A 72,089-nucleotide genomic window follows, 5' to 3' on the forward strand; every position below is an offset into this window, starting at 1 on the left:
AGCGAGTAGAAGTCTTCCTTGATGATTGGCCAGCACGCTTTAAGGAAGAGACCACTAAAACCATCTGGACCAGGGGCCCTATCCCGTGGCATTTCTTTAATGACCAAGTCAATTTCCTCATGCGTGAAGGGAAGAGTGAGGTGATCAAGGTTTGCATGGGGCCTGATTAGAGGCGGTAGATCAAATTGCATTTGAGTGGGGCTAGAGGTACCTAATATGTTCGAATAAGCATGGAAAAGGAGGGCTTCTTTGCCGTTGTGATCTTCCACCACTATGCCATCAGGTGTTTGCAGGTTAGCAATGTTGTTTTTGCGATATCTGTCAGTGGCCACAGCTTGGAAAAACTTTGTGTTTTCCTCGCCAAACTTAACCCACCTAATGGTGCAACGTTTCCTCCAATACTGTTTCTGATAATCCAATAGCCGAAGGAGATGATTTTTGATAATATTGCGGAAGTTGTTCTCGGGAAGTGTGAGAGCCCGCTGATTTTCTAGCTCATCTAGGTCTGCAATGGTTTTATTTGTATTCTGAATGGCCACCAAAAGCCATGAAATGCTTTTACTCCAAGCTTTTAGCTCCTGCCATAGATGTTTGAATTTACGACAGAGAAGGGTCGCCGCATTGTTCATAGCAATAGGTTTGTCCCAAACTCTTTTAACCACCTCCATGAAACCAGGGTGCGAAAGCCAATATGATTCAAACCTGAATAGTTTGCCCCGAGGGATTTTTGTCTCAATGGTTACAACACAGGGTGTGTGATCCGAGGTGGGCTTGCAAAGAGGTTTGACCATTGTATTGGGGTAAGCATGTGTCCAATGCGTAGAGGTAAAAACCCAATCTAGTTGCTCGAGAGGTGGATCTTGTTGCATGTTATTCCACATGTACAATCTGCATTTAATAGGTAATTCCACTAGATTATGTTTGTGAATAATGTCATTGAACATGGACATATCATTGGCATGACCCCCTGGCTTGTTCCGATTTTCTGGCCCTCTAATATAATTAAAATCCCCAAGGAATAAACAACCTTCATTTGCATGGATATCTCTGGCATAAAGCCATTGAGTAAAATCGTCCCGAGCAGGCCTTGTGCAGGGGCCATAGATGTTGAAGAGTGTCCACGCTTGGGCTGAAATCGTGCTGGTGAATTGAATTCCCAAAGCAAAATCTTCTTGGACGACCACAGTCCCAGAGAAGATGGAGATGTTCCACAATGTAAGTAAACCACCCGAAGCCCCACGAGAAGGAATGTAAGCAAATCTGTCGAAACGTTTAGGACAGGAAGTTTTAACAAACGCTAGATCGATAACAGGTTTTTTGGTTTCCTACAAACACACGATGGCACAACCACTAACAGAGATCGCATTTGACAACGCTAGTAGTTTTTTCTCTGAATTTAACACGTGCACATTCCAACATAGCACGTTCCAGCTACGCAAAAGCGGCATTAGGGGTAGCTAACTTAAGCCGAAGAAGAGGAGCTCTCCGTCGGGCTATTGTGGATGATAGCCGTGTCGTCCGGTGCAAGCAGAGCAGCTTTGGTGAGTTCCTGGGGTGGGACGGTGTAGTGAATGATGCCAATGTACTGCATGGTGTGGAGAGGTGTTGGTGGAGGGGCCTGATCCATGATCATAGTACTGGAGATAGGAGCAGCAGAAGGTATCACCCTGGGCTTCGCTTTGGATACAGTAGGGCACACATCAGAGGCTTGTGGCACCCTGAATACATCGAAACGCATCGATCTAGTGCTGCGCCTGACTTTAGTGGTGACCACAGGAGCCTTTTATTTCGAGCGACATGGCGGGCTGTAGAAGGGCCAGGCTCATCAGACGGGACTTGGGCTAAGCCCAAGTCAGAGTCCACCTCCAATGGGCCATGAGAGACAAAAGAGGGCCCTTTAGTTAAAGAAGTAGTTGGGGCCAAGTTGAGCAGAGCATCAGATAGAGCAGCACTATCTTGCGTCAGGTTGACCATTGAACTATCATCGGCAGCTTCAGTTGGAGGAGCGTGAAGGTGTTCAGAGGGCAGCGTACCAGGAACCTCCTCGTCAAGTGCCAATACATTGATTTGCATCGAGCTAGAAGCTGGTGCGTCATGCAGGACACGCGCAGAGAAGCACAGAAGGTGGGTGGTCTCCTGGTCTGCCACCTGAAGAAAGGTAGGAGGAGAAGTTGTCTGAAACTCCAATGGAGGCATCCCATATCCAGCGCTCCAGGGGCAAAAAGCAGCAACCATAAACAGGATGTACCAGGAGAGATAAGTAGTGAAGACATTCCTCGGGATCAAGTCTGAAGTCAACACTATAGCAAGCTCATTTCCTTCAACAGAAATACTGACATTCAGAGTTGCAGCTGAAATAGCAACATCCACATTGATGATATTGTGGATCACAGGGGGAGCCACAAAGAGAGTGCTAACTTGATTGTTGGATCCAAGAGAGGAGCCATGAGTGCTTGCAGAGGAGTTAGTGTCATACCAGACCAAATTCAGGCTGTTAGTGACATTGTCTTTGGGTAAAATGTCATCTTGCACACGGAGACCCTGAGCAGCAAGCCACGCTTGGAAGTTAACCAGGGCAGCTGGCATTTGTGGAGAAGGGGCTGCGGCCATGGGTCCCATTGAGCAGCTTGAGGACCCTCTTGCTGAGGAGCAAGGTGAGGAGCCTGATCATTACCAATCCCATTCTAAAGCAGCTAGTTCTGGAGTTGTTGCTGATAGAGCTGCTCCGCCGTGAGGCCATCACCAAACATGGGATACGGTACACCATTGGCCGGTGGTGGTTCTTCATCAGCTGTAGGGACCTCTGGGTAGTGTGCCATTACTATGTCGGTGCGCCATGGTGCGCCATTACTAACAAAAATTTTTCAATTTTTTTAGAAAATATTTTTTCAAAAAAATTCAATTTTTTTCATTTTTTTTCTTAATCTCGGGTCAATATGCTTAATCTCAAGTCAAATCGCACTCCGTGGTCAAACTTCTCAAAAGGTCACCCATCCTCACACTACTCCAGCCCGAGCATGCTTAACTTCATAGTTCTATCCAACCCCAGCACCAACTCACTTAACAGGTACTTGTTGATATATCTATCATATCAATCTTATTAAACCTTGTTGATGTCTATGACTTTGTTCATGTTCATGAGTGTGATGAATTTTGAAAAAATGTTTCAAACTTCCCAGTCATATTATGTATCATATTTTGAACATTTTTTTCCAAAAAAAATTCGAAACCAATTTTTTTTCTGTTACTAGTGGCGCACCTAGCAAATGGTGCGCCATTACTAAGTTTGATTTTTTTATTCCCCCTCTAGATCTTAAAAGCCCCGTATCTTTCGTTCTGTTAGGTTTTTCGGGATTCTAAAAATCTTAAACTGGGGGAACCCGTTGAATTCAAATGTAATTTTTCGAGTAGATAATTTTTCATATAAAAAACTTTTTCATCCGAGTTCGTATGCAAAAGTTATGCCCATTTTACTAACTTCCAGAGAGATTTTGCAAATAAAGTCGAAATTCATATTTGTAAATTTTCCCAACAACTAGACCACATATCACATGGGAAACTTATTTTCTTTTATTTTTTGACATTTCCATCATTTTCTTTTATTTTTTCTAAAACTGAAAAGGCAGTCCATAGGGGGGTGCAAAGAAAGTTAGTAATGGTGCACCTTCACAAAGTGCGCCATTACTATGTGTGTGAGTTTGTCAAACCTTGGTCAAAGTTAGTAACGGCGCACTTTGTGTAGGTGCGCCATTACTAAGTTTGACATAGTAATGGCACACCTATGCAAAGTGCGCCATTACTAAGTTTGACCAAGGTTTGACCCAGTCATACACATAGTAATGGCGCACTTTGTGAAGGTGCGACATTACTATGTCAACTAGTAATGGCGCACTATCCCCTGGTGCGCCACCGCTAACAATTTTTTTCAAAACTAGTAATGGCGCACCACACACCAGGTGCGCCATTCGTAATATGTCAATAATGGCGTACCTGTATCTGGTGCGCCACTGCTATATAGCAGTGGCGCACCACATACATGGTGCGCCATTAATGTCCATATTAGGTATAGCCCTTTTTTGTAGTAGTGATAGGCAAAACTAATGAGGTGGTGCCTAGTCACAGCAATCCACCACAATTTACAAGGTTATGACCATCTATATTGGTCGTGATCAGCTAGAAATAAGGCAGCAGACCAGTGATGTCTGCTTTATGACCATGCCATATAAGGAAATTACGACCTTTCTGACCAAAATGGTCGATATAGTTGAGGGTTTGGAGCCCCTTGAACAGCTTTTGACCAATTGATCTCAAATGGTCGTAGATCTATGACCAATTCTTCCAGGGTCACTGACAGAAGGTCACTAGTTGACATATTTCTTGTAGTGGATCTTCGTAGAATATGTAGGAGCCAACATGGGCATCCAGGTTCTGCTATTGGTTATTGACCGGAGAGGTGTCTCGGTCATGTCTACATAGTCCTCAAAGCCGTAGGGTCCACACGTTTAATGCTCGTTGAGGATATAGTATTATATGAGTTATATGATTGGTGAATGAATATTGTTCGGAGTCCCGGATGAGATCGTGGACATGACGAGGAGTCTTGAAATGGTCAAGAGGTAAATATTGATATATAGGATTACGGTATTCGGACACCGAAAGTATTTTGGGGGGTACCGGGTACTTATCGGGTCACCGGAAGGTGTTCCGGGCACCCCCGGCAAAAGATATGGGCCAAGAGAGGGAACGCACCAGGGGGCTGGTGCGCCCCCCATAGCAGGCCGGCCTAGGAGGAGAAGGAAAGACGGAAGGGAAAGGAAAGTGTGGATTAGGATTCCCACTTCCTTCCCCCCCCCCCCTCTTTTCCTTCCCCCTTGGTTATATATGGAAAGGGGGCACGGCTTGGGAGGGACTCCAAGTAGGATTCCTCCTACTTGGGCTCCTCCTATGGCTGCTCCTCCCTCCTTCCCACCTATATATATGTGGGAGGGGGCGCCTAGCACACAACAGACAATTGTCTAGCCGTGTGCGGCACCCCCCTTCACCGTTTACACCCCCGGTCATATTTTCATAGTTCTTAGGCGAAGCCCTACGGAGATCACTTCACCATCACCGTCACCATGCCATCATGCTGACGGAACTCGTCTACTACCTTGACGTCTTGCTGTATCAAGAAGGCGAGGGACGTCACCGAGCTAAACGTGTGTAAAACGCGGAGGTACCATGCGTTCGGTACTTGATCGGTTGAAGCGCGAAGAAGTTCGACTACATCAACCGCATTGTGAAACGCTTCCGCTTACGGTCTACGAGGGTACGTAGACACACTCTACCCCTCGTATCTATGCATCTCCATGGATAAATCATTGCGTGTGCATAGATTTTTTTTCCATGCAACGATTCCCATCAAGATAAATAGCAGGGTTAAATCTACCCTCAAATGACGGTAAAGAGATAACCTGGCCATGTGCTTGTGTGTGTTGTCCCACCTCTCATGATGGTGAAGATGTATCCCTCCTCCAAGAACTTGTATCTCTGAAACCTGTCATGATTAGTAGAAACAAGAAACAAAATTCGAGAATAAAGTTCCTATGCACTACTAGAATATGGTGGTAAAACGCTCATAGTAAAGCAATATCAATATCTTACAAGTTCTTACCGTGCAGCAGGTGGTCACTAGCAACCAGCGATGTCGAATAACTTCGAAGATCGAGTAAAGTGATTGCCAGGGGAACGTATGTGTACATAGCATAGAAATATGTGGAGCTAAAGGCTTAAATATTTGGTAGCAAAAGATTAGCAATAATCAATTCAGAGATGCAATGCTGAATAAACGCTCAATGACGTTACTGTGCTGGCCCTACGCTAGAGCAGAGTAGAGACGTGAGCCTAGAACACAAATGAGGTCACGGCATAGCACAACTAGCATTAATAAAGGATACCAAGTAGCTCTGGACAGCAAGATATAAGTGAAGATCACAATGGCAGTAAAGATAATGATGAGAAACACCTGCGAAGCAAGATATGCCAACAAATCTCTCTCTCTCCAACTTTCCTCTGGAAAAGTTTGTGCCAATTTTCTGATAATTTTTCTCAAGAATGGCACTGACTCAAGCTTTCAAACACAAAAAGAATCACTCAATTCTGAGTTGATATGAGGAGTCAACAAATTCTAAAACTGGCCTAAAAAATTGGAACAAGATGTGTTCGCGAACTTCGGAGGGAACAAAGACCTATTTAGAAGCCAATTGAGGTGCCAAATATTGAACTAGCTTCTGCAACTAATCAGATGCGGCTCGTTGCTAGCTTTAATTGAGTACTCGCGGAGTCAAAACGGACTTCGTATGAGGAAGATATGCATGTTTTACTATACAGTGTGGAAAACAGATTCCAATCCGAATTTAGGTACGAGATTGAGTGTAGATAGATCCGAATTTTGTTTTTTATTCTCTTTTTTTCTTTTCATTTATGTCATTTTTTCCTCTGACTTTTTTAATTTTTTTCTCTCTCCCACTTTCCAAAATAAACTAGCTAAGATGTAGATTGAATCAAGCGAAGATGTGAACGGCCTCAACTATGATTATGACAATGAATAGTGGGTAGCACGAGGTGGAAATTGATGGATGGGATGGTGGACAGTGGAAGGAATAACGATGCAGCAGTGGCGTGACTAATGTGAACAGAACTAGAAACTCTAAACGAACTAGACACTAAGACCAGCAACTCGACACGATGATGCAACTGGTAATTCAATAATGCAGACAATGAAAAGAAAATTGCAAAGGCTCATGCTGGCTTGGACAAAGGATAAATAGATCTAACTTTTTGGGTGGGGGGGGGCTTTTTCTTGGACAACGGGTAAGAAAATAGATCTAATCTATGGAAAACTGGAAATTCTCACCGAGCAACCCAAAAAACTGATACCACTTGATCGAGGCGAGGGGCTCGATCTTTCGGTGATATGATAACTATCGATTTTGTGGAGCCAACTTTGATGATCCGACTACAAACATGCAATGACGTTGCGCCTTAGCAATCGCTAAACTAACTCCTGAGGTTACTGACGATGCTAGAAGCACGATCAGCCTGACCATGAAGGTCTATTCCTGCATGCAATCAAAGATGAAGCAATAATATGATAATGCAATTTGAATATTGCGAATACAGATGAAGTATTGATAAAGGTGGGGATCCGGAACCGGTCTTGTTCTAGTCATTGGACACAAACGAAGTACACGAAGTTGCAATGGCTAACTTTTAAACAAAAATATCCCAAGGAAAAAGCTACTAGATGGATCTACTAATATGGGAGCAAGGGGTGGTAGCCAAGGAGGTGGGAGGACGTCCCAAGGCAGCCTAAAAATAACCCTAGGTCATAAGGCTCATGGGCTGAAGTGGAGGTGATGCAAAACCTTTACACTTGTAGTTTGACTCGGATTCTGCTGCAGCGTCAGATTGTTTCATCAATATATCAACGCTCCGGACGTATTTGAAGGTGAATCCAATTGGGTAGGAAAGATCACGAAATCTACTTTCCAACAAAAAAACAATCACCCAATTCAGAGTCCGTATTAAAGTGTTCTTGGTGTTTTGAGTCATGTATATCTATGTAGCCTGAATCTGAATTCAGAATGTAATAGACTTGGACTCTATCTTTTCTTGGCCCAAAAGTGACATCAGAGGACTTTTTGAACAACACCTGAACTTCTCTTTTTCCCTTATCTTCATATGTGGATTGTACAAATATCCCATACACCTCACAAATATACATGTATGCAATATTTTTAGTCATATCCAAGGTAGCCATGTCCTCATCATTTATGTTCTAATAAAATTAGTACATCAAAAATACTTGGAATTACTGACGGCAATATCTTCTCCTCCGCATATTTATGGTGTCTGACTGAAACATGTGATTTTGGGCTGGCTAAAGTATTGACTTATGATGATTTAGCTTCATCGGTAAGTTGTTCTTTCTCAACCTCTAGGTAGGTGTTCTTTGATGAGTTTTTATCGCCACTAGTTGTATCCCACAACTTAGTTTTGCCATTAGAAGTTACAACTGCTCAAAAATGCCAACGTTCGATAAGATAGTTACTCGAATATGCCATTAGATATCTTAAAAATTGACATCATTCCATTAGATGTTTGCTAAAAAACGCCACTAGACATCATTATTGTCAGGTCAAACCCATTGACTATGTTATATGAAAAAATACCCCTAAACCCACATGCCAGTTCTCTCTATCTCACAATGATAAGTGTGGGCCCAACTTGTCAAGAGTAAGCAAGCGAATAATTGTAGTGAGATAGAGGGAGAGCTGACATGTTGCTCCATAGGTATTTTGGTCATTATAACATGGCAAACGAGATTTGAGCTCATAGTAATGATATCTGGTGGCACTTTTGAGTATGCGCCCAACGAAGCGATGCCATTTTTGTGTAGTTGAAATTCCTAGAGTAGTGGTACATGAACGGTGGCATAGATGATATTTGATATATTGTATCTCTTCTCAAGGTTGTAGGAACTCCCAGTTACATGTGCCCTGGACTTCTTGCTGATATTCCATATGGCCCCTAGTCCGACATATGGTCGCTAGGAAAGTATGTTATTCAGTTGTATGTCATGCTCATGTCTCATTGTTCTCTTAGCTAAACATCTGCAAATTTCAGGATGCTGCATCTATGAGATGCCTGCGTTGAAGCATTCATTCAAAGCATTTGTAAGTAGCAATGTTGACATGACCTTTAAGTTACAGTTCCTTCTTTCTTTCCGGTAGAAAAAAAGAGAGTTACTGTTCCTTCTTGTAAGTTGTACCACGATGACGTTTCACCAGATGATGTTTTCCCTAAGAGGATATGTAGACATTGATAAACAAAACAAATAAGTCTGTTGTCGCTCTTCCACCGAATATATATTCGGGTGCCTTACCGAAAAAGGCTTTCACCCCGCTTTATATATAAAGCAAAGATCAACAACAACCCGATACAAACGCACTCCACCACAACACACACACCCAAGAAATGATATATAGACGTTGAGCACAGCAACTCGACCCCTAGCACTACAAGAGCAACCGGGGCTCCAACAATGAATATGCCACCGCGAAGATATGAAGCCACATATGACAAACCGTGGACTCCAAGACAGTCCCTTTAGGAAGGTTACGACACCAGAGTGCCGACACCGCCCGATCTGAGGATCAGGGTTTCCCCTGGAGCCACGCGACGGGCAATGAGAGCTGCGACGACAACTTCAAGAAGGGAACGAGCTACGCCGCCGCCAGTCTATCCGAAGATAGAGCAGGTTTTCACCCTGGCCAACACTCACCGTCACTGAACGCCACTCCCCGACAACCACGCCGCCCGTGGGGCCATGGCCATCGGCCAGCACCGAGCGACGGGCCGTCCCTTCAACGGAAATAGCACCCGAACAACGAGGAGACATATCGAAGGCTGACACAAGCCGCCAACGGACGAGCTGATGCCAAAATATGCCCGCCGCTGCCGCTGCCGACCTGCCAAGCTACTGTGGAGCCACCCATGGCCAGAGCCGCAACCACACCAAGCCACGGCCCAACCTGCGCCGCCTGGCGAGCTCCAACCGTCGGAGCCACAGGGCACGCACCTGCACGACCAGCCGCTGCTGCAAGGCACCACGGGGCCACCACCACGGCACGCTGCAACAGACCTGCATCACCGGCCTGCCACCATCCACCAACGGACCGGCGACGGGAGCGAGTAGTGCCAGACCCACCACCGGCGGAACCACCTACACCATATAGAGGCCACTAGCACGAGGAGACCAGGCGGCCTAGCCAGCACCACGCTAGCCAGGGCACACCACAGAACCTCGCCAGACAAGCCCGGCCGAGTAGCCTGTCTCCGGCCAGGCAGGATGGGATCAGCAACTCCACCCGCCGCCATCGAGAGCCGTCAGGCCTCCACCATGCGCATCCGCCCTGCCACCCACGCGGCCAGGATGGCCAGCACCGCCGCATCTCGTCGATGATGTGCACCCACCAGATCCGAGAAAAGGAGCCCAGATCCATCACCAAAATGGCCAGCCGCCGCTCCCCACGACAAGGAAGACAGAGAGGAGGGGGCCGCTGCTTCCTGGGGCAGTCGCCCCAGCACCACCGCGCCGCAGAAGAGGCCGGAGAGCCAAATTCTCCCCGCTGCGCAGCTCCGCGATGCACGCCTTGCCGTCCAGGGCCGGCCTCCGCGCGCGACCAGAGAGAGAGGCCTGCCGCCGCTGGCTGCCGCATGGGCTCTGCCCGATGGGTCGCCCGACGGTGGCGAGGAGGGTGAAGGTGGGAGCGGCGAAGGCTGCGTTAGGTTTCACCCGAGCTGCCCCCCTGAGAGCGTCGCGGTGGGGAAGCAGTGCTCAGTCATTTCATTTGGGTGCCTTGTATGCACTTGTAATGCATTAACTTGTATGAAATTCTTGTGAGCTATTCATGACATCTGAAACTTTTATCGTATATTTATATCATGCTATAGGGGACTGATCAAAAGCATGTTGCGAGCAGAAGTCTAGATCATAGACCGAGTGTGAGTCATTTTCATACATCGTATTTTTTTACTTTAATGAATAAACTCTTGTTTCTGCACTCATTTACGCATCTCACTGCCTCATACTGATTGTGATTTTCAGGCGGCAGATCTGCTAAACCATCCGCAACTTCAACCCTATGGCTTGAAAATCCAATCGAAATCAAGTCCTACATGCAGTATGTTCCCAACTATACTTCTTACCAGACATGAAGCACATAAGACCGCATGTTCTGATGATGAAGACAATTGCAAACCCCAATACACTAACAGCCATTCATTTAAATAATAGAGGATTGTGGAATTTGACAATGCCACTGCGATCCATGGAGGTCCTCAGTCTACCAAAATAGCAAAAGATTGTCCAGAATTGCTTCATCAACAGATGGGTAAGTTATCCGTCCAGGTCATGAAGGAAGTTGTCAAAGAAGTGATACATGATAAGTTATCCTCCAGAGGCCCAAACAACTGCTTATAGTAATTAGTTATATAAACTTTAAGGTAGACTCTTTCAAGCAAAGAGGGAGTGTTGGGATTAAAGTGAATGATGATGTAGGTCGCTACTTCCAAACACATAAAGGACTGAGGCAAGGATATCCGATGTCACCTATTCTATTCAACATAATGGTCGATATATTGACAATCTTGATAGGAAGGGCTAAGGAGGCGGGCCAGCTAGGTGGCCTCATCCCGCACTTAGTTTACGGAGGTGTATCCATCCTACAGTACGCTGATGATACTATCATCTTCATGGAGCATGACTTGGCAAAAGCATGAAACATGAAGCTGGTGTTATGCTTATTCGAACAATTGACCGGTTTAAAAATTATCTTCCACAAGAGCAAGTTGTTTTGTTTTGGAAGAGCTAATGATGACCAAGATGCATACAAACAATTGTTCGGGTGTGAATTGGGAGCTTTACCTTTCACGTATCTAGGTATACCAATTCACCATCGTAAGCTGACTAACAGAGAATGGATGTGCATTGAGGATCAATTTGAGAAGAAACTGAGCTGCTGGAAAGGCAAGCTGATGTCATACGGAGGCCGACTAATCCTTATTAATTCGGTCCTCATGAGTATGCCCATGTTTCACCTCTCCTTTTTTTAGGTTCCTGTTGGAGTTCGGAAGAGATTAGACTTTTATCGATCATGCTTCTTCTGGCAGAGTGATGAGCTGAAATGAAAGGGGCGTCTCCCCTAGCCATGTATCCTCCAAGAATCTCGTAGCCTGGAGTGATACGCTTACATTGGAACAGTACTGCAGTCTACTCCGCTCAATATTCAACAGCCCGGTCAGTTGTGCTGGAAACTCACTAAGAATGGAGAGTTTTCAGTTAAATCCATGTACTTGGATGTTATCAACTCTAGCGCGATTCCCCGAACGAAACATGTTTGGATAGTCAAAGTACCTTTGAAAATCAAAGTGTTTATGTGGTTTGTACATAAAGAAGTTATCTTAACTAAGGACAATTTGGCAAAACGCAATTGGATAGGTTCTACAAGATGTAGCTTTTGCGACCAACATGAATCAATCAAACATCTCTTTCTTGATTGCCCTCTGGCAAAAATTATGTGGCAGACGGTTCACATAGCTTTTAACATTACTTCTCTGAATTCTATCACCACGTTATTTGGAAGGTGGCTTGATGAGATTGATTTCGACATAGCGAGACACATTCGTGTAGGAGTATGTGCTTTATTATGGGCAGTATGGAACTACAGAAATGATTTGGTCTTTAACAGAACAACAAATATTCATTTTTTGCAGGATATCTTCTGAGCCACTGCGTTGATTCATATGTGGTCGCTACTCACTCCGACGGAGGCCAGGGAGCGTTTGGTTACTGGATCTACCCGATGGGAGATGGTAGCATGGGATATTTTCAACCGGTTTGGATGGCGGTCATGTAATAGGATAGGCGTTTAGTGTTCCTATATTTTTATGCCAGCCGGTTGCGGCTTTTCTATTACTATTTTGCTTTTCATGAGCTTTTTTTGTTTTGAGACTTGGAGACTTGTGTTGGACCTTTTGCTTAGTAATAATCAGGGTTGTATGCATTGTTCTTATGCAGAGGCTGGGGCGAACCCCCTTTTTGAAAAAAAACAAGGTCACCAGCACCTACTCCACGAAGGGCGTCCTCGACTCCTAGGAGATGGCTAGAACTTGCAAGAACATTCCATGCTAGAATAGCTCATAAAGAGGAGGTATGTAGTATTTGGCCATACAAAAGGTTAGAATCTTATACGCAGTAAAAACCATTAAAAACAAAGGAGACCTGTGTCTCTTTGTATTAGAGAATAAAAACATACACATGATTGATTTCCCTGAAAATAATACATGTATATCATAACAGGAATAAAAATAAACATGGAGAGGAAAGCAATGCAAGTAGTTGTAAAGTTAGTTATAGAGGAATTTAGCGCGAAGTGAAACTAACCACTCTCAAGAACGAGTCAGTATGCTTGATGGGCCCCTTGTCAAACGTCATGGATGGACCGAACTTGATTTTTAGAGAAAGAAAGGCTAAAAATGAGTTGTCGGAGTTGCAACTTGTAGTAATAAATTAGTCCTCCCCTCCACACACTTCCATGCAGCACTGCCAAGAGATGATTCGTCGCACACCAGCTGGAGCAAGGAAAGGCTTCAGAACCATGCTGATCTAGGGAAGCTGACATGCATGGACTATGTATAGCAAGCTATCATGCTGGATTACGCCCAGTGGAGAGTCGCCGGAAGGGCATGCCTAGAGCCCCCATTCGGTGTTGATACTGCGAGATAATAGGCCCAGTGCGGCTCTTGAGCCCTTTGTTTGTTGTTTTTACTCTCCTTTTTGCACAACTTTTGTGCCCATAATCACTTGAGCCACACTGTATTTCCCATTCCTTTCTCCTAAATCAATGAAGCCGGACAAACCAGGTCTTTAAAAAACAAGGGGATAGAACCTGAGTACACACACAAACATCGTTAGTTAACATCCAGCTATCGTTCATATTTCATTGCAGACACTAGCCAGTTGATATCACCAATCACGTAAGATCAACTCTAGCAGACCCCTTAAATCGCCCCGACCCGCAAAATAACCATTAGTTTATGGTTTTATCCAAAAAAAGTGACCTGAACATAAACCTTAAAGCATCCGACCCATAAAAAAATTTGAGGGGCGCGGTAAAATCCACCCTCCGACCCGCGAAAGCACAGCCCTTCCTCCCCTGCCCCGTAGGTGCTCTGTATCCCGTGAAAGTGGTTGGCGAGAGGGACATTTCAGCACGCACTCTCCCCACATCCCCTCCTGCAGTCGTCCGCTGCCTGTGATTCCGACCATTCTAGCCAGCGGAATTGCGCCGCTCACCCCAAATCCGACACGAGTCGAGCCACTGCGACGTCTCCGCCGCCCCGAATCGATCGCCTTGAGCCGCCGCCCACCCCAGAAGCTAGCCCCTGTTTCGTCGAACCGCCGCTGGCCCCGCCGCCCCGGTGAGTACTTTTCCTTCCTATTTTTAGCTTGGTCGTAGAAATCTCGTTGATGCGAGCTTAGATTCCGTTTTTATAGATGGATTTGAGCCCATGCGAGCAATTTTTGCTCGAGGATTCTTCCTCGTCCGACGACTGAGACGTGGAATCGATGCTCGAGCGCCATCGTCAGCAGATGGTCATGGTGGTCCTAGCCATGAAGGAGGTGGAGGATCGAAACCATAAAAGACAACGAGGTTTGACTGTCGGTCGTCTTTGCATCTCTCTCAACCGGTCTCTTGGGAATATGATGTTGATGCAAGACTACTTCGCGGACAATCCAACCTATCCGCCGCATCTCTTCCGGAGAAGGTACCAAATGCGTCGATCACTCGTCATAAAAATTGTGCAAGCTTGCGAGGCCAATTGTCAGTTTTTTACTCAAAGGAGAAACGCCACGGGCTTGTTGGGTTTTAGCGCCTACCAAAAAATCTCCGCAGTTATGCGTGTGATTACATACGGTATCCCGGATGACTATGCCAATGAGTATCTTCGCATTGGCGGAGATACTACAATTGAGTTAGTGCGTAGGTTTTCCAAAGTGATGATCCGCGTCTTTGGTCATGTGTATCTTCGTCCACCCACCAAGTAAGACACAATACAGTTGATGGCAACAAATGAGAAGCGAGGTTGTCCTGGCATCTTACGAAGCATTGATTGCATGCATTGGACTTGGAAACACTGCCCGAAGGCATGGCATGGGAAATTTTGTGGCAAGTCTCGTAAGGTAACAATTGTGCTAGAGTTCATAGCATCTGAGGATTTATGGATTTGGCATTGTTCTTTTGGTATGCCGGGTACTCTCAATGATATCAATGTGTTGCCACGGTCTCATTTGTTTGCTAGACTTGTTAGTGGTGATGCTCCTGCTAGCATTTCACGGTGCATGGGCACGATTACACAAAGGGTAATGTTATGGAATTGTCACGGCAGATGTCCTCGTTGAAAGGACTTAGTCGTGAGGCCAACGCATCTAGTTGGTATCTTGGGAGGGGTTGAGTGGGACGAGAGAAGCGAGGTTTTACCCAGGTTCGGCCCCTCACGGTGGAGGTAAAAGCCTACATCCTGCTTCATTGATATTGATGATGATGATCACGATTACACGGGTGCTCTAACTTGAGAGCTATAGACTTGTTTTTCTAACCCTAATCTGTCTAACTTGTGGAACTTCTCCCTCTTGGGGTGCCCTGCCCCTCCTTATATATGTTGAAGGGGAGGGTTACATGACTAGTCCTAGTAGGATTAGGATTATTCTATTACAAGTGGTGTCCTAGTCTTGCTTCCTTTGTAAGGGAATATTCCTTATACCTTTCATCTTAAGCCGGCCTACCATAATACGAGACGGCCTTCCTTGAACCGCACATTGGGCCACCGGGTCTTGTCGCTCCTATGACCCCCCTACCGGGTTACCAATGAGTCACCAGGCCCAGCTGGGTCATCAGTGAGTGGAGGGATCCGGACGGGTCACCAGTGAGTCGCCAAGTCCGGCCAGGTCATACATCCGGCCGGGTCATACCGCGGGGTATATCGCCTACATTAGCCCCCAGTTTAGCTTGGATTTATCCATGGTAAACTTATCCTACAAAATAAACACAAGAACAATTTTGACAAGTTGTGCTCTGGGTTAACAGTTCTTGTAAGCCGGTACTTGATCACCCTTAAGTCCTTGTTATTTCCTCCTTCTAGAAAATCCGGGTCAATAGACCAGCTTCATAATCAATTTGCTGGCATTGGCTTCTCACAGAAATATATTGTGAAGAATATTTGATTCAACTCCCAATACTTAACAAAAATATTGGTCTTGAAATACTCATCTGATTTTCAGCCGGCTTGAAGATGTAGAACATGCCGATTTATGATTACCACCATTGCCGGGTTATAAAAACTAATAATCCCGGGTCATGATTGTTGCCAACGCCGGTTCATGATTGTTGCCAACGCTGGTTCATGATTATTGATGACGTCGGGCTATGATTGTTGCAGACACTAGATCATAATGATTGGTGATGCCGGGTCAATCTGGTTTGCTCAAAACAGAGATTTCAAAAATAGTTGTCCCTTATATCCGTGTTACCTGTAGCTCCCAAGTCTTGAGCAGGACAAAGTGATGACTTAAGACTTGCTTCAATATAAATATTACTACTTTGAAGAAATCCATGTTACTCATCTTCAGTCACTAGTCAAAACTGAATATTCCACATATGTAGCCCCCAAGTGTCGGGTTGTCATGCTTGCCCCTAGGACTTGTAATTGTCTTATGCTCACAAAAACTTCAACCAGTGTAGCCCTCAAGGGCCAGGTCATTATGCCCTAATGAGCAGGGACTTTATAAATATGATCATGTAAACTTGAACAGCAATGTGTAGCCCCCAAGGGCCGGCTCAGTAAGATAATATTGAGCTGGGACTTTATATATAATTCATTGATAATAACATCATATGATGTAATCTCCACCATAGGGCTTGAACCCACGTCCATAAGGTTAAGAGCTTTGTACTCTACCAACTGAGTAGTGGATCTTTCAATATAATGAACTAAGGCTTGTGTACCTTGAATTTTTGACATGAGCAATTGGTAGCCCCCAAGGGCCGGCTCATTACAATGGGATGAGTCGGGTCTTCAATAAGTTGATAAAAAATGACTTTACATTAGCCCCCAAGTGCCATGGTGCATGCTGGCAGTGACATGGGACTTGCATATTTGACATGGGACTTGTAATCTCAATTTAAATAATGTAGCCCCCAAGTACCGGGTGGTAACCCTGCAGCGACTCGGGACTATTCCCTCCATTGTAAAAATAAATCATGTCCATTAATAAAATAATAACCATTGCGCTGAAGCGACTATGAAGACCTCCAACATAATATTGGCTATTGATAACCATAATAAAAATCCAGCCATGTTGGCTATTAAAGATTTGAATAATATAATCTGGTTTGGAAAACCGGTTCCTGTGATATTGAATCGTACTGGCGGTTTAGGATACCTATGTAGTAAGGGCGATAACCCAATTTTTAGAAGCCAAAACTTCCAAATGTTTATGATTGTCATATATGGCGACTTATCATCCAAAGTCAAGCCAGGTTAATCAAAACCACATATATGCTTCAGATATGAACAAAAAGTCTCAAGACAAACCCAAAATACTGTTTTCAAAAAACTTAAGCAAAATAGAAAGAAGAATTTTAGGCTTCTGATTCGAATATGATTAGTAAACTGGACCAAAGGGGTTAAGCTAGGATTCGAATACGATCATGTAGCCCCCAGTGGCTTTGGCGTTGCGCTGATCAAGAGGGTACCGACAGCTATGTTCTCTTTGGTTCGAATATGACCTATGTTTGAACAGGAAGCTCCCAAATGACCTTGAGAGGTTTTTAACGATCCTGATTCGAATACGATCCAAGTCGGACCCGAAAGGGGTTAAGCTATGATTCGAATACGATCAAGAAGCCCCCTAGTGAGTTTGGCATTGCGCCGATCAAGAGGGTACCGACAGCTATGTTCTCTTTAGTTCGAATATGACCTATGTTTGAACAGGAAGCCCCAAATGACCTATAAATGTGGCTATGAGCCGGATCAAAGGGTAATCATAGTTTAGCTCAATAAGCCAGAAGCCCCCAAGTGATATATTCCTGAGCTGTGCTCGCCGGGTGCCTATGTTTGAGTTGTGTTGTGCATCAAAATCTCTTTGGTCCCTGTAATATTTTTCTGAAAACACGAACTTGCGAGAGATGAATTCTTTTTAAACCGGAATTTCAAACCGGATATTTATAGCTTCAAAGCTTTGTGGGAGATAGGTTTACCTTGAGACAGATTGTAAACCGAAGCATCATTGTGGGCCGGAAATTTTCTGACGGCCTTTAAATTTTTACCAATATGGCAGTAGCCTCTAGGATCGGGTTATCTTCCCTCCAATGACCCGGGGTCTTGAATCTCACGATATTTGCTAATTCATGTCATCATAGCCCCCGAGTCTTAAGACTACTCGAGGAGTTGTCTTGAGATTCTCCATTTTTGACCGTGATATAAACCGGTATAAGTCATGCAATAGCTCAGTGTTATAATAATCCCTTTTGCAGTAGACAACTTGTCCTGCATTGGAGAAATTGCAAGCCAGAGTAATTGCTTTTTTTAAAGAAAGCAATATGTAATATATAAAATATACTGAATGGATTTCACCTGATATGTTAGGACAGGAAATATCCACCGCGGAGTTGGTGATCACCACGGCAAAGCTAAAAGTAATCACGGGCGAATCGGTCGCGGTAGCAGACAGATGAGTCAGCCTTCAATCACAAGCACGGTAAGCCGTGCGGATGAGCAAGTCAATCGCAAGCGCGGTAAGCCGGGCGAGTTAGCTGTGGCATTATAATTCGATGCGGACGGGCAGGTAATCGTAGGCGCAGTAAACCGCACGGACGGGAAAGTTGATGTAGACCGGGTCATAGGAGCGGCGACTTGCGCACGTCTGTTCATCGGGTAGTGTGGCTCGGACGAAAATATCACTGCAGAACGTTGCTAGTGCATGCTCCATACTTGCAGCATAACGCCTCATCTGTAATGAACAATTGTCCTGCGAAACAATACCATAGACCAGAGTAATTGTTCACATAAAAATTAATATGTGCTATTAAAACAGATGGGACGGATATCAGCTGATGTTTTGTCAGACGAACACGGACACAGCTCATCTGAATTAGGAGTACTAAATAGCACTAATTGATGCCCACGTTCTTGCCCTTTGACTGATGCGGCAGGTTGTGTTGTTTGATCAATCAGCAGTACTGGCCCACTTTGTTTCCTTTGGCCTCATCTTATCTTTTTCCTCTGTCAAAGAAGCATACGGGAGCAACCAACAGTTTGAGGCTACTATGACAAAGCTCCGAAACGGCCGACATACGTGCTTCATCTAGCACTTTCCATGTTCTAACAAAGTATTAGAAAACTTGCAGGCGTATGTGCTACTCCCGGCCTCCGCTCTGCTCTATCTGTACCATATATGCGCAAGCACAAACTAGCACTAGCTAGCAAACATGGGCGAGGGCGCACAGGCCACGAAAACAAGCTCGGTGAGGATTTGTCCGTGGTTGTAGAACTGGGCACCAGCGGCTTGACGTGGCCACTGGCGGCTCACAATGGAGTCATCCGGCTGGGCCGGCGCATAGCGGCGAGTTGGAGTCATCCGGCTGGGGTCTTGCAACGACCTCTACCTCTCCAGCTCACCTCACTTATGAGCCACGCCTGAGGCAGACACCCGTGAGAGGCGACCCGCAGGCCGGCGGCGACTTGGAGCGGTGTAGTCACGGCGCCGGCAGGTCGGCATGGCTGCGGGTGTGGTGTCCCCTGGCGAGGCAGAGCGAGGCAGGTTGGAGGAGTGCGGGCGGCGGCTCGCGAGCAGAGGCGACTTGATGTCGCAGAGACGGCACGTAGCTCACGGTGCGGCTTGACGGCTGCCGCGAGGCAAATCCATGGTGGCGGTTTAGCTCAGACCAACCCGCAACAGTGAGGAGGAGGCAATTCAAGGTCATTACAGGGAGCACACACCCGGCGAGAAAAAGTACGGGTCAAGATCACGGCCGCGGGGCGACTCGATCTTTGAACTGCAGTTAGGCCTTGGGCGACTTAGAAGCAGAGACGAGGTCGCTGAATTCGTAGGCCACTCGGAGGCGGGGTTTTAAGTTTCTACAGAAAACCGGCTCAAGGCCCTGGATGGCGGCTCAAAGACCTACTCCGGCGAGGGCGGTGTGTGGCCAAGGCCGGGGGCGGCTCTGTGCCATAGGAACGAGGCGGACTGGCCGTGGCTCAGATTGAAAACAGAAATGAACCCGGAGTCCCCCTTCAAGTCGTACTTATACTGACGAAGCAACGAGGCGGAGGCGATGGCGATTCAGGGGAGAAGGCCCAATGGCGACTCGGACGGGAAGCGAGGCACGACGGTGACTCAGACAAGAGGCCATGGTGGTCGTTTCGATCTGATTACGCTGGGCGGAGTTGATCCGACGCGGCGGTTTAGCGTATCCAGAATTAGAGGTTTGTCCCGATGGCAAGTGAGGCCGCGGGAGCTAGAAACTTGAGGCTCGGAGGCGACGACCCACAGCGGCGGCTCAGAAGTGATGCCAGCAAGGAAGACGGCGGGCCGGCCATTAGGTCCATGAAGGCGACTCGGTGCGCGGCGATTCATAGAGCGAGTGATGCTGCCGTAAGATTGCTCGGCCGAGGCGACTCAATGATGGAGCTCCTGGAGGTGGTGGTGTGAGGCGGCGCTGAAACAGCCACGGAAGCCAGCGCCGGCGGAAGGCGAAGGCGAAGCCCATCAGCTCAAGGCTGTACTAGTTGACAACCGGCCAAGTAATTTGAGGCCTGCCTGGAACTGAAAAAGGCTTCGGAGACACAACAAGGAGAGGCGGCTCAAGGTGATGGTGGTGAACGATGAGGCCGGGCACAATTTGGTGGTGACTCACCGTAGAAGAGGCAACTCGACGACAGCTTGGAGTAGGCGGCAGCAGGTCGGTTTGACTCGGACGGAGCAACGACAGATCGACCACGGTGGGTCAACCACGGCGGGTTAAGGCGAAGTGAGGGCGGCGACTCACGGCGGCCGCGACGCATGGCAGAAGTGCTAGACTGTATATACGTAGTTATCTGTATACATCATGTATTGTACCTCTTGGTACTTCTATATATATGAGATAGCCACACTCGTTTAGAGTGTCGTGCAGTTTTCCAAAACATATCATTTTACATGATATCAGTTTAGGTTACATGTCTTCCGCTGCATACGCCGCCGCCGCCGCAGCGCCGGCCTCTGTCTTGCCCTTCCTCGCCTCTCGCCCGCTTGCGACGGTGTGGCAGGCCCAGTCCCCCGAAGCCGTTCTTTCTGGCTCCCTGATTGGATCTGAGGTGATGGACGATCTACCTCCATCGACCTTCTACGGTGGTTCGATCAATCCCGACGTTCCGTCGGCCTACGGCGGTCCTGCGCCCGCTAATCTAGCTGCGTACGCTGTCCCGCAGTACAGCGCCCCATCGGCACCTGCGTATGGTGTCCCGCCCATGTACGGGGCTCCTCCGGCTGTACCGATCCAGGGCATGCAGCCCCGATTGGGTGCCCCTGCAGCGCCACTCCAGGGTGCACCTCCGTTACTGGCTCCCCGATCAAGTGCTCCTGCAGCGCCCCATGGTGCAGCGCCACTCCAGGGTACTATGGTGCAGCGCCGCCGCCGTCATCCGCGTGGCCCGCATTTTCCTTCGGAACGCTGCCTCCGCAACAGTATACGGCGCCCGCGCCACCGCTGTCCTATGGAGCTGTGTCTACCACGCCCTACGGGGGGCCTGCCGCACCTCCGTATGGTGCGCATACTGCTGCTCCGCCTGGCGCCTACTCGTCGCAGATGTACGATGGTGCCGTGCCCGCGTCACATCCGTTTGTTCACACGGATCATGCCATGGCGTCGTCGCCCTTCTACTTCTCACATCTAATCCCGGTGAAACTTTCGCCGGACAATTATTTGCCGTGGCGTGCTCAGGTGTTACCTCTCCTTCGAAGCCGCTACTTGGAGGGACATGTGGATGGATCCTTCCCGTGCCCGCCGCCATATCATCCCACATATCACACGTGGGTGGCTCAGGATCAGGCCATCCTCTCCGCCATCCAGTCTTCGCTCACTCCGAGCGTCTCGTCGCTGGTTATTTTGCCGCCACGTCTCGCGATGCATGGGCGGCGCTACACACCAGTTTCGCCTCTCAGTCTCAGGCGAGTGCTCATTCTATACGCACCGAGTTGGGCGAGACTAAGCTCCGCGACCTCAGCATCACGGACTACTTCAACAAGATGACCGGCTTCGCTGACACACTGGCCTCAATCGGGCAGCCGCTTCTTCCCGAGGACTTCACCACTCATGTTCTTAACGGACTTGACGACGACTATGATAATCTCATTGAGAATGTTCACGGTCGCGACGCTCCCCTTCAGCCTCGTGAGCTCTATGCGCACCTCCTCGGTCGCGAACAGCGCATCAAGGCGCGCCGTGCCTCCCCGAGCTTCGCCTCTGCCAACGCCGCGACCCGCGGTAAATCGCAGAAGCCATTCCCGCCTGGTGGCAAGCAGGCATCCTCGTCTCAGCAGGCTCCGCGGTCTGCTCAGCCGCCATCCATCACTGGCGGTGCCCGCCCCGTCGCCAGCTGCCCATGCTGTGGCACTCTGCAGGCCTGCCAACTTTGTGGCCTTGAGCGTCACATCGCCTCTCGCTGTCATCGCCGCTACAAGAAGGACTTCCTTGGCCTTGGCAACAACGGCAAAGGGAATGAGAAGCAGGCCGCTGCTGCAGTGACATGTCATGAGCACGGGCACACCCCGTCCTACTCAATTGATCCGACATGGTACATGGACACGGGTGCTACCAACCACCTAACGAGCGAGATGGGGAAACTCTCCACTCAGGAGACATACCGAGGTCATGATCAGGTTCACACCGCCAGTGGAGCAGGTATGCGCATCTCACATGTTGGTCAGGCCTCACTTCTTGCACACAACTCGAGAAAATTGCATCTTTCCAATGTTCTTAGAGTTCCTTCTGCTACACGTAGTTTGTTGTCTGTTCCTCAACTTACACGTGATAATAATGTCCTTGCTGAATTTCATCCGTTTCGTTTCTTTATCAAGGATCGGGACACGAGGGACGTTCTACTTAGCGGTCGTCTGCGCCATGGTCTATACGCGCTTGATACGCCACGCCTACTTCCTACACCGAGTCCTCTCCAAGCCTTCAGTGGTGTTCGTGTGTCGCCTACGCACTGGCATGCGCGCCTTGGTCATCCTGTTGCTCCGATAGTTCGTCATGTTCTGCATCGTCATGAGCTTCCAGTTGTGTCCAATAAAATTGCTGAAACTATCTGTGATGCCTGTCAGCAAGGCAAGAGTCACCAACTTCCGTTTTTAGAGTCGAGTCGTCTTGTCAAGCACCCTCTTGAGCTTATTTTTTCTGATGTGTGTGGTCATGCTCAAACATCTGTTAGTGGCCACAATTACTATGTTAGTTTTATTGATGCTTATAGTCGGTTTACCTGGCTTTATCTTATTAAACGCAAGTCTGGTGTGTTTGATGTTTTTATCCAGTTTCAAGCGCATGTTGAGCGTCTCCTTAAGCATAAGATTATTCATGTTCAGTCTGACTGGGGGGGGGGATATCACAACCTCAATTCATTCTTTAATAAGCTTGGGATCTCGCACGTGTGTCTTGTCCTCATACACATCAGCAGAATGGTACCGCTGAACGTAAGCATCGTCATCTCGTAGAGACTGGCCTTACCCTACTGGCTCATGCCTCCGTTCCATTTCGGTTTTGGAGTGATGCTTTTTCAACAGCTTGTTTCTTGATAAATAGGCTTCCCACACGACTTCTGAAAATGAAAACTCCTCTTGAACTCCTGCTCAATGAACTCCCAGATTACACTTTTCTAAAAGTCTTTGGATGTGCTTGCTGGCCTCACCTTCGTCCATACAACAAATGCAAGCTAGAGTTTCGGTCAAAACTGTGTGTTTTCTCGGGTATAGTTCTCTCCACAAAGGGTACAAGTGCCTTCATGTTCCCACTAATCGAGTTTATATATCTCGTGATGTCGTGTTTGATGAGAGTGTATTTCCTTTCCATGCACTTCCGGACAACTCTACTACTCCGACACCACCTATGCACTCCACCACACCTTCGCCTGATCAATTTGTAGATGTTGTACATGCTCCTATGCTACTTCCTAACCATGCTGCAGGTATTGGACGTGGTGCCCGGCTCGAGCTCCTTACTGATCAAGTGTCGGATGACGATCACGGAGGAGATGTTGATCGTGTGCATGGGCCATGCATATCGGGTCAAACCCATCAACCCGACCCTGCCCTGCCCGGCGCCCTTGCCCCGCCTGGTACGGGTGGGCATGCTGCGCCCGCCGCACCACGGGTGGGCCTGCCTGGTATGGCCGCACATGCTGCGGCCCCGCCAGCACCACGGGTGGCCAGTCCGCCTGGCCCGATGGTCCCCACGCGCGAGACCACTACGCCTGGCTCGCCCGGCCCAATGGTCCCCACGCGCGCGACCGTTCCACCTGGCTCGCCTGGCCCGGTGGTCTCCCCGCGAGCGACCGCTTCGCTCGGCCCGGTGGCGGCTGTCCCGGCTCCCAGTGAGCCGTTTCCGCCCAGCCCGACGCCGCTTGGAAACTCTCCGTCTGGCTCCGCGTCGCCAGCTTCTGCAGGCTCGACGTCGCCTCTGTCGACTGAGTTGAGCCAGGTCTCATCAGCTCTGCCTGCAGTTGTTACGCTCCGCCCCCGCACACGCAGTCAGAATGGAGTTTTTCGCCCAAAGGAGCGCACAGACGGAACTATTGCGTGGCTTGCCGCTTGTGTTGCTCATGCTACTGCTGACCCTATAGCTGAGCCACGTCATTTTGAGGCTGCTCTCGGGATTCCTCACTGGCGAGCTGCGATGGAACAGGAGTTTCAGGCGTTATTAAAAAATCATACCTGGCAACTTGTTCCCCCTGTTTCTGGTGTTAATATCATTGACTCCAAGTGGGTCTTCAAGGTTAAGAGACATGCTGACGGTTCCATTGAACGCTACAAGGCACGGTTAGTAGCAAAGGGTTTTAAACAAAGATATGGTCTTGATTATGAGGACACGTTCAGTCCAGTTATCAAACCTTGCTGCTCTCTCTGGCTGTTACTCGAGGATGGTTTCTTCGTCAGCTTGATGTGCAGAATGCCTTCCTCCATGGTGTTCTTGAGGAGGAGGTCTATATGCGCCAGCCCCCAGGTTTCGTTGACCCTGCACATCCTCAGCATCTCTGTCGTCTTGTCAAGGCGTTGTACGGACTAAAACAGGCTCCTCGTGCATGGCATGCGCGTCTTGGCTCAGTTCTTCGGGCTCTTGGGTTTGTTCCCTCCACAGCTGACACCTCTTTGTTTCTCCTTCAGCGTCCTGAGGTTACGATGTATCTTCTGGTCTATGTTGATGATATCATATTGATCAGTTCCTACGATGTTGCTGCTGATCGTCTTGTGACTGCACTCAGTGATGATTTTGCTGTCAAGGACTTAGGTGCTCTGCACTATTTCCTTGGTCTGGAGGTCTCGCGATCATCTGATGGGTTGACTCTTACTCAGAAGAAGTATTCTCTGGACTTGCTGCGGCGCGCGGGTATGTTGAAGTGTAAACCTGTTGCCACTCCGATGTCTGCGACTGATCGGTTGTCTGCCTTTGATGGAGACCCTCTCTCTCCTACTGATGCTACTGAGTACCGCAGTCTCGTTGGAGGTCTGCAATACCTCACTATCACCAGGCCGGATGTCTCCTATGCAGTTAACCATGTGTGTCAGTATCTTCATGCACCCACGACGTCTCATTGGTCAGCAGTGAAGCGTATTCTTCGCTATGTCCGTCTCACTGCCTCGTATGGGTTGCTCCTTCAGCCTGCACCATCTTGTGAGCTTTCGGCCTTCTCAGATGCGGATTGGGTTGGCAGTCCTGATGATAGGCGATCCACGGGGGGATATGCGGTCTTCTTTGGACCTAACTTGATCGCCTGGAATGCTCGCAAGCAAGCTACAGTGTCTTGCAGCAGTACTAAAGCCGAGTACAAGGCGGTTGGCGATGCCACAGCGGAGCTCATATGGGTACAGTCCTTATTACGAGAATTGAGAGTCTCTACAGCTCAGCCTCCAGTCCTTTGGTGTGATAACATAGGAGCCACATACCTTTCATCTAATCCTATATTTCATGCTCGGACGAAACACATCGAAGTTGATTATCACTTTGTTCGGGAACGTGTTGCACAGAAGCTACTTCGTATCAAGTTCATCTCTTCCAAGGATCAACTTGCTGACATCTTCACGAAGCCTCTTCCACAGCCGCAGTTTGTAGGTTGTAGGCGCAATCTTAACTTGCTTTGTACTTCAGGCCATAGTTAAGATTGAGGGAGGGTGTTAGACTGTATATACGTAGTTATCTGTATACATCATGTATTGTACCTCTTGATACTTCTATATATATGAGATAGCCACACCCGTTTAGGGTGTCGTGCAGTTTTCCAAAACATATCATTTTACAAGAAGATGACAAGGGCGCGGATGCTGGCGGTAAGCCGGCGCGCGCGGAGGCGGTTCGTCTGGAACGGCGATTTGGTATTGCAGCTTACGGCAGAAGGAGACACCCGAGGTGGGGTTCAGGCGGCGGTTCGCGGGTTGCCCTCGGCCAGGGCGGTTCAACAGCAGCAAGGCGGAGCGGCATAGCAGGAGGAGCGGCATAGCAGAAGGAGGAGCGGCCGGGCGGCTCAGCAGGACAGGTTTGTTCCTAATTAACTGGTATATCAATTTTTTTCAATGCCTCCACGTGAGTACTAAACCGGCCACCAGTACCTAGTACTGGTTCTGATCTGATATTTGGATGTAGCGCATGGTAACAGCAGCAAGGCAGCAGCCTCGTGATTTGAAGTGAATCCACCTATGTCAACTGCTGTGCATCCAAATTTCACACGCACCAGCTCTTGTACCAAAACGGCAATAAAATAGCGGAGTCGGTCTCCGTCTCGCTGGATCGTAATACTGGCTGTTTTGATGGAAATCAACCCTCCTCAAACAGGCGGACAAACATGCCGCGTGCGGCAACACGCACGGAACCCTAGCTTCTTGTGATCTCAAACCTTGTACTGCCAGCTTCAAAGTTAATCATGCTCTCGACCACCAAACAATGAACCTGCCGGATCTTCCTAAACTGACAAAATTTGCGAGCCCATTGATCCCTAGATGAAAAGTGACGCCCGGATATTTAAGCTACAGTGAACCTCTGCTAATGATGCCATGTCACCTCGATTTTTGTTGCTAATCTCGTGTTAGTTTAAAAACCGATTCAAATTCAAATTTAAGAATATGGCAAACAACAAAAGTTTTTAAAAAGTCAAAACTAAAATGTTCTTATTCTCACAAATAATTCACAAGATATATTGGTGGAGAAAACAAGTTTTCATAAAATGTTTAAATGCACTAAACTAATCAAATTAGTAGCTATAACCAATAATCAAATGCTTTTTGTAATATATAAAATATTAAACTAATTTATTTGGGAGCCCAAGTTATTGTGGCATTAGCATAAGTAGTAACTATTTTAGAAACAAATTATATATTTTACAAAACTAAAATAAATAGAAAATAAAATAAAACGGTAAAAAGGAAAAGTAAAACAAAAACAAAAAAAAGAACGAAGAGAGACCCCCCCTCCCCTGGGCCCTTCGGCCCAACAGGGCTACCATGCCACCCCACAGCCCGGCCCACTCCTCCCCTTCCCCCGCTTCCCTGGCCTATACACCACACCCGACCGAACCCTATCCCCCTCTCCCTCCAGATCCGCTCCCCCACGACCCCCACTCTCTCCCTCGTCTCTCCCTTCCCACTCGCCTGGATCGGGGAGGAGCCTGATCCCATGCCTCCGCCACAGGCGCCCATCCCCGGCGCGGCCCCAGCCGCGCCGCCCGTCGCCACCGCCCGCCTCTCCGACTCCTCCCGCACATTGCCCGCCCCCTTGACACGAGCTGGATCGGGGGCTCGACCCCGCGGCACCCCGAGCCCCGAAGCCGCACCGTCGCCGCCTCGTCCCTCCACTGCTTCGCTGGAGCCGCCCACCGTCATCGTCGCCTCGTCGTCCTCCTCCCCGAGCACGCCTCGCTCAACTACAGGGCTATGTGAGCCCCCCTTCCATTCCCCTGTTCTTCCCTGGCGGATCCGCCGCCGCGTCCACACTCGCCGCTCGTGCTGCTCCCGCTCCCTGCCTCGCCCCCCGCGACGACCGCGTCGCGCGCCCGTCTTCCTTGGCCACGCCACACCACACGGCAACATTGCTCGCCTCGCTCCCGCACCGGTTTGCTGCTGCTCCGCATCGCCGCGCCCGACCACCATCCCGTGTCCCGCCTCGCGCGCACGCGCACGCTTTCCCGCGCTCGCGCTCACCACGGCTCCCGCACCTCCCCACGCCCTACTGCGTCCCCCGCCGGCCTCCGCCCGACCATGCCCGCATCGCCCGCTGCTCCCGACGGCCTTTGTCGGGCGTGAGCGCTCGCGCCCTCCTGCTATCCCGCCTAACCTCGCCAGGCCTCGCCCGCCGTCCTCATCCCGCAGCCCCTCGCGCACGCCCCCGCGCCACCACCTCCAGCCTCACCGCACGCCCAGCTCGCCCCGCGTGGCCTCGCTTACCATCGCGCCCCAGCTCCGCCCAGCTCTGGCTTCGCTGGCCGTGCGTGGCCCGCGGCCTCCGCCGGCCACCCCGCTGCACCCGGCAGTCGTGACGCCGCCCGGGTCCGTCCTCTCGGGCACATGCCCGTCAGGGCGCCCGCAACCGCGCCGAGGGCCCGCTTCCCCTTTGCCCGCTAAGGCCACATGGACCCATGAAAGCTGGACCCCGCCCCCTGTGACAATGGCTGGTGGGCCAAGCCCCTGAGAACGTTTAAAAAAGGAATTAAATAATAATAATAATAATAATTAACTCAATTAATTTTGATTAATTAAACTAAACAACTAATTAAGCTAATTAATCGTGATTAGTTAGTCTAGTCAATGACGAACGGGACCCACACGTCAGTTTGACCTATGAACCCTGTTGACTGTTGACGTCATGATGACGTCAGCAAACACTATTCTGGATAATGTTGAATTAAAATAATTAAATAAATGCTAAAGTTAATTTAAATCTTTTAAAATCAATATAAAATAAACCATAGCTCAGATGGAAAAACTTTGTTCATGAAAGTTGCTCAGAACAATGAGACGTATCCGGATACGCAGCCCGTTCGTCCGCCATGCATCCCTAGCATAGCAAACATGTAACATCCCCCCTCTGAATCATCTGTCTAAAAACATAAAACACCGGGAGTACTTTCCTCGATGTTTCCCCCCTTCGCTGATATCACCTCCTACAGTGTTAGGGAACACCTAGCACCGCTCATTGTCATGTCATGCATCGTTATGCATCTGTTTGCATTGTATTCATTGTTTCTTCCCCTTCTTCTCTCCGGTAGACTATGAGACTGACACCGCTGCTGGTGCCCCAATCGACTACGCTGTTGACGACCCCTCTTTCTTGCCAGAGCAACCAGGCAAGCTCCCCCCCTTGATCACCAAATATTGCCTATTCTTATCTCTACTGCTTGCATTAGAGTAGTGTAGTATGTTACCGCTTTCCGTTAACCCTATCCTGATGCATAGCATGTGATTGTTGCTACAGTTATTGAACCTTACCTACAATCCTAAATACTTAGTATAGGATGCTAGTTTACAATCAGTGGCCCTTCATTCTTGTCTGTCTGCCATGCTATACTATCAGGCCGTGATCACTCGGGAGATGATCTCGGGTATATAATTATATATTATATATGATACTTGTGGTGACTAAAGTCGGGTCGGCTCGTAGAGTACCCGCGAGTGATTCACGGATTGGGTCCAAAAGGACGTTTGTCCCGACGGCCTATGAGTGGATCCTTGTGGCGGAGCGACAGGGTAGGTTGAGACCACCTAGGAGAGAGGTGGGCCTGGCCCTGGTCGATGTCCGCGGTTATTTCAACACAACACGCTTAACAAGATCTTGGTATTTGATCTGAGTCTGACCACTGGCCTATACGCACTAACAAACTACGTGGGAACAATTATGGGCACTCGACGTCATGGTATCAAGCGAAGCCTTCGTGACGTCAGTGACTGAGCAGCGCGCGCCGGGTTGGACTGGTACGCCTACTCTTGTATAAGGGAGGCTAGGTCTGCTCGCTGGCCGCGTATGCAACGTGTAGGTGTGCAATGGGCAATGGGCCCAGACCCCTGCGCCATAGGATTTAGAACGGCGTGTTGACCCCTCTGTTGTGCCTAGATAGGGCCGCGACGTGCTGATCTTCCGAGGCCGGGCATGACCTAGAAAAGTGTGTCTGGACAAAGGGGGTCGAGCATGTTGGGAAATGTGGTGCATCCCTGCAGGGAAGTTGATCTATTCGAATAGTCGTGTCCCTCGGTAAAAGGACGACCCGGAGTTGTACCTTGACCATATGACAACTAGAACCGGATACTTAATAAAACACACCCTTCCAAGTGCCAGATACAACCGGTGATCGCTCTCTCACAGGGCGGCAAGGGGAGGATCACCAGGTAGGATTATGCTATGCGATGTTACTTGGTGAACTTACCATCTACTCTCTTCTTCTGCTGCAAGATGGAGGTTACCAGGAGCATAGACTTCGATAGGACTAGCTATCCCCCTCTTATTCCGGCTTTCTGCAGTTCGGTCCACATATGCTACCCATGTTTCATTTGATACCAATGCATACATATGTAGTGTACCTCCTTGCTTGCGAGTACTTTGGATGAGAACTCACAGTTGCTTTGCTCCCCCTTTTTCTCTCTTTCTATACCCGATTGCTGCGACCAGACGATGGAGTCTAGGAGCCAGACGCCATTGTCGATGACGACTGCTACTACTCGGGAGGTGCCTACTACTACGTGCAGGCCGATGACGACGACCAGGAGTAGTTTAGGAGCATCCCAGGCAGGAGGCCTTCGCCTCTTTCGATCTGTATCCCAGTTTGTGCTAGCCTTCTTAAGGCAAACTTGTTTAACTTATGTCTCTACTCAGATATTATTTCTTCCGCTAACTCGTCTATGATCGAGCTCTTGTATTCGAACCCTTGAGGCCCCTGGCTTGTAATATGATGCTCGTATGACTTATTTTATTTGTAGAGTTGTGTTGTGATATATTCCCGTGAGTGTCTAATCTTGATCGTACACGTTTGCGTTTATGATTAGTGTACGGTCAAATTGGGGGCGTCACATGAAATCCCTCCAAGAACTCAACACCACCGTGCGCAGGCCACATGGTGGGCGCCAACTGTCGTGGAATTGTCACGGCAGATGTCCTCGTTGAAAGGACTTAGTCGTGAGGCCAACGCATCTAGTTCGTAGCTTGAGAGGGGTTGAGTGGGACGAGAGACGCGAGGTTTTACCCAGGTTCGGCCCCTCACGGTGGAGTAAAAGCCTACATCCTGCTTCATTGATATTGATGACGATGATCACGATTACACGGGTGCTCTAACTCAAGAGCTATAGACTTGTTTTTCTAACCCTAATTTGTCTAACTTGTGGAATTTCTCCCTCTTGGGGTGCCCTGCCCCTCCTTATTTATGTTGAAGGGGCGGGTTACATGACTAGTCCTAGTAGGATTAGGATTATTCTATTACAAGTGGAGTTCTAGTCTTGCTTCCTTTGTAAGGGAATATTCCTTATGCCTATCATCTTAAGCCGGCCTACCATAATATGGGTTGGCCTTCCTTGAACCGCCCGTTGGGCCAACGGGTCTTGTCGCTCCTCTGACCCGCCTGCCGGGTTACCAATGAGTCACCAGGCCCAGCCGGGTCATCAGTGAGTGGAGAGATCCGGATGGGTCACCAGTGAGTCGCCAAGTCCGGCCGGGTCATAGATCTGGCCGGGTCATACCGTGGGGTATATCCCCGACAGGTACTATCTTGCAAATGGTATTTACCCCTCTTGCTGTATATTAGTGAAGAGCATCAAAAAGCCCAAAACTAGTATTGAATTTGCAAAGGAGCAAGAGGCTATCCGAAAAGATATAGAAAGATCCTTCGGGGTTTTGCAAACTAGATTTGCCATTGTTCGTGGTCCTGCTCATTTTTGGGACAAGAAAACCCTGAGCAACATCATGACATGTTGTGTGATTCTTCACAACATGATCATCAAAGATGAGAGGGACTTGAATTTAGAGTTCTTCTACGACAATGTCGGTAGTCGTGTGAAGCCAGCTAGAGATCAACCCTGACCGCATACGAGCATTCCTTTAGACATACCAACAGATTTAAGATGTAGACACCCATCATCAGCTCCAGGAGGATCTCATTGGGCACCATTGATAGAGGCATGGCCAAAGGCATTGAGCACAGTTGGCAAAGGCATCAGCCAATTTTACATTCATTTCATTTAATTCATGTGTGATCGGTATCATTGTTGTATTCGGAACAATTTTTGTATTAAATTGTTAGTTTTATTTGCTGACTTGAATAATCATTGTAATTTGGATACGTAATATTCACATTTTATATTATTTGAATTCATATTACTGTCATATGTGAGATATGTGTTAATTCTGGAAACCACGCGTTTTGCGGGCTCGCGCGGGCTGCGGCCGAATAGAACCCGCGTAGCGGAACCGAATATTCTGTTTTACAGTTCCACTATGCGGGTTCTGTTCGGTCGCATCCCGCGCGAGCCCGCAAAATGCATTTTCCGCAAACTGTAAACACGCGATACGGGTCGATGATTCAAAGGGTCTACTAGAGTTGCTCTAATCAATTCTTCATCACAAATATTTCACCAAGCTTTAGTCCCACAAAAGGAAGTGCCATTTTATCGCCCCTTGCTGAAAATCCAACATCTCATCCAAAGTTTGAAGACTTCCTTTCGTAGGAAGTTCATGTGTGAAGCATTATATGTAGTGGATGTGTGACGCATTGTGTGTGCTTCGATCAAATATTATGCATTAACCTTTTCTTGTTTTGATACCAGCAACCTCCCACATCAAGGGCTTCGGTGGACCAGACAAGACAAGCTACGCGGCAAGCATCACTTTCCCCATGCATGTTCAATGCTCATGAGAAGAGGCGAGTCGCCGACATTCGTGCTAGATTGAAGTCTCCAGATATTTCAGCTAAGGCACCTCCAATCGACATAATTGTTGAATTCCCACTGGCATCCTCTAAAGATCTATTGCTTCCCATCATGAATCTCTTGCCACCATCTATCACCGACCAATCGATCACCAAGGACAAATGCACTTTCTAGGTGCTCCGGAGCGACAGCGAAAGCCACACGAACACTCATGATCCGAAATTGCTCAGTGCCGACAATAATTCACTTGAAAGTCATGCGATTGGAGGCATAAGAGGTTCGACACGACGTCATACAGGCAGAGAGCTGAGGCTCTCGAGGGCTTGCTTGAGTTTAGTTCCTGGTTACTCCAACATGAGAGATTTCAGGAGCTGGGGGTCTTGCTAAAGCCTTTTGGGCCCGGGAAGGCGTCTCCTAAGGAAAACAAACGGGGTTATAAGGAGAGGCCTCCAAAGGAAAACATAAGCCCACACTAATTTTCCATCTTTATTAGGTTCAGACCGTACAGTTTCACTACCCCCACCCACCCCACCCTCCTGTGGATGACTAATTCAAATTTCTGACCTGAAATGGTCTTGTGAATACAACTCCAAAACTCTATTGACATTTTGAGAAAAGAATAGTTTTGGATATGCTTTAATACTATAAGTTATCTGAAGATTTTGCTGGTATCTTGATAAAGTTTCAATTCGGTTGTTCTTGTTTTTGTATTTCTACCTTGGAAGACTGTTTTCGTGTTGCCCCTGTTGTCTTGAAAGATCAGATGGATATGCAGTCAAGGCTTCCTCTCGAAAATAAGAAGAAGAAAATGAGAGGGGTGTTTTGGAGGATGAGCTACCTGGAGCTCGGAATCCCAACCAAGCATTTGCCCATTGGGATGTGTATGACGTGGATTTCCAGTCTAATACAGTGTCAGTTCCATGTGGAAATATAGAGGTACCATGCAGGGGACTGGTGCCATGGGCTGATGTGCCTCGTGGGAGAATTTGCTTTTGGCCCATGTGGCCAAAGGTGTAGGCCGGTGAGACAATAAATGAGAGATGGAAATTTTCATTACTAGCATCAGCCCAAGGTATGAAATTGTAGACTGAAATTCAAAATACTTCTCTTAAAATAATACAAAACGCAAATCATGATCTGAAATAGTAACTAATGCAATCTGGGACTTCAATCGGGCCCATTCCATGTAACGACAATGAATTTGACATTTTGTGTTTCTCATATTATGCTTCAAATTTGCATTTGAAAATTTGTGGTACATAGATTCTTGTTACTACAAAAAAATGTTTTAGGAATTTTTCAATGTGCATACATAAGATATTTTAAACTATGTACGCCCGTTTTGCAAATGGTTGGGGGTACCCAATAAATGTAAAGTATCCAGTGCGCCCGAGCATTAAGATATATCAGAAAAAATACATGTTAGTTTTACAATGTAAGTTCTTTTTTGAGACTTGTAGGTTTTTTTTTAGGCAAACCATGTAAGTACAATACATATGCAGTGCGGTTTTATAAGTTTAGATCCGAATTCAAAGCACATATCTAGAATAGCGAAAAGGACAAACCACAATTGTGAATATTAACTAATAAAAACTGGGCCTTCAATTCACCCCATTTTCTATATCATCCATGAAGGTGTGTCGGAGTGGCAGGGGTGGAGTGTTACAATGGGATGTTTTTCATGATGAAATAGATTTCATGTTACATTTTTTTTAGTTTATATTAAGACGGTCGGAGCAAAAATAAGACAACAAGCTTCGGAGGTGAAAAATCAGGGCATCGAGAAAAAGGATTGTTTTATGAAATATTTTCAAAGAAAAAGGATCAAATATGTGCATTTTCAGGGAGTACTCGATTGCTATCAACTGCCAGTCACTGGATGCTAGGTTCGGAGTGGCTGATTGTAGGATTTGACAAGGGCAGTATTAGGCGCCGGCACGCCGGCCCAATAGTTGGGCCGGTCGCACCGTAGCCGCCCGATGTAGCGAAGCGCAGCCATCTAATCTGGCTTCCGCATCCTCTCCTTCCCCCGTCTCTCGCCTTTCACTTCTTTCCCCGTCCCGTCAGAGCCCGTAGTATCCACCCCAACGACCCCGCGCCGGCGCGCCGCCACTTGCTTGCCGCCGCTTCCTTCCACTTCTTTCCCAAGCTAGCCGCTGCTTGCCATCCTCGCCAGGCAGCCACGGTAATAGCATAAAAACACCGATCCAACCTCGCAGCTCGCCGTAGTAACAGTTCTAGAACACAGAGACACGGGTTTCAGCACCTCCTGACCAGAGTCCCAGCTCACCACCCCCATGGTTTCCCGCTCGCCGTGGTGACCGTCGTGCTCGCCATGGTCACCTCTTGCTCGCCGTGGTCACTGGTTCCAGCAAAAATAGTTCACGGTTGCATCTCCCACACACTATGGTTGTAGCTTTTTCGCAGGTTGAAGCTTTCCCCCCATGCCGCTTGAAGCTTTTTCCGCCGTCGCTTGAAGCTTTTGCACCACCAAGTTGAAGCTTTTTCATGCTTGAAGTTTTCTTCCATTGTTTGAAACTTTTCCCTCATGCCTGTTGAAGCTTTTTCCACCGCAGGATGAAGCTTTTCCTATGCTGGTTGAAGCATTTCCCACTTACGAGTGAAATCATCGACGACCGTCGCCGCCGATTGCAACACCAGTTTCTTGTTTAGCTACAACTGACAAATAAAAAGTTGGAACCAGCATGTAGTTTTGGTGCATTGGCTGAAGTGTTTTCTGTGGCGACGCTGGCGTCCGCCTCATTTGTTGCATCCGACAAGACAAAAAGCTTCTACCGGCGAGCTTTTTTGCTACCACAACGACTGACGGAAGTAGTGACCAGGAGATGGATTTGCAGCAAACGATATGTTTTTCAGCACAAAACCAAAAGCTGATGGTAGCAAATGTGGGCGTCGGTTCCAGCAAAAACAAAAAGCGATGGTAGCATTTCGGTTGCAGCAAAAGAAATGCATCGCCGCCATCGGCCAACACCGCAGTGCATGCATGTAGCAAAAAAAGTCACTGGTGGTAGCAAAAACAGGCTACGGTTGTAGCAAAAATGTCGATGTTCCAGCAGGACGAACTCTGGTGGTAGCATTTTTGGGGGTGGTTCCAGCAAAACTCCTCGCTGGTTCCAGCAAACTTGGTCGCCGGTTGCAACTTCCTGTGAGCCCCTGTCGCAGCTCCAGTTGTGGCTTGCTCCATCGCAGGACGCGGCCGCTGCTCTCCGGTGGCGCGCCAGCGTCTTCTGGTTGAAGCTTTTGTCGTCGTTGATTGTAGCTTTTAGGTCGCCGATTGCAGCATCGATGGAGGAGCAAAAACTTTTAGGTTTTGTTTGGGAGAGGAGATGCTTGCAATGGCAGATAGGTGGCGCTCATGAAAGCAGCAGGGGGTCGCGCCGCTGACGCCGGCGAGCTCGTACTGCGGGAGATGGGATGAGATCAGACAGAAAGCGGAAGGAAGGAGAGAAAAATAAAAAAAATAAAAAAAGAAAACGTTTGGGTCCACCAAGCGTGCGTTGTCAGTCTGTCTCGCGCGTGAAAAAAGGAAGCCAGCGGGAGCGAACCGGTGGAGCGCTTCGGCTGGCGCTCCGGCCCGAAACGTTTACCATTTGACAAGGCATGTGCATTGACTGGGCGCACGCGAACAGGAAGTGGGATGGGTGCGGGACGTGTTCATATGCACTGTCCACCTAACCATCTCAACCACAGGTTGGTTCACAGAAAAAAAAACTTTTAACAGGTAAGTCTAAGCCGTACAATTTTTATTTTTATTTTTGCTTCCTTGAGTATGTAGCATGTTAGGTAATGAATAAGCTTGTGGTGAGCTGTATTCTGAATTATCTGATATACATGCATGCTCCCAAATTTATTCAAAGTGTTGTTCTAGAAGATGATTGTCGCCCAAAAAGATTAATGTCATTGACTTGTCACGATCATCAGGGCTTCAATCAATTGAAGTGGTGTTTTTTCTGCAATGTGACTCTTTCAAGCCCAAAATAAACCGAGCCATCGAAACATGGAAAAAATATATTTTGAGAAGAACATTATTTCCTCCTTTTACACAGATAGATTATTCAGTGAAAAACCGTAAATTCAACACGTCAACAATAGCCGACCCAAAAAACTCACTTTGTTTTGACACTGACACCGTCTGATCCAGCAATGATCACTGAGCTTGCCATGTTCAAGAACAACCCATGCTCAACAACTCCTTCCAAAGTTGCAATCTCCTTGCCCGCGCCCAACGCATCCTTGATTGGCGTCTTGAAGTATAAATCTACGATGTAGTTCGAGTTGTCAGTAACATAGGGCTTGTCATCCTCATTCAATCTCAGCTTTGCCTCGCAACCTTCTTCATTGAACAGACCCTGCAGTCTTACTTGATTGTACTTCCAGCAGAACTGCACAACTTCCACAGGCATGGCAAGACCGCTCCCTCCTAGGCCAGTAACTAGTTTCGTCTCATCAACGACAACAACAAACTTTCCTGATGCAGCTTCGACCATCTTCTCCCGGAGAAGGGCTCCACCCCGCCCTTTCACAAGGTTAAGATCTGGATCAACCTGTTTATAGTAGTAAAAAAAAGGAACAAGGTTAATCACCGATGGTTCTTAGAAAACAATGAAGAGGAGAATCTGAACCTCGCTACGGCAACCCCTCCTAATAAAAAAATCAAAGGACAAATAAGTGAACATGCAGTTGTTGTGATTGACCATTCATTTTAGCTCCGCAACATCATGGCATTCGACCGAAGCAGTGACAGGAAGGCATACACTTTCAGAGTGCTGACAGTCCTGCATGATAACGGCATACATACAAGATAAATGGTTGCTCCTTCGTAGTAACATGTTAAATGTCAGAACTAAAATGATACAGACAGGAAGTCTGAACTATCGTCCATGAAGTACAGTAGTAAGACAGAGCCATCTTTCATGCTCGGAAAGCAAGAAAGATGGAAATTTTAGCAAAAGGTGTTTTATCATCTTCCAAATATCGTCCATCAACTAAAAACATCTTTCATGCTCCAAGTGGAGTATGACAGAAATTCTAGCAAGAGGTGTTTTTTTTCCCATCTTCCAAATATCCCTACAAACAATGGAAATTACACGTTTATGCATAGTGGTAAAGAAGCAATGAGAAAAGAGGGAGGACCTCGTCAGCGCCGTCAATGGCGAGGTCGATCACGGGGTGGTCGTCGAGCGTGGAAAGAGGGATTCCCAGGGACATGGCCTGCTCAAAGGTGCGCTTGGAAGTGGGCACACCGACGATGCCGGAGAGCTTCCCGTTGGCAAGAAGCGCACCGATCTCGGCGACGGCAAAGGCGGCCGTGGAGCCTGTCCCGAGCCCCAGAACCATACCACTCTGCACCTGCTCCACCGCACGCACCGCCGCAAGCCTCTTGAGGTCATCCTGCGTCAGCGCCGTCGCCGCCTGCGCGGCATCCGCGCGCACGGCGAAGCGCGCCGGTCGGCGAGGGGCGGCGCGTCGCGCGGCGGCCGTGTGGAAGCGGACGGCGGTGGCGGCGGCGGCCATGCTGGGTAGCAGCGGGTGGTGCGAGCTCGTTGAGGATGGGGAGCTGGTGGAGGAGGGAGGAGATGTGCGGGGGTTGCTGCCTGACGATCAACCATCATAAAGCAACACAGAAATGCAGAAAACACCATCTCCAAAAAAACATTGGCCTTTTTTGCAAAATAAAAAAACACCAAAATGATAAGTGCCACACGTATGACACGAAGTAACATGATCCAAACGTTTTATTACCATCCATTTTGCCACATCAAACAGATGATATCATCAGACTTTCTTTTGGTTTTTCAGACTTAAAAATATTTTATCTCTTAAATAAAAATCCAACTAAAAATCCATTTTCATCATTAAATTTGTCTCGATAAGATCTTCAAAACTAGATTCGACATTCGACATTGATATGTTTCGACGACGTTCTTTTGGAGCCAAAAGTTGCCATGATGTTACACTGAAGTTGTCATAGTGTTTACACTAAATTTGTCATAATATGTTTCATCTAAAAAAAATCTTCTAGATTTGAAGCTACCATTGTATTTCAACTGCTTTTCACGGCAAATTTTATTAATTGACCATGGCAATTTTTAGTAATTAATCACAACAAGTTTAATTCATGAATCATGGCAATTTTTAGTAATTCATCATGACAATTTTTAGTTTATAGATCATGATATTTTTTGTATTTTGACCATGGAAATTATTTTTTGTATGAACCATGGCAAATTGTAGTATGAAAAATTTAAGCAATTCACCATGGCAATTTTAGTTTCTGGTTCATGGCAAATTTGAGTCATTGACTATGCATTTTTAAAGTAATTGACGATGGATTTCTTTTTAGTTATGAAGCATGTCAAAATTATTTCATGGATAATGGCAAATTTTAGTAATTCTCCATGGCAAATTTAGTTTTTTAATTTCCTTTTTATAACATGTCAAAATTTACTTTAAACGTAAAACAAAAAGTAGTTGATACATACCATGGCAACTTTAGTGTAACAACATGGCAATTTGTGTGCAATAGTGTAAACAACATGGCAATTTATGTGCAATAGTGTAAACAACATGGCAACATTCAATCGCCAGAAATATCGCCGAAACATATCGATATGGGACCTGTGCAAGCTGACACGTGACACTTACAGCCGTAGACGATGTCAGTAGGAACTTTTTATCCACGGAACGATTTCACCAGTAGAAACGGGTATGAAGTGAACAGTAGTACTACGGGTTAGAAATAAATGGACTAGGCTCATAATTTTTTTTGAAATCTCAAATAGTAGCCCATGAATAAAATAGTGAAGTGGTGGCTCTAAGTTTAGGCCGGGCCCAAGGCAGCACAAACGTATGACATGCGCGTGAATGGTCCGTCGAAATCCGGTTTGTTGCCTCGCAGGGGCGCTACTTCCTTTTGTCGTTTTATTTTTTGGTGTCTTGATGAACAAGTTTACTGTTTTCTTGTCCGGTAAGTTTGACTTAAAAATCAAATTTGTTTGAGATCGTCATCGGGACACGATATCGTCTCTAGTTCTCCTATATATACAACTTACCGTCCTCGACCAAAGACACACCGAATACACCTAGGGGTTTGCCTCATCTTGCAACTTGCGCCATCACCGTAGTCTATTCTATGCCGAACGCCGGCGTTCATCAACGTGCGGGAGAGCAGGTCTCCGGAATCGTTCATACTTGCGATCCTGCACCGAAAAAGGACGAATTAGGTTTTTTGGAAAACACTCTGCGCGACTTCTCAAGTTCGTCATCATGGGTCATCTTTCGTCCAAGTCGGGTGGTGCTACTCATCGCCGTTAACAATATATCGTCGCCAACATCGTCATCAACACTGTCGCTCCTGCAGCAACTAACGAACAGTACGTCCTTCATGATATGTTCATGTCTTTCTCTGTAGTTGCTACTTTGTGTGCGATGCTGGTGTGCTTGTTTTGATGTTCATCTAATTTGCTAGATTGTTGCATGCTAGTCTCTGTTCCAGTCATGAATTATTTACTGGAATTAATCATGAACTTGCCTAATATTCTAACTGTTCAAAATATGCCCTAGAGGCAATAATAAAGAAGTTATTATCATATTTACTTGTTCATGATAAATGTTTATTATCCATGCTTAATTGTATTGACCAGAAACTCAGATACATGTGTGGATACACAAATAAATACCGTGTCCCTAGTAAGCCTCTACTAGACTAGCTCATTGGTTAAAGATGGTTAAGCTTTCCTAACCATCGACATGAATTGTTATTTAATAATGGGATCACATCATTAGGAGAATGATGTGATTGATAGACCCAACCGTAAGCTTAGCATCAGATCGTATCACTTTGTTTATTTGCTACAACTTCTTCATGTCAAGTATCTGTTACATAACCATGAGATTGTGCCACTCCCGAATACCAGAAGATTACTTTGTGTGTTATTAAACGTCACTTCGTAACTAAGTGATCATAAAGGTGCTCTATAGGTATCTCGGAAAGTGTTTGTTGGGTTGCATGGATCAAGACTGGAATTTGTCTCTCGGTATGACAGAGAGATATCTCTGGGCCCTCTCGTTAATACACCATCGTGAATAGCTTGCAACCATGCGAATAATGAGTTTATGTTGGGGAATGCAGTAATTTAAAAAAATCCTGTGCACACGCAAGATCATGGTGATACATAGCAACAAGAGGGGAGAGTATCGTCTACGTACCCTCGTAGACAGTAAGCGGAAGCGTTATGACAACGCGGTTGATGTAGTTATACGTCTTCACGATCGATCGATCTAGTACTGAAGATACGGCACCTCCGCGATCTGCACACGTTCGGCTCGGTAACGTCCCGCGAACTCACGATCCAGTAGAGCTTCGAGGGAGAGCTTCGTCAGCACGACGTCGTGATGATGTTGATGATGTTGCTACCAGAACAGGGCTTCGCCTAAGCATCACTACGATATTACTGAGGTGGATTATGGTGGAGGGGGGAACCACACACGGCTAAATATCAATGATCAATTTGTGTGTCTATGGGGTGCCCCCCTCCCCCGTATATAAAGGAGTGGAGGAGGGGGAGGGCCGGCCCTCTACTATGGCACGCCCTGGGGAGTCCTACTCCTACCGGGAGTAGGATTCCCCCCTTCCAAGTAGTAGGAGTAGGAGAGAAGGAAGGGGAAGAGAGAAGAGAAGGAAGGAGGGGGCGCCGCCCCTCCCCCTAGTCGAATTCGGACTAGGCCTTGGGGGGAGGGGCCTGCCCTAGGCAGCCCCTCTCTCTCTCTCCTAAAGCCCAATAAGGCCCATATACTCTCCGGCAAATTCCCGTAACTCTCCGGTACTCCGATAAATACCTGAACCACTCAGAACCTTTCCGATGTCCGAATATAGCCTTCCAATATATCGATTTTTACGTCGCAAACATCTCGAGACTCCTCGTCATGTCCTTGATCTCATTCGGGACTCCGAACAACCTTCGGTACATCAAAACACATAAACTCATAATACCAATCGTCACGAAATGTTAAGTGTGCGGACCCTACGGGTTCGGGAACTATGTAGACATGACCGAGACTCATTTCCGGTCAATAACCAACAGCGGAACCTGGATGCTCATATTGGCTCCTACATATTCTACGAAGATCTTTATCGGTCAAACCGCACAACAACATACGTTGTTCCCTTTGTCATCGGTATGTTAATTGCCCGAGATTCGATTGTCGGTATCTCAATACCTAGTTCAATCTCGTTACCAGCAAGTCTCTTTACTCGTTCCGTAATGCACCATTCCCCAACTAACTCATTAGTCACATTTCTTGCAAGGCTTATAGTGATGTGTATTACCGAGAGGGCCCAGAGATACCTCTCTGAAAATCAGAGTGACAAATCCTAGTCTCGACCTATACCAACTCAACAAGTACCATCGGAGACACCTGTAGAGCACCTTTATAATCACCCAGTTACGTTGTGACATTTGGTAGCACACAAAGTGTTCCTCCGGTATTCGGGAGTTGCATAATCTCATAGTCAGAGGAACATGTATAAGTCATGAAGAAAGCAGTAGCAACAAACTAAACCATCATCGTGCTAAGCTAACGGAATGGGTCAAGTCAATCACATCATTCTCTAATGGTGTGATCCCGTTAATCAAATGACAACTCTTGTCTATGGCTAGGAAACTTAACCATCTTTGATTCAACGAGCTAGTCAAGTAGAGGCATACTAGTGACACTCTGTTTGTCTATGTATTCACACATGTACTAAGTGTTGGGGAACGTAGTAATTTCAAAAAAATTCCTACGCACACGCAAGATCATGGTGATGCATAGCAACGAGAGGGGAGAGTGTAGTCTACGTACCCTGGTAGACTGACAGTGGAAGCGTTATGACAACGCGGTTGATGTAGTCGTACGTATTCACGGCCCGACCGATCAAGCACCGAAACTACGGCACCTCTGAGTTCTAGCACACGTTCAGCTCGATGACGATCCCCGGACTCCGATCCAGGAAAGTGTAGGGGAAGAGTTTCGTCAGCACGACGGCGTGGTGACGATCTTGATGTTCAACTGTCGCAGGGCTTCGCCTAAGCACCACTACAATATTATCGAGGACTATGGTGGAAGGGGGCATCGCACACGGCTAAGAGAATGATCTTAGAGATCAAATTGTGTGTCTATGGGGTGCCCCCTGCCCCCGTATATAAAGGAGTGGAGGAGGGGAGGGCCGGCCCTCTCTATGGCGCGCCCTAGGGGAGTCCTACTCCCACCGGGAGTAGGATTCCCCCTTTCCTAGTCCAACTAGGAGTCCTTCCATGTAGTAGGAGTAGGAGACAAGGAAGGGGAAGAGGGAAGAGAAGGAAGGAGGGGGCGCCGCCCCTCCTCCTAGTCCAATTCGGACTAGTCAATGGGGGGGGCCTGCCTCTCCCTCTCCCCTAAAGCCCAATAAGGCCCATATACTTCTTCCCCCGTATTCCCGTAACTCCCCGGTACTCCGAAAAATACCCGAAACACTCGGAACCTTTCCGATATCCGAATATAGTCATCCAATATATCGATCTTTACGTCTCGACTATTTCGAGACTCCTCGTCATGTCCCCGATCTCATCCGGGAGTCCATACTCCTTCGGTACATCAAAACTCATAAACTCATAATATAACTATCATCGAAACCTTAAGCGTGCGGACCCTACGGGTTCGAGAACAATGTAGACATGACCGAGACACGTCTCCGGTCAATAACCAATAGCGGAACCTGAATGCTCATATTGGCTCCTACATATTCTATGAAGATCTTTATCGGTCAGTCCGCATAACAACATACGTTGTTCCCTTTGTCATCGGTATGTTACTTGCCCGAGATTCGATCATCGGTATCTCAATACCTAGTTCAATCTCGTTACCGGCAAGTCTCTTTACTCGTTCCGTAATACATCATCTCGCAACTAACTCATTAGTTGCAATGCTTGCAAGGCTTATGCGATGTGCATTACCGAGAGGGCCCAGAGATACCTCTCCGACAATCGGAGTGACAAATCCTAATCTCGAAATACGCCAACCCAACATGTACCTTTGGAGACACCTGTAGAGCTCCTTTATAATCACCCAGTTACGTTCTGACGTTTGGTAGCACACAAAGTGTTCCTCCGGTAAACGGGAGTTGCATAATCTCATAGTCATAGGAACATGTATAAGTCCTGAAGAAAGCAATAGCAACATACTAAATGATCGAGTGCTAAGCTAACGGAATGGGTCAAGTCAATCACATCATTCTCCTAATGATGTGATCCCATTAATCAAATAACAACTCTTTGTCTATGGTTAGGAAACATAACCATCTTTGATTAACGAGCTAGTCAAGTAGAGGCATACTAGTGACACTCTGTTTGTCTATGTATTCACACATGTATTATGTTTCCGGTTAATACAATTCTAGCATGAATAATAAACATTTATCATGAAATAAGGAAATAAATAATAACTTTATTATTGCCTCTAGGGCATATTTCCTTCAGTCTCCCACTTGCACTAGAGTCAATAATCTAGTTCACATTGCCATGTGATTTAACACCAATAGTTCACATCATTATGTGACCAACACTCAAAGGGTTTACTGGAGTCAATAATCTAGTTCACATCGCTATGTGATTAACACCCAAAGAGTACTAAGGTGTGATCATGTTTTGCCTGTGAGAGAAGTTTAGTCGACGGGTCTGCCATATTCAGATCCGTATGTACTTTGCAAATTTCTATGTCAACAATGCTCTGCACGGAGCTACTCTAGCTAATTGCTCCCACTTTCAATATGCATCCACGATTGAGACTTAGAATCATCTGGATCAGTGTCAAAGTTTGCATCGACGTAACCTTTTACGACGAACCTTTTGTCACCTCCATAATCGAGAAACATATCCTTATTCCACTAAGGATAATTTTGACCGCTGTCCAGTGATCTACTCCTAGATCACTATTGTACCTCCTTGCCAACAACAGTGTAGGGTATACAATAGATCTGGTACACAGCATGGCATACTTTATAGAACCTATGGCGAAGGCATAGGGAATGACTTTCATTCTCTTTCTATCTTCTGCCGTGGTCGGGTTTTGAGTCTTACTCAATTTCACACCTTGTAACACAGGCAAGAACTCTTTCTTTGACTGTTCCAATTTGAACTACTTCAAAATCTTGTCAAGGTATGTATTCATTGAAAAAACTTATCAAGCGTCTTGATCTATCTCTATAGATCTTGATGCTCAATATGTAAGCAGCTTCACCGAGGTTTTCTTTGAAAAAATCCTTTCAAACACTCCTTTATGCTTTGCAGAATAATTCTACATTATTTCCGATCAACAATATGTTATTCACATATGCTTATCAGGAATGCTGTAGTGCTCCCACTCACTTTCTTGTAAATACATGCTTCACCGTAAGTCTGTATAAAACCATATGCTTTGATCAACTTATCAAAGCGTATATTCCAACTCCGAGATGCTTGCACTAGTCCATAGATGGATCGCTGGAGCTTGCATATTTAGTTAACACCTTTAGGATCGACAAAACCTTCTAGTTGCATCGTATACAACTCTTCTTTAATAAATCCATTAAGGAATGCAGTTTTGTTTATCCATTTGCCAGATTTCATAAAATGCGACAATTGCTAACATGATTCAGACAGACTTAAGCATAGATACGAGTGAGAAACTCTCATCGTAGTCAACACCTTGAACTTGTCGAAAACCTTTTGCGACAATTCTAGCTTTGTAGATAGTAACACTACTATTAGCGTCCGTCTTCCTCTTGAAGATCCATTTATTTTCTATGGCTTGCCGATCATCGGGCAAATCCATCAAAGTCCATACTTTGTTCTCATACATGGATCATATCTCAGATTTCATGGCCTCAAACCATTTCGCGGAATCTGGGCTCATCATCGCTTCCTCATAGTTCGTAGGTTCGTCATGGTCAAGTAACATGACCTCCAGAACAGGATTACCGTACCACTCTGGTGCGGATCTCACTCTGGTTTACCTACGAGGTTCGGTAGTAACTTGATCTAAAGTTACATGATCATCATCATTAGCTTCCTCACTAATTGGTGTAGTAGTCAATGAACAGATTTCTATGATGAATTACTTTCCAATAAGGGAGCAGGTACAGTTACCTCATTAAGTTCTACTTTCCTCCCACTCACTTCTTTCGAGAAAACTCCTTCTCTCGAAAGGATCCATTCTCAGCAACGAATATCTTGCCTTCTGATCTGTGATAGAAGGTGTACCCAACATTTTCTTTTGGGTATCCTATGAAGACGCACTTCTCCGATTTGGGTTTGAGCTTATCAGGATGAAACCTTTTCATATAAGCATCGCAACCCCAAACTTTAAGAAACAACAACTTTGGTTTCTTGCCAAACCACAGTTCATACGGTGTCGTCTCAACAGATTTATATGGTGCCCTTTTTTTAACGTGAATGCAGCTGTCTCTAATGCATAACCCCAAAACTTTAGTGGTAAATCGGCAAGAAACATCATAGATTGCACTATATCCAATAAAGTACGGTTATGACGTTCAGACACACCATTATGCTGTGGTGTTCCAGGTGGCATGAATTTGTGAAACTATTCCACATTGTTTTAATTGAAGACCAAACTCGTAACTCAAATATTCATCTCTGCGATCAGATCGTGGAAACCTTATCTTCTTGTCACGATGATTTTCCACTTCACTCTAAAATTCTTTGAACTGTTCAAATGTTTCAGACTTATGTTTCATCAAGTAGATATACCCATATCTACTTAAATCATCTGTGAAGGTCAGAAAATAACGATACCCGCCGCGAGCTTCAACATTCATCGGACCACATACATATGTATGTATGATTTCCAACAAATCTGTTGCTCTCTCCATAGTACCGAAGAACGGTGTTTTTAGTCATCTTGCCCATAAGACATGGTTCGCAAGCACCAAGTGATTCATAATCAAGTGATTCCAAAATCCCATCAGCATGGAGTTTCTTCATGTGCTTTACACCAATATGACCTAAACGACAGTGCCACAAATAAGTTGCACTATCATTATTAACTTTGCATGTTTTGGTTTCAATATTATGAATATGTGTATCACTACGATCGAGATCCAATGAACCATTTTCATTGGGTGTGTAACCATATAAGGTTTTATGCATGTAAACAGAACAACAATTTATTCTCTTACTTAAATGAATAACCGTATTACAATAAACATGATCAAATCATATTCATGCTCAACGCAAACACCAAATAACACTTATTTAGGTTCAACACTAATCCCGAAAGTATAGGGAGTGTGCGATGATGATCATATCAATCTTGGAACCACTTCCAACACACATCGTCACTTCACCCTTAACTAGTCTCTGTTTATTCTGCAACTCCTGTTTCGAGTTACTAATCTTAGCAACTGAACTAGTATCAAATACTGAGGGGTTGCTATAAACACTAGTAAAGTACACATCAATAACATGTATATCAAATATACTTATGTTCACTTTGCCATCCTTCTTATCCGCCAATCACTTGGGGTAGTTCCGCTTCGAGTGACCAGTCCCTTTGCAGTAGAAGCACTTAGTCTCAGGCTTAGGACCAGGCTTGGGCTTCTTCACTTGAGCAGCAACTTGCTTGCTGTTCTTCTTGAAGTTCCCCTTTTTTTGCCCTTTTCTTGAAACTAGTGGTCTTGTCTATCATCAACACTTGATGTTTTTCTCGATTTCTACCTTCGTCAATTTCAGCATTACGAAGAGCTTGGGAATCGTTTCCGTTATCCCTTGCATATCATAGTTCATCACGAAGTTCTACTAACTTGGTAATGGTGACTAGAGAATTCTGTCAATCACTATTTTATCTCGAAGATTAACTCCCACTTGATTCAAGCGATTGTAGTACCCAGACAATCTGAGCACATGCTCACTACTTGAGCGATTCTCCTCCATTTTTTGCTATAGAACTTGTTGGAGACTTCATATCTCTCAACTCGGGTATTTGCTTGAAATATTAACTTCAACTCCTGGAACATCTCATATGGTCCATGACGTTCAAAACGTCTTTGAATCCCGATTCTAAGCCATTAAGCATGGTGCACTAAACTATCAAGTATTCATCATATTGAGCTAGCCAAACGTTCATAACGTCTACATCTACTCCTGCAATAGGTCCGTCACCTAGGCGGTGCATTAAGGACATAATTCTTCTATGCAGCAATGAGGATAACCTCAGATCATGGATCCAATCCGCATCATTGCTACTAACATCTTTCAACACAATTTTCTCTAGGAACATATCAAAATAAACATATGAAAGCAACAACGCGAGCTATTGATCTACAACATAGATATGCTAATACTACCAGGACTAAGTTCATGATAAATTAAAGTTCAATTAATCATATTACTAAAGAACTCCCACTTAGATAGACATCTCTCTAATCCTCTAAGTGATCACGTGATCCAAATCAACTAAACCATGTCTGATCATCACATGAGATGGAGTAGTTTCATTGGTGAACATCACTATGTTGATCATATCTACTATATGATTCACGCTCGACCTTTCGGTCTCCGTGTTCCGAGGCCATATCTGTATATGCTTGGCTCGTCAAGTATAACCTGAGTATTCCGCGTGTGCTACTGTTTTGCACCCGTTGTATTTGAACGTAGAGCCTATCACACCCGATCATCACGTGGTGTCTCAGCACGAAGAACTTTCGCAACAGTGCATACTCAGGGAGAACACTTCTTGATAATTAGTGAGAGATCATCTTAAAATGCTACCGTCAATCAAAGCAAGATAAGATGTATAAAAGATAAACATCACATGCAATCAATATAAGTGATATGATATGGCCATCATCATCTTGTGCTTGTGATCTCCATCTTCGAAGCATCGTCATGATCACCATCGTCACCGGCGCAACACCTTGATCACCATCGTAGCATCGTTGTCATCTCGCCAATCTTATGCTTCCACGACTATCGCTACCGCTTAGTGATAAAGTAAAGCATTACAGCGTAATTGCATTGCATACAATAAAGCGACAACCATATGGCTCCTGCCAGTTGCCGATAACTCGGTTACAAAACATGATCATCTCATACAATAAAATTTAGCATCATGTCTTGACCATATCACATCACAACATGTCCTGCAAAAACAAGTTAGACGTCCTTTACTTTGTTGTTGCAAGTTTTACGTGGCTGCTACGGGCTTAAGCAAGAACCAATCTTACCTACGCATCAAAACCACAACGATAGTTTGTCAAGTTAGTGCTGTTTTAACCTTCGCAAGGACCGGGCGTAGCCACACTCGGTTCAACTAAAGTTGGAGAAACTGACACCCGCCAGCCACCTATGTGCAAAGCACGTCGGTAGAACCAGTCTCGCGTAAGCGTACGCGTAATGTCGGTCCGGGCCGCTTCATCCAACAATACCGCCGAACCAAAGTATGACATGCTGGTAAGCAGTATGACTTATATCGCCCACAACTCACTTGTGTTCTACTCGTGCACAACATCAACGCATAAAACCTAGGCTCTGATACCACTATTGGGGAACGTAGTAATTTCAAAAAATTTCCTACGCACACGCATGATCATGGTGATGCATAGCAATTAGAGGGGAGAGTGTAGTCTATGTACCCTGGTAGACCGACAGTGGAAGCGTTATGACGACGCGGTTGATGTAGTCGTACGTCTTCACGACCCGACCAATCAAGCACCGAAACTACGGCACCTCCGAGTTCTAGCACACGTTCAGCTCGATGATGATCCCCGGACTCCGATCCAGCAAAGTGTCGGGGAAGAGTTTCGTCACCACGACGGCATGGTGACGATCTTGATGTTCAACTGTCGCAGGGCTTCGCCTAAGCACCACTACAATATTATCGAGGACTATGGTGGAAGGGGGCACCGCACACGGCTAAGAGAACGATCTTAGAGATCAACTTGTGTGTCTATGGGGTGCCCCCTGCCCCCGTATATAAAGGAGTGGAGGAGGGGAGGGCCGGCCCTCTCTATGGCGCGCCCTAGGGAAGTCCTACTCCCACCGGGAGTAGGATTCCCCCTTTCCTAGTCCAACTAGGAGTCCTTCCATGTAGTAGGAGTAGGAGACAAAGAATGGGAAGAGGGAAGAGAAGGAAGGAGGGGGCGCCGCCCCTCCCCCTAGTCCAATTCGGACTAGTCAATGGGGGGGGGGGGGCGCGGCCTGCCTCTCCCTCTCACCTAAAGCCCAATAAGGCCCATATACTTCTTCCTCCATATTCCCGTAACTCCCCGGTACTCCGAAAAATACCCGAACCACTCGGAACCTTTCCGATGTCCGAATATAGTCGTCCCATATATCGATCTTTACGTCTAGACCATTTCGAGACTCCTCGTCATGTCCCCGATCTCATCCGGGACTCCGAAATCCTTTGGTACATCAAAACTCATAAACTCATAATATAACTGTCATCGAAACCTTAAGCGTGCGGACCCTACGGGTTCGAGAACAATGTAGACATGACCGAGACACGTCTCCGGTCAATAACAAATAGCGGAACCTGGATGCTCATATTGGCTCCTACATATTCTACGAAGATCTTTATCGGTCAGACCGCATAACAACATACGTTGTTCCCTTTGTCATCGGTATGTTACTTGCCCGAGATTCCATCATCGGTATCTCAATACCTAGTTCAATCTCGTTACCGGCAAGTCTCTTTAGTCGTTCCGTAATACATCATCTCGCAACTAACTCATTAGTTGCAATGCTTGCAAGGCTTATGTGATGTGCATTACCGAGAGGGCCCAGAGATACCTCTCCGACAATCGGAGTGACAAATCCTAATCTCGAAATACGCCAACCCAACATGTACCTTTGGAGACACCTGTAGAGATCCTTTATAATCACCCAGTTACGTTGTGACGTTTGGTAGCACACAAAGTGTTCCTCCGGTAAACGGGAGTTGCATAATCTCATAGTCATAGGAGCATGTATAAGTCATGAAGAAAGCAATAGCAACATACTAAACGATCGAGTGCTAAGCTAACGGAATGGGTCAAGTCAATCACATCATTCTCCTAATGATGTGATCCCGTTAATCAAATAACAACTCTTTGTCTATGGTTAGGAAACATAACCATCTTTGATTAACGAGCTAGTCAAGTAGAGGCATACTAGTGACACTCTGTTTGTCTATGTATTCACACATGTATTATGTTTCCGGTTAATACAATTCTAGCATGAATAATAAACATTTATCATGAAATAAGGAAATAAATAATAACTTTATTATTGCCTCTAGGGCATATTTCCTTCACTAAGTTTCCGGTTAATAAAATTCTATAATGAATAATAAAAATTTATTATGATATAAGGAAATAAATAATAATTTTATTATTGCCTCTAGGGAATATTTCCTTCAGACTCCCACTTTAACTAGAGTCAATAATCTAGTTCACATCTTTATGTGATTAGTTCACATCTTCATGTGACTAATACCCAAAGGGTTTACTAGAGTCAAAAATCTAGTTCACATCGCTATGTGATTAACACCTAAAGAGTGATCATGTTTTGCTTGTGAGAGAAGTTTAGTCTACGGGTCTGCAACATTCATATCCATATGTATTTTGCAAATTTCTATGTCTACAATGCTCTGCACGGAGCTACTCTAGCTAATTTCTCCCACTTTCAATATGTATCCAGATCGAGACTTAGAGTCATCTAGATCGATGTAAAAAGCTTGCATCGACGTAACTCTTTATGACGAACTCTTTTATCACCTCCATAACCGTGATATATTTCCTTAGTCCTCTAAGGATAATTTTGACCGATGTCTAGTGATCTACTCCTAGATCACTATTGTACTCCCTTGCCAGAATCATGCTAAGGTATACAATAGGACTGGCAAACAACATAACATACTTTATAGAACCTATAACTAAGGCATAGGGAATGACTTCTCATTCTCTTTCTATGTTCTGCCATGGTCGGGTTTTGAGTCTTTACTCAACTTCACACCTTGCAACGCAGGCAAGAACTCCTTCTTTAACTGTTCTATTTTGAACTACTCGAAAATCTTGTCAAGGTATGTACTCATTGAAAATATATCAAGCGTCTTGATCTAACTCTATAGATATTGATGCTCAATATGTAAGTAGCTTCACCAAGGTCTTTCTTTGAAGAACTCTTTCAAACACTCCTTTATGCTTTTCGGAAAATTCTACATTATTTCCAATCAACAATATGTCATTCACATATACTTATCAGAAATGCTTTAGTGCTCCCACTCACTTTCTTGTAAATACAGGCTTCGCCGCAAGTCTATATAAAACCATATGCTTTGATCACTTTATCAAAGCATATATTCCAACTCCGAGATGCTTGCACTAGTCCATAGATGGATCGCTGGAGCTTGCACATTTTGTTAGCAACTTTAGGATCGACAAAACCTTCTGGTTGTGTCATATACAACTCTTCTTTAAGAAATCCATTAAGGAATGTAGTTTTGACATCCATTTGCCAGATTTCATAAAATGTGGCAATTGCTCACATGATCCGGACAGACTTAAGCATCGCTACGAGTGAGAAAATCTCATCGTAGTCAACACCTTGAACTTGTCGAAAACCTTTTTTCGACAATTAGAGCTTTTTAGATAGTAACACTACTATTAGCATCCGTCTTCCTCTTGAAGATCCATTTATTCTCAATGGCTTGCCAATCATTGGGCAAGTCAATCAAAGTCCATACTTTGTTCTTTATACATGGATCCCATCTCAGATTTCATGGCCTTAAGCCATTTCGCGGAATCCGGGCTCATCATCGCTTCCTCATAGTTCGTAGGTTCGTCATGGTCTAGTAACATGACTTCCAGAAAGGATTACCATACCACTCTGGTGCGGACCATACTCTAGTTGTCCTACAGGTTCGGTAGTAACTTGATCTGAAGTTTTATGATCATCATCATTAGCTTCCTCACTAATTGGCATATAAATCACTAGAACAGATTTCTGTGATGAACTACTTTCCAATTCGGGAGAAGGTACAATTACTTCATCAAGTTCTACATTCCTCCCACTCACTTGTTTCGAGAGAAACGTCTTCTCTAGAAAGGATCCACTCTTAGCAACAAAGATCTTGCCTTTTGGATCTGTGATAGAAGGTGTACCCAACATTTTCTTTTTGGGTATCCTATGAAGACGCACTTTCTCGATTTGGGTTTGAGCTTATCAGGCTGAAACTTTTTCACATAAGCATCACAACCCCAAACTTTAAGAAATGACAGTTTAGGTTTCTAGCCAAACCATAGTTCATATGGTGTCATCACAACGGATTAGACGGTGCCCTATTTAACGTGAATGTAGCTATCTCTAATGCATAACCCCAAAACGATAGTGGTAAATCGGTAAGAGACATCATAGATTGCACTATATCCAATAAAGTACGGTTATGACGTTCGGACACACCATTATGCTGTGGTGTTCCAGGTGGCATGAATTTGTGAAACTATTCCACATTGTTTTAGTTGAAGACCAAACTCATAACTCAAATATTCGTATCCACAATTAGATCGTAGAAACTTTATTTTCTGTTTACGATGATTATCCACTTCACTCTGAAATTCTTTGAACTTTTCAAATGTTTCAGACATATGTTTCACCAAGTAGATATACCCATATCTGCTCAAATCATCCGTGAAGGTCAGAAAATAACAATACCCGCCGCGAGCTTCAAGACTCATCAGACCACATACATCAGTATGTATTATTTCCAATAAGTCAGTTGCTCGCTCCATTGTTCCGGAGAACGAAGTCTTAGTCATCTTGCCCATGAGGCATGGTTCGCAAGCATCAAGTGATTCATAATCAAGTGATTCCAAAAGCACATCAGTATGGAGTTTCTTCATGCGCTTTACACCAATATGACCTAAACGGCAGTGCCACAAATAAGTTGCACTATCATTATTAACTTTGCATCTTTTGGCTTCAATATTATGAATATGTGTATCACTACGATCGAGATTCAATAAACCATTTATATTGAGTGTATGACCATAGAAGGTTTTATTCATGTAAAGAGAACAACAATTATTCTTTGACTTAAATGAATAACCGTATTGCAATAAACATGATCCAATCATATTCATGCTCAACGCAAACACCAAATAACATTTATTTTAGGTTCAACACTAATCCCGAAGGTAAAGGGAGTGTGCGATGGTGATCTTATCAACCTTGGAATCACTTCCAACACACATCATCACCTCGCCCTTAACTAGTCTCGGTTTATTTTGCAACTCCCATTTCGAGTTACTACTCTTAGCAACTGAACCAGCATCAAATACCGAGGGGTTGCTATAAACACTAGTAAAGTACACATCAATAACATCTATATCCAATATGCCTTTGTTCAGTATGCCATCCATCTTATCTGCCAAGTATCTAGGGAAGTTCCACTTCCAGTGACCATTTCCATTGCAGTAGAAGAAGTTAGTTTCAGGCTTGGGTCTAGCTTTGGGCTTCTTCATGGGAGTGGCAACTTGCTTGCCATTCTTCTTGAAGTTTCGTTTTTTCCCTTGCCCTTTTACTTGAAACTAGTGGTATTGTCAACCATCAACACTCGATGCTTTTCTTGATTTCTACCTTCGCTAATTTCAATATCGCGAAGAGCTTGGGAATTACTTTCGTCATCCTTGCATATTATAGTTCATCACGAAGTTCCAGTAACTTGGTGATAGTGACTAGAGAACTCTGCTAATCACTATTTTATCTGGAAGATTAACTCCCACTTGATTAAAGCAATTGTAGTACTCACACAATCTGAGCACATGCTCATTGGTTGAGCTATTCTCCTCCATCTTGTAAGAAAAGTATTGTCAGAGGTCTCATACCTCTCGACACGGGCATGAGTCTGAAATACTAGTTTCAACTCTTGGAACATCTTATATGTTCCGTGGCATTTCAAAACGTTTTTGAAGTCCCGGTTCTGAGCCGTAAAGCATGGTGCACTAAACTATCAAGTAGTCATCATACCGAGCTTCGTCAAATGTTCATAACGTCTAGATCTGCTCCTGCAATAGGTCCGTCACCTAGCGGTGCATCAAGGACATAATTCTTCTGTGCAGCAATGAGGATAATCCTCAGATCATGGACGTAGTCCGCATCATTGCTACTATCATCTTTCAACTTATTTTTCTCTAGGAACATATCAAAAATAAAACAGAGAAGCTATACGCGAGCAATTTATCTACAACATAGATATGCAAATACTATCAGGACTAAGTTCATGATAAATTTAAGTTCAATTAATCATATTACTTAAGAACTCCCACTTAGATAGATATCTCTCTAATCATGTAAGTGATCACGTGATCCATATCAACTAAATCATGTCCGATCATCACGTGAGATGGAGTAGTTTTCAATGGTGAACATCACTATGTTGATCATATCTACTATATGATTCACGCTCGACCTTTCGGTCTCAGTGTTCCGAGGCCATATCTGCATATGCTAGGCTCGTCAAGTTTAACCAGTGTATTCTGCGTGTGCAAAACTGGCTTGCACCCGTTGTATGTGAACATAGAGCTTATCACACCAGATCATCACGTGGTGTCTCGGCACGATGAACTGTAGGAATGGTGCATACTCAGGGAGAACACTTATACCTTGAAGTTTAGTGAGATATCATCTTATAATGCTACCGCCGAACTAAGCAAAATAAGATGCGTAAAGGATAAACATCACATGCAATCAATATAAGTGATATGATATGGCCATCATCATCTTGTGCCTTTGATCTCCATCTCCAAAGCACCATCATGATCACCATCATCACTGGCTTGACACCTTGATCTTCATCGAAGCATCATTGTCGTCTCGCCAACTATTGCTTCTATGACTATCGCTACCTCTTAGTGATAAAGTAAAGAAATTACATGGAGAATAAAGCGACAACCATATGGCTCCTGCCAGTTGCCGATAACTGTGTTACAAAACATGATCATCTCATACAATAAAATTTAGCATCATGTCTTGACCATATCACATCACAACATGCCCTGCAAAAACAAGTTAGACGTCCTCTACTTTGTTGTTGCAAGTTTTACGTGGCTTCTACGGGCTGAGCAAGAACCATTCTTACCTACGCATCAAAAACCACAACACGGTATAGTGATTTCTTTTTGATCTTCAGAAAGAACCCTGTTCATTGAATCCGATTCAACTAAAGATGGTGAAGCAGTCACCCACTAGCCACGTGTGTGCGAAGCATGTCAGTAGAACCAGTCCCGCCTAAGCGTACGCGTAATGTCGGTCTAGGCTGCTTCATCCAGCAATGTCGCTGAATCAAGAATCAACTAGTGACGGCAAGAAATATGTATATACCCATACCCACAACTCCTTTGTGTTCTACTCGTACATATAACATCTACGCATAGACCTGGATCGGATGCCACTGTTGGGGAACGCAGTAATTTCAAAAAAATTCCTATGCACACGCAAGATCATGCTGATGCATAGCAACGAGAGGGGAGAGTATCGTCTACGTACCCTCGTAGACCGTAAGAGGAAGCGTTATGACAACGCGGTTGATGTAGTCGTATGTCTTCACAATCGACCGATCTAGTACCGAAGATAAGGCACCTCCGCGATTTGCACACGTTCGGTTCGGTGACGTCCCGTGAACTCACGATCTAGTAGAGCTTCGAGGGAGAGCTTTGTTAGCAGGACGGCGCGATGATGGTGATGATGTTGCTACCGGAATAGGGCTTCGCCTAAGCACCGCTACGATATTACCGAGGTGGATTATGGTGGAGGGGGGCACCGCACACGGCTAAAGATCAATGATCAACTTGTGTGTCTATGGGGTGTCCCCCTCCCCGTATATAAAGGAGTGGAGGAGGGGGAGGGCCGGCCCGCTATTATGGCGCCCCCTGGGGAGTCCTACTCCCACTGGGAGTAGGATTCCCCCATTCCAAGTAGTAGGAGTAGGAGAGAAGGGACGGGAAGAGAGAAGAGAGAAGAGAAGGAAAGAGGGGGCACCGCCCCTCCCCTTAGTCCAATTCGAACTAGGCCTTGGGGGTCGCGCGGCCTGCCCTAGGAAGCCCCTCTCTCTCCCCTAAAGCACAATAAGGCCCATATACTCCCCAGCGAATTCCCGTAACTCTTCGGTACTCCGATAAATACCTGAACCACTCAGAACCTTTCCGATGTCCGAATATAGCCTTCCAATATATCGATCTTTACGTCTCGAACATTTCAAGAATCCTCGTCATGTCCCTGATCTCATCCGGGACTCCGAACTACCTTCTGTACATCAAAACACATAAACTGATAATAACGATCGTCACCGAATGTTAAGCGTGCAGAACCTACGTGTTCAAGAACTATGTAGACATGACCGAGAATCATTTCCGGTCAATAACCAAAAGCGGAACCTGGATGCTCATATTGGCTCCTACATATTCTATGAAGATATTTATCGGTCAAACCACACAACAAGATATGTTGTCCCCTTTGTCATCGGTATGTTACTTGCCCGAGATTCGATCATCGGTATCTCAATACCTAGTTCAATCTCGTTACCAGCAAGTCTCTTTACTCGTTTCGTGATTCATCATCTTGCAACTAACTCATTAGTCACATTGCTTGCAAGGCTTATAGTGATGTGCATTACCGAGAGGGCCCAGAGTGACCAATCCTAGTCTCGATCTATGCCAACTCAACAAGTACCATCGGAGACACCTGTAGAGCACCTTTATAATCACCCAGTTACGTTGTGATGTTTGGTAGCACACAAAGTGTTCCTCCGGTATTCGGGAGTTGCATAATCTCATAGTCAGAGGAACATGTATAAGTCATGAAGAAAGCAGTAGCAACAAACTAAACGATCATCGTGCTAAGCTAACAGAATTGTTCAAATCAATCACATCATTCTCTAATGATGTGATCCTGTTAATCAAATGACAACTCATGTCTATGGCTAGGAAACTTAACCATCTTTGATTCAACGAGCTAGTCAAGTAGAGGCATACTACTGACACTCTGTTTGTCTATGTATTCACACATGTACTAAGTTTCTGGTTAATACAATTCTAGCATGAATAATAAAAATTTATCATGATATAAGGAAATAAATAAAAACTTTATTATTGCCTCTAGGGCATATTTCCTTCAGTTTAGTCACGAGGATCTTGTATTACGGAATGATTAAATAGACTTGCCAGTAACAAGATTGAACTAGATATGTAGAGACCAACTATCAAATCTCGGGCAAGTAACACATCGCCGGACAAAGGAAATTATATATGGGATTAACTAAATTCTCAACATCATGGTTCAAACCTATAAAGATCTTTGTTGAATATGTGGGAGTCAATATGGGCATCCAGATCCCACTATTGATTACTGATTGGAGAGGAGTCTCGGTCTTGTCTGCATGTTCCCCAATCCATAGTGTCACACACTTAACGTTCGGTAATGCTAGGGTAGTGTTGGAGTATTCATATGGTGAGTCCAAAAGTAGTTAGGAGTCCTGTATGGGATCCGAAACATCACAAGCAGCTCTAGAATGGTTCGGAGGTAAAGATTTATATATGGGAAGTCATATTCAAGGATCCGGAAAATGTTCGGGATTTTTCTATATTGTATTGGGAAGGTTCTAGAAGGTTCTGGAGTGGGGCCTACCTGCATGGGGAGACCCACATGGACATGGGTAGTGGGTCAAGGCCCCACACCCTGGTCTAGGCGCACCAAGATCCCCCTAAAAGGAATAGGATCGTATTCCGAAGAGATAAGATCAAGATCCCTAAAAAGTGGGGATCGGGATAGGTGGGGACGGAACCTTGGCCAACGACACTACAGGATTGGAGAGCAAGGCGCACAACTCCCCCATGCCTATATAAAGGGGGACGCGTAGGGGCAGCAATCCATCCCTTGCCTAGCCGCCAGCTTCCCTCGCTCCCTACCTCTCCTCGTTCATGTTGCGCTTGGCGAAGCCCTGCTGGAGTTCCGCTGTCACGACCACCACCACGTCGTTGTGCTGGTTCAGATCCCAACTACCTCTCCTCTCTTGCTTGATGGATCAAGGAGGAGGAGATGTCATCGAGCCATATGTGTGCACCTCTCGGAGGTGCCGCTCGTGCGGTGCTTGGATCAGATTGGATTGTGAAGGTGTACGACTACGCCAACCACGATCTCTAGACCGCTAAGGCTTTCGGTCTACAAGGGTATGTAGACACACTCTCCTCTCATTGCTAGCATCTCCATAGAATAGATCTTGGGTGTTTCGTAGGAAATGTTTTATTTTTCATGCAACGTTCCCCATCAATTGCAACATGAGCTAGGTTTATGCGTAGATGTTATGCATGAGTAGATCACAAATTGGTTGTGGGTGTTGATCTTCAGATTGCTTACCTCCTTTGTCATATTTGGATTTGGCGGTTGTCGGTGTCAAAACTGGCGGATCTCGGGTAGGGGGTCCCGAACTGTGCGTCTAAGGCGGATGGTAACAGGAGGCAGGGGACACGATGTTTACCCAGGTTCGGGCCCTCTTGATGGAGGTAATACCCTACATCCTGCTTCATTGTTCTTGATGATATGAGTATTACAAGGGTTGATCTACCATGAGATCATAGAGGCTAAACCTTAGCAGCTAGTGGTATGATTGTATGTTGTCCTGCGGACTAAACCCTCCGGTTTATATAGACACCAGAGGGGGCTAGGGTTACACAAAGTCGGTTACAAGGGAGGAGATCTACATATCCGTATTGCCAAGCTTGCCTTCCACGCCAAGGAGAGTCCCATGAGGACACGGGACGAAGTCTTCAATCTTTTACCTTCATAGTCCAACAGTCCGGCCAAAGGATATAGTCCGGCTGTCCGGAGACCCCCTAATCCAGGACTCCCTCAGTAGCCCCTGAACCAGGCTTCAATGATGATGAGTCCGACGCACAGTATTGTCTTCGGCATTACAAGGCGGCTTCCTCCTCCGAATACTCCATAGAAGATTTTGAACACAAGGATAGTGTCCGGCTCTGCAAAACAAGTTCCACATACCACCGTAGAGAGAATAATATTTCCACAAATCCAATCTGCTGACACGTTTGACAGCATGGCATCATGTCATGGCCCAGTCATTATTCAAACCGTTTTTCTCAACCAGCACCGCACATATCGCGGGGCGGTTTTCTTGACACGTCTTGTCAAAGCAGAGATCGTGTCCCCCTCATGACGGGATTCTCATCAATACGGACGTGGGTAACCCAACCGCGCCATCGATTATGGCACTTGGGGAATAAGCGATTTTACCAGGCAAGTGGGGAGGCGCATCGCCTCTTCCGCCCTTATAAAGGGACAAGGATTCACCCGTTTTACCCACGCCTTCTACCTCCTTGCTTATCCATTCTCATGCACTCGAGCTCCAGTGCCCAAGTTCGCGTTTTTCTTCTCAAACCACTCGAAGCATGTACGGAGCAGGAGGCAAGTGGATGGTCTCCTCCGTCATGGAGGAGCACATCGCAAAGTTATGGGAAGCCGGATATCTGGCCGCGGATATTGCGCACCGACTGCCAGATGCGGGGCAGATCATCCCTACGCCCGAACCCCATGAGAGGGTAGTTTTTCTTACCCATTTCGTCCGCGGAATGGGATTTCCCCTCCACCCGTTTGTCCGCGGGCTCATGTTTTACTACGGGCTGGATTTTCATGATCTAGCCCCCAATTTCATCCTCAACATCTCGGCGTTTATCGTCGTGTGCGAGGCCTTCCTCCGCATCAGGCCCCACTTTGTCCTATGGCTGAAAACCTTCAATGTTAAACCGAAGGTGGTGGTCGGCCAGCAAGCAGAGTGTGGAGGCACCATGGTGGGAAAAATGCCTAACGTCACCTGGCTCGAGGGCTCCTATGTGGATACCATAAAGGGGTGGCAATCGGCGTGGTTCTACATCACCGAGCCGCGCGACACCAACTGGGTGGTGGCCCCCAAATTTCGATCCGGAATCCCCACGCGGCTCACCTCCTGGAAAGAGAAGGGCCTGTCCTGGGGTTCTCCGGTAGAGCTGACCGGACTCCTGACTTGCATCAGGAACATGATGAGCAAGAAAATCAAACTCGTCAACATGGTCCAGGTCATGCTCATCCGCCGGATCCTCCTGTGTTAACGACGGGCATTCAATTTGTGGGAGTTCGACCTGGCCAAGCACCAGACGCTGCGAGAGCTCTACGACACGACACACGAGGACGTCTGGAGGGTGCTGTTCAAGGGTGCTGAGGTATCTCCTTCCCTCACCGAGGACCGCGGACTCTGCGCAAAGCGCCATGCCAATCCGGTAAGTTTTTATATCTCACAGGGTATTTATTTGCCCCAGTTAAATCATGTGCGGGATCTAAGCTTCCATGTTATTAATCGGACTGGATAAAGACATTGGAGTAGCTTGATTGCCCAGCCCCCCCTGCCTGAAGATCCTGCAGATGCTCTCCTAACTGAGATGCTGGTTCCGGCACCTTACAAGGTGCCGGTGAGAAGACCAAGAAGAAGGCCATGGGGACCCGAAAGGGTCTCCGGCGCAAGGTTGTATCGGACTCATCGTCCGATGACTCCGACGCGCACTCCTCCCACGAAAAATGAGGACGAGGAGGAGGAAAGTTCTCCCCCCAGCCGGGGGAGACAAGAAAAGGAAAGCCGACCCAACCGGGGGGCCGAAGGGTCCAAGAAGGGGAGGACCCTCCCTCCGGACTGCTCCACAATGGCCACCTATAGCGACGACAAGTGATTACCAAGGGAGAAGCCCTGGCGAAGTCGTAAGTATCTGGACGCCATAGTAATGCATGGTATGTCTTATTGCACTGTTTCTCATTACGCCGCATATGATTATGCAGTCCCTCCCGAGCTCATCTCGACGTAGATTCGTCAGACGATTCATTGGACTCGTCGGATATGAATAGTGATTCACTTCCGATAGCCTCCACCCCTTGCCCTACGGACAACGTCGAGGTGTTGTCCCGAAAAGCACCGAGCCGAGGGGAAGTAGTCCTGGGGGCGCCTCGAGGCGACCTTCCGGACCTTAGGGAGCAAGACTCCCATGGGCTCTAGGTTCGGCCCCCAGCCGAATACTGCCCCGAAACCTTTGGTGGTTCCGGACTCCGGCAGGCGATCCCCTGTTAAGGGGGGAAAGCCGCCCGTGCCGGTGTCCTCTGTCCATCAATAGGCACCGGACAACTTGCTGGAAGCGCTTCGCGACACTTCCATCGACGAAGAGCACCGCACTATCATGAGTGCGGTGACCGAGAAAGTTCAGTCCGCCAAAAATGGATTGACCGAAGCTTGTGCCAGCCTCCTAACAGGCTTTGAGGTAAGCAATCAAAATATAAGAAAATGTTACCGCATGGACAGTAGCCACTGATGCTCTGTTCAGCGTTCACGAAGAAAGGCCGAATAGAGGATCAAATGATAACTCAGGAGTCTAATCAGAATATGTCTATGTGTACGTGCAGGCTTCACTGCTGGCCGCTGCCGCACATACCGCGGAGGTCTCTGCATTGAAGCCGGACATGGAGCGGCCCGAGGACGAGCTCGAACTTACCAAGAGGCAGCTCGAGGAGAGCAAAGGTAAGCAATACCTTGTCTATATGTTTAAAAAGATGTTCGGGTGTAAAGTAATAGGATCATCATGAATTTTCCAGGGGCCACGACCGAAGTGGCGACCCTGAAGAAGGCGCTGTCCGAGGCCAAACAAAGCGGCCAAGGAGCGCATTGAGCGGGAAAAGCAAGAAGCCCGAGTAGGTGAGGTGCAACAAGAGCTCGAGGCTCTCGCCAAAAAACATGAGTCCTTGGAGCTTGACTCTAAGACGCGAGAGTCCGAGCTTGCGAAGGCGCTTGAAAGCGCCCGGAGCGCCAAGGCTCAAGCCCGCAAGGCCCTCTAGGAGATTGATGGGGTGAAGAAGATAGCAGCGGGTAAGGCATTCATTATGCAAAGCAAGCATGTGAAGGAAACTTTCCTTTTACTTACCCGAGTTCGGAGCTCTCCAGGAGCGTTCGCAGATCTTCCCCGCAGTGTACTGGATGCCACAGAGTTTTACCAAGCTGAGGAGGGGAGCTTTATAGAAAAGTTGTTCTGGTCTCAGTATACTAGGACCGAACACCCAATGCCCTTGAGTGACCAGTTGAGGCAATTGGTCGAGCTTCACAAGGCGGCCGAATAGGCCATGAATGGCCTTATAGTCCGGATGTGGCCTGGCGAGCCCCTGCCCGATAGCTACTTCGGTCTGGTGAGGTGGCTTGTGGATGCCTGCTCACGGCTTGAAGTCATAAAGCAGTCTGTCTGCATCGAGGGTGCGCGCAGGGCTTTTGCCCGGGCGAAGGTGCACTGGGCGAAGCTTTTCACCGTGAAGCTGGTGAAGGAGGGGCCGCCGGAGGGCAAGGAGCATCGTTGCCCCGGAATGTATTATGAGAGTGTCCTAAAGGGTTCCCGCCTTGTGGCAGATGAATGTGCCAGGGATGTAATTTTTGAATGAACATGCTCATGTGATCCTATAATGTGAAACGAGTTCATTGGCGCTATGCAACGCTTTTTTAATTTAAAATATTACATTCTGTGCGGCCATTTAAAAAATCTGAGAGTTGGCCAGTCGTCGGCTTCTGCCCCCATGTAACTAGTACTGGGGTGTTAGGGATAAACCTGAGCACTATTTATCCCAATTTTGGGTCCTTCAAGGGAGGTGTTCAGCGCAACGAACCAGGCAATCAGACTATAAGGCTTTATCACTCTCACTTAGCCATAGAAGTCTACAAATTTAAATTTTGGCGAAGCCCCTAGTATTTGGAAGGCCAAATTTGGGGCGCTATACACGCCTAAGTCAGGCAAGGCCGACTCCTCGCCCGAAGCAGAAAAAGTCTTTAAGGACTTGAGACCTCTCGAACAGCGAACAGCTCTCGCCTTATCATGACAGTCAGTTTTCGGCTTTCTCTACTGAGGTGCTCGTCTGGAAGAACCGGGACACAATCGCAGTAGTTCTCCCAGCTCTACCTTAGCGGATATAGCGGAACGTAAGGTACCAAAGCATGGGAGCTGGGCAAACTCAACTATTGACCCAAGACATGATTCAAAGCTGATGCATATAATGCTATAAGTTCGGGGTGCCGCGCTGTCGAAAGTGTTCGGACTTCTCACGCCGTATTATGGGGTAAACGAAAGCCCCTAGCGTACTGACCGTACCGAATGTATGGGTGCAGATTGTCATAAATGAACATATAAGAAAAGGGGGATGAATAATGAAATAATATACTAATGCTATGCATTGTTATTTAAATAATACGTTGAAGCGCACTGATACAAATAGTGCAATAAGCAGAAAGTAGGACTATTTGACATGTCCTATCCAAGGGCAAGCTGCGTCTGGATAGTAGAAAGCGGGTATATCAATTATTATTAGAGACCACCTGAGGGTTCCCGTGTACATCTTAGCTTCTTGCCTCCTTGGTTGTTCCTTCCCGTAATGTGTCCGACAATAGTACTGCCGGAAAGGGCTTCCAGAGAGTTAGGTCCTGAAAGAGAAAAATGATAAATGTATACAACCCCTAGGGCGGTTAAACCGCATTGCGGGACGTGCCCTGATCGTGCCACCGCCTATGTCCATGGTATTTTCAGTGCGTAATTATGTATGCGTGGCACGGATTTCATCACTTGACTGGGACGGGGGCCGACTTGCTAGGCGAGCTCTGAACGTGCCAGGCGATCCTGTTGTAGTTTACTTCGGACTCGCTTGAAGGTGTCCTGGGGCTGTATCGCCGAATTAGTGGTTTGCCTTAAAAGGCCGCTTTGTGCTTCTGCTGCGAGGGCCGCAGTGTGCTCTTCCGTGCGGAGCGAGCGTTCTGTGTTTCCATTCACTGTTATGACCCCCCTAGGTCCTGGCATCTTGAGCTTGAGGGATGCGTAATGCGGTACCGCATTGAATTTTGCAAATGCGGTTCGCTGCGTGATAGCCACTGCGAAATGGGACGATATCGAATATTAACTCCTCGCTTCGAAAGTTGTCCAGAGATCCGAAGACCACTTCCAGTGTGATTGAGCCCGTGCAATGGGCCTCTACACCTGGGATGACGCCCTTAAAGGTGGTTTTGGTGGGTTTGATCCTCAAGGGATCTATACCCATTTTCACACTATATCCTGATAGAGCAGGTTCAGGCTGCCGCCGCCGTCCATAAGGACTCGAGTGAGGTGAAATCCATCGATGATGGGGTCTAGGACCAGTGCGGCGGATCCGCCATGACGGATACTAGTGGGGTGGTCCCTGCGATCAAAGGTGATCGGACAAGCGGACCATGGGTTGAACTTTGGGGCGACGGGCTGCATCGCATAGACGTCCCTTAGTGCACGCTTCCGTTCCCTCTTGGAATGTGGGTTGCGTATATCATGTTCACCGTCTTCACTTGTGGGGGGAACCTCTTCTGTCCTCCCGTGTTCGGCGGCCGGGTCTCCTCCTCGTCATCACTATGCAGCCCCTTGTCCTTGTTTTCGGCATTCAACTTGCCGGTCTACTTGAACACCCAGCATTCTTTGTTGGTGTGATTGGCTGGCTTGTCGGGGGTGCCGTGGATTTGACACGAGCGATCTAGTATGCGATCCAAACTGGACGGAGCCGGAGTACTTCTTTTGAATGGCTTTTTCCGCTGACCGGATATAGAGCCTCTAAATCCGGCATTGACTGCCGTATCATCGGTGTTATCACCGTTGTTGCGGCGCTTTGGTCTGTTACGACGTGGTCTGCCGTTGGCATCCTTGCTATCCGAAGTGCCCGGATTCCTTGATGTGTTGTTGATGCGAGCCAGCCAGCTATCCTTGCCCGCGCAAAAGCGGGTCATGAGTGTCGTGAGGGCTCCCATAGACTTCGGCTTCTCCTGGCCGAGGTGCCGGGCAAGCCACTCGTCATGGATGTTATGCTTGAATGCCGCTAAGGCCTCTGCATCTAGACAGTCGACAATTTGGTTTTTCTTAGTTAGGAACTATGTCCAGAATTGCCTGGCCGATTCCCCTGGCTGCTGAGTTATATGGCTCAAGTCATCAGCATCCGGTGGTCGCACATAAGTGCCCTGGAAGTTGTCAAGGAATGCGTCTTCCAAATCCTCCCAACTGTCGACGGAGTCTGCTGGCAAGCTATTCAGCCAATGCCGAGCTGGTCCTTTGAGTTTTAGTGGGAGGTACTTGATGGCATGTAGATCATCACCGCGAGCCATGTGGAAGGAGGAAATCCTCAATCCATACAGCGGGATCTGTTGTACCATCATATGATTCGATATTTATGGGTTTAAAACCCTCCAGGAATTCGTGATCCATAACTTCATCAGTGAAGCATAGGGGGTGTGCGGCGCCTCTGTGCCGGGCTATATCACGACGCAGTTCATATGAGTCTTGTCTGCTGCATTCTGCCTGGCCAGATTTACCTTTAGTGTATCCGGCGCGGGGGTCATCGTCCTGCGTTGGCGCGCGCCCCCGTGACCCGTATATTGACCTTGCATGTTTTGCCCTGCTGTCCAATACATCTCGCAGGTCCCGTGTGTTGCCCCGGGCCTTGGTATTTTTGATTGAGTGGCGGCAGGGTGCAGGCTGAACTTCAGGCTGAAATGCCTCTCTGGCTCGGCCATGCGGTGGCCGGTCAGCCGCATCGTACACTGGTGATGGAGGATTCAATGCTTCCTCCTCGAGGTGAGGTAGCAACCTGCGCTTTGGGTAACTCTTGGAGGGGCGTTCGAGTTCGTATTCCTCGACCGCAAGGACTTCGGTCCATCTGTCTGCTAGCAAGTCTTGATCAGCATGAAGCTATTGTTGCTTTTTCTTCAGGCTATTTGCTGTGGCCATAAGCCGGCGCTTGAAGCGCTCCTGCTCGACGTGATCCTCAGGCACGATAAATTCTTCGTCGCCGAGGCTCACTTTGTCTTCGGAGAGAGGCATGTAATTGTCCACCTCCGATTCTCCATCTGCTGCCTGCTCTGGAGGGCTAGCTTGTTCACCCTCCCGCTCTACATCGTGCTAGAGGGGATTGTGGTTGTCTTCGGCGCTATCCAGAGTGTTATTGTCTCTTGTGCGGGTATCACTACTTTTGCTGTGGCGGGACTTAGAGCGGCGCCGCTGATGTCGGCGCTTGGGTTGCTTCTTGGAATGGTCATCCTCCGTTTGTCTCATCGCCATTGCCTTCTTTGGGTGTGTCCACCATGTATATGTCATATGATGAGGTGGCGGGCCAGCGCCCTGTGGGCGGTGGTTCTTGTTTGTCTCCTACATCGTCATCCATACCGTCGATGTCTTCGGAGTCGAACTCAAGCATGTCGATTAAATCGTCGATAGTGGCTACTAAGTGGGTGGCGGGTGGGCAGCGAATTTCTTCGTCGTCTACATCCCATTCTAGCCGGACATAGTTCGGCCAAGGTTCTCCTGACAAGGAGAGAGACCTTAATGAATTTAGCACATCGCCGGAAGGCGAGTGATGAAAGATATCCGCGGAGGTGAACTCCATGATCGGCGCCCAGTCGGATTTGATAGGCACAGATGCAGGCGGCTCGGAGTCCGTGGCCGGAGACGAATCCAGTGGTTCGGCGACACGGCTCTCGTAAGGGGTGAAGTCAGTATTCGGCTCCATCGCCACTGAGAGTGCGGCCTCCATGGCGGGGTCTACCCCTCCGTCCTTGGATAGCGCAATTTGCTCCGGATTGAAGGCCTTAGTAGTTGCAGACGCGATCTCTCGAACACTATCCGATGACAGAGTTACGTCATGCTCGTCGTGATTGTGCGGTGCATCTGACATGGGCTCGAATCCATCAAAGATCAAGTCTCCGCGGATGTCAGCAGTGTAGTTTAACTTTCTGAACCTGACCTGATGGCCAGGGGCGTAGCTCTCGATCTGCTCCAGATGGACAAGCGAATTGGCCCGCAGTGCGAAGCTGCCGAATACGAAGATCTGTCCGGGGAGGAAAACCTCACCGTAGACCGCATCGTTACCGATGATCGAAGGGGCCATCGAGCCTTATGGTGACGGCATAGTGGAACTCTCAATGAAAGCACCAATGTCAGTGTCAAAACCGGTGGATCTCGGGTAGGGCGTCCCGAACTGTGCGTCTAAGGCAGATGGTAACAGGAGGCAGGGGACACGATGTTTACCCAGGTTCGGGCCCTCTTGATGGAGGTAATACCCTACGTCCTGCTTGATTGTTCTTGATGATATGAGTATTACAAGAGTTGATCTACCACGAGATCGTAGAAGCTAAACCCTAGAAGCTAACCTATGTATGATTGTATGTTGTCCTACGGACTAAACCCTCTGGTTTATATAGACACCGGAGGGGGCTAGGGTTAGGGTTACACGAAGTCGGTTACAAGGGTGGAGATCTACATATCCGTATTGCCAAGCTTGCCTTCCACGCCAAGGAGAGTCTCATACGGACATGGGACGAAGTCTTCAATCTTGTACCTTCATAGTCCAACAGTCCGGCCAAAGGATATAGTCCGTCTGTCCGGAGACCCCCTAATCCAGGACTCCCTCAGTGGTACTATGGTATGAAGCGGCCTGAACCAACTTTACTTGTCCTCGCATAAGAGACCGGTTCCACAATTGACATGCAACTTGTACTGCATAAAGTGGCTGGCGGGTGTCTGTCTCTGCCACTTTAGTTCAATATGATTTGGCAATAGTAGTCCTTGTAGAAGGTGTAGTAACGATGTAGGTCTACCAGAGGGGGGTGAATGGGAGTTTTAAATTTTCTTCAGAAAACTTAAATCTCTCAGAACCCAGCAACGGAATAAACGATAAACAACCTAAGAGGAACTGCGGTGAAGTACCCAAGGGAAACTAAAGCATGCACCAACCTAAGTTACATGAATGGAATTCATCGAAAGTAAACATGAGTGGCAGAGGGAACCGAAGATGCTCGATAGCGACAAGGTATTTGTTCGACCAGTTCGTCCTTATACACAAGGACTATGTCTGGTTGGAGGGGCTGTGACTTAAAACAGAAGATAAACTCTCTTCACCCTATTCTCCTAGACAATCGATTCGTCAACTGATGCCAATCACTTGTGGTAGATACTTGAAGGCGATCTCCGAACCTTTACAGACTTCTTCTTCCAGAACCACACTCACTCTTGTCTCTGAAGAAATTGACACCTAACCGTCTAGAGAGTATGCAGCTCTCAAGAGTAATAGGCGGAGCGTACTAAACTTAGATTCCAGTGATGCTGAGCCACTATCTAATTCTTCGGCTCTAGAGTTTTTCTCTTAGTGGATTTTAAACTCAAATAGCTTAGAGAGGGGATTGCTCAACAATCTTCTCGGGAATCAAACAGAGCAGCCACCGGACAAAGCCGGAGCGGGGTGACTATTTATAGACGCAACCTTCCCAGATGGGAAATGACCATTTTGGACATGAGGTCCAGCCAATGGCCAACCGACATTTTCACAACGGTCAGATTTTGGAGCAATGGTAACATTACTTGAGAAACAAGTAATGCTAACTCCTCGGTCCGAGTCAAATCTCTCCCAGCGAAGAAGACAGTCTCTTGCTGGCAAGTATTTACTCGAAGCACGAAGATATTTCTCTCACAACTTTCATTGGATTTGGATTTAGCATCAGAGAATCAAAGCTTCGAACACTACACCCCTCTTAATAGTACGGTGGTCTTATGACTCAATGAAAGAAGAAGAACAATGAAATAAATGCTACGTCTTCACTTCGCCTTCATTCTTCCTTGAGCGCATTCATTTTCTTCGAACAGGCACCGAACCAATTACTTAGACTTCAGTAATTTTTAGGGGGCACACTTGTTAGCTTTATCTTTGGTGATAACCTTCGCTGCCGCGCAGGGAGATTATCTTCGTCATTTTCATCAAACTCCTCGATACTCCAGGGACCTGTTACTCTGTGTGCACTAGAAAACACATAAGTCCCATACAGTTTATGTCAACAAAATCCAAAACATAAGGGGCCTATCATTGCATCATTTGTTGACAAAACAGATAATCATCAAAGTGAAGATAGATAAGTAAATTGTAAATAGAACAAGAGCAAAATTGCGTTACTTGACTCGATGATGAAATATACACCCCTGGATGTATGCAGGGTCAATTGATATACAATGAAATTCCTTGCAATTCATTTGAGTGTGTGGAGGGTTTTCAATCATATGAGGTAATGATTTGCACTGATGATAGATAACCCAACGAGAACATAGTGCAATCATTCATGAATTATGTCAGTAATTCCACCTGCAAAACAACGAGCTTCGAGAGAGAATAGTCTAGCAGGCGGGGTTATTAATATTACAGCCCATAACAGAAGTTTTACATCAGAGCACATGGAATGGCATAATTGTCTCAAAAGATAGAGAGAGAAAACACAAACACAAACACCAAATCCAACAAAGCAACTATATCAAACTCTCGGTGTTATTCCCCCCCTTTTGTCAACTAGTGTAAAAAAGGTGAGTAAAATCACGAGTACTAGAAGTAGGTGAATATGATTCACTCTGAGGCATCGCTTGAGGAACTGCCTGAGGAAGTTTCTGAAGGAAATATGCCCTAGAGGCAATAATAAAGTTATTATCTATTTTATTATATCATGATAAACGTTTATTATTCATGCTAGAATTGTATTAACCGGAAACTTAGTACATGTGTGAATACATAGTCAAACAGAGTGTCACTAGTATGCCTCTACTTGACTAGCTCATTGAATCAAAGATGGTTAAGTTTCCTAGCCATAGACATGAGTTGTCATTTGATTAACGGGATCACATCATTAGAGAATGATGTGATTGACTTGACCCATTCCGTTAGCATAGCACGATGATCGTTTAGTTTCATGCTATTGCTTTATTCATGACTTATACATGTTCCTCTCACTAGGAGATTATGCAACTCCCGAATACCGGAGGAACACTTTGTGTGCTACCAAACATCACAACATAACTGGGTGATTATAAAGGTGCTCTACAGGTGTCTCCAATGGTACTTGTTGAGTTGGCATAGATCGAGATTAGGATTTGTAACTTCGATTGTCGGAGAGGTATCTCTGGGCCCTCTCGGTAATGCACATCACTATAAGCCTTGCAAGCAATGTGACTAATGAGCTACTTGCAGGATGATGCATTACAGAACGAGTAAAGAGACTTGCCGGTAACGCGAATGAACTAGGTATTGAGATACCGACGATAGAACCTCGGGCAAGTAACATACCGATCACAAAGGGAACAACGTATGTTGTTATCCGGTTTGACCGATAAAGATCTTCGTAGAATATGTAGGAGCCAATATGAGCATCCAGGTTCCGCTATTGGTTATTGACCGGAAATGAGTCTCGGTCATGTCTACATAGTTCTCGAACCCGTAGGGTCCGCACGCTTAACGTTCCGTGACGATCGGTATTATGAGTTTATGTTTTTGATGTACCGAAGGTTGTTCGGAGTCCCGGATGAGATCAGGGACATGACGAGGAATCTCGAAATGTTTGGGATGTAAAGATCGATATATTGGAAGGCTATATTCGGACATCAGAAAGATTTTGAGTGGTTCAGGTATTTATTGGAGTACCCGAGAGTTACGGCAATTCGCCGGGGAGTATATGGGCCTTATTGGGCTTTAGGGAGAGAGAGAGAGGGGGGCTGCCTAGGGTAGGCCGTGCGCCCCCCAAGGCGTAGTCCGAATTGGACTAGGGGGAGGGGCGGCGCCCCCTCCTTCATTCTCTTCTCTCTTCTCTCTTCGCCTTCCTTTTCTCCTACTCCTACTACTTGGAAGGGGAGGAATCCTACTCCCGGTGGGAGTAGGACTCCCTAGGGCGCGCCGTAGTAGAAGGCCAGCCCTCCCCCACCTCCACTCCTTTATATACGGGGTGGGGGGCACCCCATAGACACACAAGTTGATCATTGATCTTTTGCCGTGTGCGGTGCCCCCTCCACCATAATCCACCTTGGTAATAACGTAGCGGTGATTAGGCAAAGCCCTGTTACGGTAGCAACATTATCACCGTCATCACACCGTCGTGTTGATGAAGCTCTCCCTTGAAGCTCTACTGGATCGTGAGTTTGCGGGACGTCACCGAGCTGAATGTGTGCAGATCGCGGAGGTGCTGTATCTTCGATGCTAGATCGGTCGATTGTGAAGACGTACGACTACATCAACCGCATTGTCATAACGCTTCCGCTTATGGTCTACAAGGGTAAGTATACGATACTCTCCCCTCTCGTTTCTATGCATCACCATGATCTTGCGTGTGCGTAGGATTTTTTTGAAATTACTGCATTCCCCAACAATTTCCGATTCAAAGGTGTTTGGAAAATCTTCATCTTCAG

The 72,089-nt window shown here is 46.6% G+C and overlaps 2 protein-coding genes and 1 pseudogene across 3 annotated transcripts; 2 read left to right on the top strand and 1 right to left on the bottom strand.

Annotated features, from left to right (window-relative positions):
* Window positions 1–10,187: 10,187 nt before the first annotated feature.
* On the top strand, window positions 10,188–33,225 carry LOC125536073 (annotated as a pseudogene).
* On the top strand, window positions 27,436–30,562 carry LOC125536957 (proline-rich receptor-like protein kinase PERK2). 2 transcript variants are annotated; one of them, XM_048700251.1, is made up of 3 exons: window positions 27,436–27,780; window positions 29,110–29,187; window positions 30,504–30,556. In XM_048700251.1, exons 1-3 carry the CDS (start codon window positions 27,522–27,524, stop codon window positions 30,515–30,517), a joined length of 351 nt encoding a protein of 116 aa, XP_048556208.1. In that variant the 5' UTR covers window positions 27,436–27,521; the 3' UTR covers window positions 30,518–30,556. The 2 variants fall into 2 exon arrangements, 1 of the variants encoding a protein (XP_048556208.1); XR_007295381.1 differs by lacking the exon at window positions 29,110–29,187 and having other exon boundaries at window positions 30,504–30,562.
* A 3,537-nt stretch (window positions 33,226–36,762) lies between the features above and the next one.
* On the bottom strand, window positions 36,763–38,375 carry LOC125536958 (probable ribose-5-phosphate isomerase 3, chloroplastic). The gene is made up of 2 exons (XM_048700252.1): window positions 37,904–38,375; window positions 36,763–37,314 (listed from the first exon to the last, which is right to left on the bottom strand). Exons 1-2 carry the CDS (start codon window positions 38,282–38,284, stop codon window positions 36,877–36,879), a joined length of 819 nt encoding a protein of 272 aa, XP_048556209.1. The 5' UTR covers window positions 38,285–38,375; the 3' UTR covers window positions 36,763–36,876.
* Between the last annotated feature and the right edge of the window lie 33,714 nt (window positions 38,376–72,089).

Source organism: Triticum urartu, chromosome 2 (genome assembly GCF_003073215.2).
Source record: "Triticum urartu cultivar G1812 chromosome 2, Tu2.1, whole genome shotgun sequence".
NCBI lineage: Eukaryota > Viridiplantae > Streptophyta > Magnoliopsida > Poales > Poaceae > Triticum > Triticum urartu.

Excerpts from the sequence above, each read along its gene's own strand:
- LOC125536958 (XM_048700252.1), bottom strand. The coding sequence starts at position 38,284 with ATGGCCGCCGCCGCCACCGCCGTCCGCTTCCACACGGCCGCCGCGCGA. Across the intron at positions 37,315-37,903 it reads CCATTGACGGCGCTGACGAG|GTTGATCCAGATCTTAACCT; the intron begins GTCCTCCCTCTT and ends TACTATAAACAG.
- LOC125536957 (XM_048700251.1), top strand. The coding sequence starts at position 27,522 with ATGCCTCCGCCACAGGCGCCCATCCCCGGCGCGGCCCCAGCCGCGCCG. Across the intron at positions 27,781-29,109 it reads TCGCTCAACTACAGGGCTAT|ACTATGAGACTGACACCGCT; the intron begins GTGAGCCCCCCT and ends TCTCTCCGGTAG.